This window comes from Amblyomma mixtum, chromosome 3, assembly GCF_055824585.1.
Source record: "Amblyomma mixtum isolate Tamu chromosome 3, ASM5582458v1, whole genome shotgun sequence".
Classification (NCBI taxonomy): Eukaryota; Metazoa; Arthropoda; class Arachnida; order Ixodida; family Ixodidae; genus Amblyomma; species Amblyomma mixtum.
Window position 1 is genome coordinate 351,863,403 of NC_143014.1, and position 52,680 is coordinate 351,916,082.

The 52,680-nt window shown below is 45.4% G+C and overlaps 1 long non-coding RNA gene across 4 annotated transcripts; it reads left to right on the forward strand.

The window, feature by feature from the left end:
- The first annotated feature begins 15,007 nt into the window (after positions 1–15,007).
- On the forward strand, positions 15,008–50,375 carry LOC149356373 (uncharacterized). 4 transcript variants are annotated; one of them, XR_016291637.1, is made up of 6 exons: positions 15,008–15,064; positions 19,226–19,397; positions 21,626–21,733; positions 26,187–27,879; positions 33,485–33,605; positions 49,997–50,375. It is a non-coding gene; the product is annotated as an uncharacterized LOC149356373 (long non-coding RNA). The 4 variants fall into 4 exon arrangements; XR_016291636.1 differs by having other exon boundaries at positions 15,014–15,112; positions 26,187–26,539; XR_016291635.1 differs by having other exon boundaries at positions 15,014–15,064; positions 26,187–26,539.
- The last annotated feature ends 2,305 nt before the right edge of the window (positions 50,376–52,680 follow it).

Genomic DNA, 52,680 nt, shown 5'->3' on the forward strand with positions numbered 1-52,680 from the left:
GGCTTCCTCATTCACTTGTGAAAGGGGTCACCAAAAGCCTTAATGAAGAAAATGAAGAGAAGAGCAGTGAGAGCTGGGGCAGATGTCCCCCGAAAAGAAGTGAGACTGGCGGTGGTGCTGTATGAGCACAAGTTGGGCCGAAATTTGAAGAACTTTGCGACCAAGCATGGGGTCCTGCTTGTCTTTTTCAGCCCGTAGGGAGCTCGGAGGCCTTTGGTCTTGGTTCGTAAAAGGAAAAAAAGAAAAAGAGGCTGCGGAACCAAGAAGGGGTGACCTTTCATGAGCACCACCATAGGGGTACTGTATGAAATTCCCTCGCATGTGGTTTTTTCTATATAGGTAAATAAGGGCACTATGTAAATGAGCCAATCTCAAGGAACGTGAACAAAACACTAAACAAAATAAGGAGGGCCGAAACTTAACAAAGCACATCAGAACTTGCCCTTCATGCACTTGCGAGCCATGCTTTGCTGGCATGCGATTTCTTGCCAGAAGTAATAATAGCCAGGGAACTGAATGAAACATTCTGCATCAGAAAAAAAGGTAGCTCGTGCATCAGTGAACATTTAATAACACTGTATAAGGCCGAGAAGAAGTTTTCCGAGAATTATTTATCACATCGCACATGATCGAAAATAGAATAACGACAACCTTAGACTTCAATTGATCAGGCAGACTTTCGTAAAGGCTGCTCGACAATAGACCATATTCAGACTATCAATCCGGTGACAGAAAAATGCGCAGAATATAACCAACCACTATACTATAGCCTTCATAGATTACGAGAAGGCATTTGACTCAATAGCAACCTCAGCAGTCATGCAAGCATTATGGAATCGGGGTGTGGATGTGCCTTTAGTAAAAATACTGCAAGATATCTATAACGGCTCCACAGCCACCATAATCCTACATAAAATCAGCAATAAAATTTCATTAAGGAAAGGTGTCAGGCAGGAAGAGATGATCTCGCTATTGCTATTCACCGCCTCTTTACAGAAGGTATTCAGATGCCTGGAATGGGAACAGTTGGTGATAAGAGTTAATGGAAAAAAAATCTCTGCCTCTCCCGTAACCGAGAGTACAGTAAGCATGAAATGTTTACGGGCATAACAGATTGGTTGTAGATGGTACTAGTCAAAATCTTGAAATGGGTCTAGTGTTCAACACACCACACCACACTCTTCTTGTTGCGTCGAAGCGATCGCCTGCAATCGAGCGGGCTTAGGTAGGCAGCCGCGAACCGTGGCGGCCTTGTCGCTTTCGGGAGCGGCCGCATAATCATGGCATCTGCAAGGGCGAGCAGTCTTCTGCTGTGGCGTATTACTCGCAAAGCGATCGCTTTCTGCAAGACGTTTCCTACCTCTGCTTTCATCAGGCTCCATTGCTCGGCTTAATCAAGCAGCAGTGACGGTGGTGGTATTGGAATTCAGGACGATGCAGAAGCGTACGCGGACACGATGAGACGCAGGCCTGCCAAGAATGTATGTGCAGCGCGTCGGAAGGCCAAGCGGCCGGTCTTTTACATGCGTGAGTGTGGGACCGCAGCGCCATCCTTGGGAGGGAGCGATAGTTTTCCGCCGAAAGCCCTTCTCGCCTTGGAGCTCCCCTCTTTCTCTAAGCGGCCTTCTCTCAAAGCCCCTAACAGATCACGTATGACAACGAAGTGTATTGTGGCATGCATGTGCTTTTTCCACGCGTTATTAGAAATCAGAAATTATAATTCCGTGCATTATCAAATGCACAGCTCGACTGATATCTTGATAAACATTGAGAAGACACTGGCAGCAGTTATTTTTTGTGACTCGTTTGGAAAGCAACCGGCGCTTGTATGCGGGTCCCGTAGGAGGCTTGTATGCGGGTCCCGTAGGAGGCTTAGAGAGTCTCGTTGAATCTCGATAACTCCCGTATGGTGCCCGGATGTTCTCGTTTCAGAACCCGGATGAGTGGAATTCAGTGCCCGGATGAGTGGATTTCAGTGCCCGGATGATGGCTCTCGGTCTCGGCGTGACGTCACCACACTGCCGACAACGGGCGCTAAAAGCATTTGATGCTTAATACAATAATCTGCGGTTCGCTGATGACATTGCCATGCTAAGTTACTCAGCAGATGAACTGCAAAGCAAGATCAATGAGTTAGACAAACATTATAGAACGGTGGGCCTAAAAATTAACATGCAGAAAATCCAAGTAATCTTCAACAGTATTGCAAGCGAGCAGCAGTTTACAACTGGCAGTGAGGTGTTGGCAGCGGTAAGGTAATACATCTGCTTAGGGCATGTAGTGACCGTAGATTTGGACCATGAGAGGAAAATAGCTGAAAGAATAAGACTGGGGTGGAGCGCATTTGGCAGGTTCTCTCAGACCATGAATGGCAGATTACCGGCATCCCTCTAGAGAAATGTATATAGCAGCTGTACCTTCCAGAACTCACCTATGGCGCAAAAAGGTGGAGGCTAATGAAAAGGGTTCAACATAAATTGGGGACAACGCAGCAAGCTATGGAAAGAAAAAATATAGGTGCAACTTTAAGCTACAGGAAGAGGGCAGAGTGCGTCAGAGAACAAACATGGGTTAATGGCATTCTAGTCAAAATCAATGAAGGCGTTGTTGGGAGCGCGCAAGAAGTACTCGGCTCCGGCGGATATCCTCGACAGAGAGCAGGCCACCACGCTCAGACGACTACAAACAGACACATACCCAAGCAGAGCCATGTATCACAAAATGTGGCCGAACAGATACGCGAAAGAGTGCGTGTGGTGTGGGGGCTACGCCACAACGTACCACGCCACCTGGGGCTGCGAAAAAAGCCATTTACTACCAAAGGTAAATAGCCCTAGTCTAGAGCAGTGGGAGGCCCTCCTGGCTGACTCCGACCCGAGCACACAGCTTATGCTGGTGACTAGGGCCAAGGCAGCGGCGGAGGCCAACGGGATCCTGGACTAGGGAAGACCGACCACTGAAGCTCCACATCTATCTATCCCCATCCCCCTACTCCCTAACTCTTCCTTCTGAAAAAAAAAATGTTTTCACTACTACTACTACTCAGCAGGGAGCGGCACAAAGTTAGGTGGGTGGATTAGTTTAAGAGGCTTGCGGGAATGGGGTGGCCGCAGCTGGCACAGGCCAGGGTTAATTGAAGAATTATGCCTGAGGCCTTTGTCCAGCACTGTACGTAGAAAGGCTGATGATGAATCGATGCATGAATTTGTTCTTCGAGCAACGGACGACTTAGGCTATACATGCACGTGTATTCTGTGAAATAAAGCAGCTGTGAGTGGTGCTCTGTCCCGTTGTCCTCCACTGTGGGATGTGTAGTTCCTTTGGCGCCTTTAAATAGTTACAATCAACAACTACCAACCCACGAAATAAGAAGCTCTCTTGAGGTGTAAGGGGAACTACGTTTCTCTGCCCTTACCTTTAGGAGCACGGAATGTAGCTCAAACTACAAAAACCTTAGAAATCGGCTTTACTTGCCTTCTAATATTCAGGGTATCGAAACCCTGTCGGAGTGTCTGTCGGGAACAATGCCCTTATGCTCGCTACAACACAGGCTGGTAAGATGAGGCGATGTTTTTTTCTTTCCCAGGCAACGCCAGAGCCACCTAACAAACTGTCAGTATGCTGTGTACCGGTATCGTCTGGGAATAAACAACAAATGCACTTAGTGAATCATGCATTGTAGTGAAAATAAACGCGTGCATGCATGTTAGATAACAGCAAAGGATGAATAAAGTCACATAGTTGCTAAAACTCAGTATGCTAGCTGCAAAACGTATTCATACGCAGTGCAGTGCACCGGAAATTAACTTTTTTGCAGTGCATCTGTTGCATCCGAATAGTCTTCGGCGGCTGGTGCTGCTCCTGCTGCGTAAGGCCGCTGCTGCTGCAGTACCCCCCCCCCCCCCCCCACTAGTGAAGGAGTCCGGTGAAGCTGGGAGCCGGAAAGATGCTTTCCGCTGCTGAGGGTATAGCGGGGAAAGATGGCGGAGGAGGGCAGCCGGCCCGTTGGGGAGAGAAACCACACATGTAGGGTCAGTGGGCGGGCGTCTTCTGTGAAGGCTGGCTTCAAGCAGTCGATTGAAATGGTGTCAGTGCGCCCATGAATGTCCACGATGAAGAACTTCGGTGTTCTTTCGAGTACGCGGAATGGGCCGTCGTAGGGGCGCTGAAGCGGCTTGCGGACAGAGCCTCGGCGAACAAAGACGTGTGTGCAAGTCACTAGTTCGGATGAAACGTGTGAAGATGGCAGAGACTGGCGTCGGAGATGTGGCGCTCGGAGATGACGGCAAAAATGGCGGAGCTGCGTCACGTAATTGGTAAGGTCGGAACTTGTGGACGACTCGGTGGATTCGAAAAATACACCAGGAAGACGCAGGGGCGAACCGAAGACAAGTTCTGCTGGAGTGCAACAAAGATCTTGTTTTAGTGTAGCACGGAGGCTGAGCAGAACGAGTGGCAGGGATGCAGTCCAGTGGGTAGTGTCGATTTGGGCTTTGAGGGATGTTTTTAGCGAACGATGGAAACGTTCGATCATGCCGTTGGTGATGGGATGGTAAACAGTAGTTCTGATTCGTGAAGTGCCAAGTAAATTCATAAGGTTATTAAAAAGTGAAGATTCAAACTGGGCGCCACGGTCGGTGGTGATGGTCGAGGGAACCCCGTACCGGGAGATCCAACCGGCGACGAATGTTCTGGCGATGGTGTCACTAGTGGCGTCAGGCAGAGGGAACACTTCGGGCCAGCGAGTAAACCGATCGATGCAATTAAGAAGATATGAATGTCCCGCGGAAGGTGGCGAGGGAACCAAGATATCGATGTGGACATTGTCAAAACGGGCTCACGGCGGGGGGAGTGATGAGGAGGTCGCGGACTTCGGCGGCAATCTCAGGTGGTAGCGACGCGGCGACGTGATGAAACTTTTGCGCCTGGCTAGTGATGCGGAAAATAGTGGGCTGGCTGTTGACCTGAGCGAGCCAGAGCTGAGGATCGGTGGCTGAGAACTGGGGAAGGCGAAGGGACAGCGCAGGCACTGCGCTGGAGGGTCCGCCACCAGGCATGGCGGAGGCGTTGTCGTCGGCGTTGGCCATGGTGGGAGCGGGTGTTCCAGCGGACATCCGGAGTCACTAGTTTGTTGCACCCGAAAAGTATGAGGCCGGCACGATAAAGGAAATGATGGATTTACTGGCTGGAGTGCTAAGTTGTAAGATGGCATGCAGCTGGGCGGTGTATCTCGCCGGCACGAGAGCCGAGCTACAGTGCTCTAAAAGTTGGTTGGTTGGTTGGCCTCAAGTAGAATGGCACATACCCACTACGGGGGAGTGGCCAAGACACAGGCGTGCTCTAAAAGCCGAGCTCCATTCGGAGGAACTTCGGCGTCATCGTCTTCGGCGGCTGGTGCTGCTCCTACTGCCTAAGGCCGCCGCTGCTGCTACACATCTAGCATGAAACGCTTACGCATAAATATATAACTTCGCTACAATCTAGTGTAAAACAAGAACATTCGGGGATGAATGCCTTGGAATGCTAAGTTGTGTGCGCAGCCTAACGCAGCATCAAATGGAAACAGAACCTTCCACCACGAAACAGAACCTCACTTGTAGATATCGTCGCTCATAGTTTCCCGCTGTGCGCATAGTTCGAAGTAAGCAATGCGGAGCACTGCGATGTTGAAGCATAGAAGACTGAATTCCGGGTAGTCCGCGATGCAGCCCTCCGGCTGAGCCGCGATGACGCGGTCTATCTCACGGCAGCACACACACTCGAGCTCCGCACAGTTCGAGAGAACTAGGCACTGTCCACAACTGCACCTGACACAACCGCAAAAGAATAAGATGACTGGGTACGCTCATCTGCAGTAGCAACGCTAATTTCACTCGTGAGCATATATAATTCAGCCGGTAAATGAATCAGAAGATTTATTGTCACAGCTCCTCGTGACGGTAGGCGACATAGCTTCTGCCAGCTTTTAAACGTTGCTTTCGTGCACCGTGCAGTCACATGCTTTGGAGAAGGAAGAGGAAAACGCCTATGGCTAGCTAGTGTTTCCTGGTATAATATATGACCCGCATTTAGACTGGCGGCCACACATTAGAAGCATTGCGCTTAAAGGTGAGCGTGCCCTCGGCCGGTTGGTGAGGATCAGCAACAAAAAATTCGGTATGCGACGAGACACTCTACTACTTCTTTATAAGACCTATGTACGGCCAATCCTTGAATTCGGCTCCGTTCTCTTTTCTGGGTGCCCAAAGTACAAGCGTGAACCCCTGTTTGTTATGGAGCGACGCGCTCTGCGCCTTTGCTTAGGTCTGCCTAAATCAGTAGCTAATGCTGTTTGTACTTGGAGGCGCGAATACCTGATCTCAATTCCCGGTTTGAGCTTATCACTGTGCGGACATTTTTAAGGTCTTTGGAGCCTGTTCCTGGATTGGCTAACCCTATATATACAACGAACCCAGCTCTCTTCTTTGGTACTGCCTGGCCTCGGTATAAGCTCCCTCAGGTGGTGTTCACTAACTACCTGCTGTCAAATATTTCTGTATCAGTGAGATCTTTAGTACTAGTCAACCACAGGCGGGCTGACACGGCAGTCTTCTTTGACAACACCCTCCCAAGAAATGCTAAGAACCTGCACGACAATATGTTAAATGGGCTCATAGAGGAGTACCTAGACAATTCTCCTAACCATATTGCCGTCTATGCAGATGCCTCCCAGCAAAATGAAAAGGCCGCTATTGGTATTTACTCAAAGGCTCTTGATTGGAGCTACTCATTTCGGGCCCCTGACTGTACCCCTATTTTTGTAGCTGAATTTCTGGCCATTGAGTTGGCCTTAATAAGGATTCCCTGCAGTAGGGTTACTATACTCTCAGACAACCTTTCTGTTTTGGCAGCGCTCGAAACCTCGAGTGATACTCCTATGAGCCGTTCCCTTCAATTTTTTATTCCTCCACATGTTACAGAAGTACGCTTTCACTGGGTCCCTGGGCACTGTGGCATTGTTTCTAATGAGTGGGCTGATTTTTTAGCAAAGTCTGCCCTTGATGGTCCTATTGTCCCTTTCGTCTCAAATACTGTTCACATGACTCTAGCACGCTTTCAGCGATTCCAGCGTTTCCACACCTTGAGCCATGAGCCTCTCCTCGCTGCAGCGGATTTTCAACACCTGGCATTTCCTTGGAGTGGGCGGATGTGCAGTTCGAGGCAATGTGAGGTGTCCATGACCCTTTTGCGCTGCAGGATACCGCGGCTTAATCTTTATTTATGCCGATCGGGGCTTTCAATATCCAACCTTTGTGAGTCTTGTGGCGAAATTGAGTCTATAGAACATTTTTTCCTCTCCTGCCGGCGGCTCGCTGCTCTCCGTAGAATTTACTTGCGCTAAGGGATATGCCCTGAAACCAGTGTTCGATTCTATTCACGATTATATAATTTCATCTGGTAGATTCCAGTGCTAGAATGTGAATTCACAACTTTTCTTTCTCCGTATTTTTTGTTTTGTACAAATTCTAGCTCTGCGTCCCAAAATTTTAAATTTAAATATACTCCATTCCCTGTACATGAGTGCGTTTGTATCCGCTATGCACCCTGGCCAATCCCCCGCCGTGGGCATGTGCCATTCAGCCTGAGGACATCATCATCATCATCATCATTATTGTTTCACGTGAGCCTCGATGTTAGCAAACTCACCGCTTGGCGTGTTCGCTTAGTGAACGTACGAAGACGATGGCCAGCACTACGATCTACGAGGGCTGTTATTACAGAAATCACATATGTCCGCACATACCGGTCTCTACTCATCAGTCGTGGCGGTGGCTCGTCGATGACTGCTCCCGCACTTGCTGCCGACCACGCCGGCTCCTCGGCACTCGGACATCAAATCCTAGATAACCGGCCACGCCAGCCGCTTTAGCCCTCAAAAGCATCGCACGCTCTGTGGGGCTCAGGTCGCTGAAGTGCAGGCCGGAGCTCTTTGGGAGAACTTCGTTGACGGGTTCGGGAACGGGATTCATCGTAAAGCTGGCAAAACGCCGGCGTAAAGGTAAACGAAGTGACGGTAGCGACGGCTGCAACGGCCGATAGATGCCTTCGACGTGCGGCCGGCGGTAGCTTTCATTTTGGCTGCTGCTAGACCGCACCGCTAACCGCCAGAAATCACGGACTCTGCGTTGCGTCATGTGAACGTTACGTTTCACGTCACTTTGTCCTATGTCGTCATCAGAGAGTCCCGAGTTTGAACCAAAGCGGCGGGAAAAACTTTTTCAACGTCGAATCCAAATTTCATAGAAATAAATGCCTCTTTCGCTGTCGGCCAAGCGGCAACAAAGCCATGAAATGCCGAAGTATCAGATTTTTCTATCAAAAAAATACTAATAGAGATCTCCTTCGCCTTTAGGAGAGGAGCGCGACAACGTGTTGCAGCGCTGCCAGGGAGTCCACGGAACGCCATCGTCCGTCAGCCGCGCCGCCTTGCCCGTTAGAAACACCTCTGAACGCAACGCATTTTTGAGGAAAGGAAATGGCGCAGTAAATGTCTCACACCTCGCAGGACACCCGAACCGCACCTTAGAGGAAGGGAGGAAGGTGGGAGTGAAAGAAGGTGGGAGTGGCAATTCTTTTGAAGCTAATGCGTCCAGGATTTTAAGTGTTTTTAACTTCAAAGGGCGTGGCCTAGTTTTTACGCATGAGCTCCCAAGGGAGAGGAAACTACAATTTTTAGACCTAAGCTTGGCGTTCCGGGAGGACCATTTATGTTGCGGTTATTTTCCTCGTACTAGCAAGGAACTGCTTCCCTTCAATACGGCGCATTCAAAAATTGTGAAGCGCGCCATCGCCTCGTTATGCTTTGAGTCCTCGCTTTCGAAGTCCTGTCCGCACCAAACGCACGATAGCTTAAGAAATCAGATTGGACGCCTCTTGGCTGCTGGCTTCCCCTCGGTAGCGTTGACTGCTGTCGCTGAAACCCTCCTCCAAAAAACAAAACGCTGCACCAGTCCAAAGAATCTTGAAGAAAGGGGCCCTGTGGTAAAACCTGAAGTCATGCCTTATGCGCACAAAGTGTCACACAATTTGAAGAAGGTGGCTAACAGGCACAAGGTACCGCTCTTTTTTTCAGCCCCAAACAAGTTGAGCAAACTTATACCCCGGATTTGTGGCACTGAGCGCCCTGGGTGCAGCATAAAACATCAGCGCACCTTCATACACTGCATGGAAGGAGTGGTGTACGAGATACCCCTGACCTGTGGTATGTCCCATATAGGGCAAACGGGGAGGTGCATCAACAAACGCCTTGGGGAACATGACAAAAAGGTAGTGAACAATAAAGACAACTACGCCACTTTGGTGAGCCACGTTAACACGTGCAAGTGTGCACCTCGACTGGAAAAGGCGAGGATTCTGGGCAAAAGTAAATTCAAGCAGGTGAGGCTTTTATTGGAAGCCTTTCACATAAAGAAAAAGGCAGCCTTGTGCGTGAGTGACACTTCAGTTAGGTTGTATGCGGCGGAGTACAATTTTCTGAGCAATAATGTTCGTGCTAGGCGATAAGTCAGGGCTGCGATAAGGCGCGTGGTGTGTAAATGTGGGCGTTGCCTGAGACTATAAATGTATGTGTTTTTTTTTTCGAGCAATAAATAGTTGGAAGTTGGCGCCTGTCCGTTGTCTCCTCGTCTCTTTTTGTGTCGTGAAATCATTTGCGCCTAGGTGGGTTTTTTTCCCAATTTTCAAGATGAAAAACCAACTAGCCCGTCAACATGCCTTACTTTACAACTACTACTATACTGCGACGCCGACAGTTGGCGCAAAAGTTTTACGGGACAGCTATATATCTCGTTTGGTCAAAAAGCAGTCAGCGTCATAGTATAGTAGTAGTTCTCGGCGCCGCGCGTCGGAAAAATCATATCATGCCAACCGCTTGCCGCAGAAGGTTACAGATAATTTCACACGATTCAGCGTTTCGTGCAGCATAAACTTACAAGTTAGAGCATAGCTTGCGGCAGGGATTCTAACGGGCGACCTATAATCGGGGGCTGCGGGTGTCCACCGAGGTATGTGAGACATCTACTACGTCATTTCCTTTCCTCAAATCCAGTTTTTATTTCCTTCATTACGGCATTTCTTTCTTCTTTCACTCCCACTTTCCTCCCTTTCCTCTCCTCAAAAATGCGTTCCGTTCAGAGCTGTTTCCAACGGGCAAGGCGTCGTGCCGGACGGGCGATGGCGTTCCGTGGACTCCCTGACCGCGCAGCAACACGCTGTCGTGTTCCACTCCTAAAGGTGAAGATTAAACGTCCTCCAATTATCTCTCTCTGCAACATGTTCATGAAAAAGGAAATACGGTTGCAAACTGAGGAAAATAAACATTGTTTTTGAGGAAAGGAAATGGCGCAGTAAATATCTCGCATGTCTGGGTTTACACCCGAACCGCACCGTAGGAAGGGATAAAGGAGGGTGCGAAAGAAGAAAGTGCTGACGTAGTGGATGACTCCGGATAATTTCGACCACCTGGGGATCTTTGGTTTATTGGGGTTTAACGTCCCGAAGCAACTCAGGCTATGAGAGACGCTGTAATGAAGGGCTCCGGAAATTTCGACCACCTGGGGTTCCTTAACGTGCACTGAGATCGAACAGCACACGGGCCTCTAGAATTTCGCCTTCATCGAAATTCAGCCGCCGCGGCCGGGATCGAACCCTCGTCTTTCGGGCCAGTAGCCGAGCGCCATAGCCACTGAGCCACCGCGGCGGGTCCTGGGGATCTTTATCGTGCACTGACATCGCACAGCCCACGGGTACTCTGCCTGGCTGGGTAGCTGAGTGCCCTAACCTCTGAGCTACCGCGAAGGACCATTTGGTTGCAGACGTGGGTTCAGTTGTGCAGGTCACCTTCCGCCAATAGCCGCACTGAAACCATTAAGGTCCTCGACCTACGTTAAAACCCGAACAACGGCCTCTACCTACCCGCAAACACGTCTCACGACCGCTCCATAGAGGACGAAATTCACAAAGAGCGGACACTCGGCGAAATCCGGCCCCACGAACTGCGTCAGAGATTTTTTTACAACTCGTCTTTTCAGTGGTGCCACCAGCGTTAGCGCGCGTGCGCATGCGCGCGGGCGGGCGGCGACGGAGCAGACGAGGCAGAACAAAGCCAGGAGACGGTCGCCTGCCCGCGCTGTGCCAGTGAGCTTGCGGCGTCTGTCTTAGCGCGCAGACTCCGTGCTTTTGCCTCTGTCCTCGTCTTCGACGCAAAACTTTTGCGGTCTGTGGCGACCGCAAGGCGAAAAATGTTTTCTTGCACATCTGCTGTGCATTTCAAGCAGTTTCCACTGACCACGCCGGCCGCTACCTTGAATTATGTGGTTAGTGAAAAGGCACGCGCGCTTCGTGGCCTGCCTGCTGCTCTGGCGCGGTTCGTGTCGCTCTTGGTCTTTATGACAGCGTCAAGGTAAGAAACATTTAGTTTTTGCCGAACTACTCCGTATTTCAGGCAGTTTCGCTGAGCCCGCCGGCCAGCGCAGTATGGCGGAGTTGTGACAAGTACGCCCACCTCATCCTGCTCGTGCCGTGGCCATGGCGGCGGTCGGTGCGCATTTAGCGAAGGGCGCGCCCATTGCTATGGCCTTGAGCGCTTTGCCTATAGCGATGAGTTTCGCATGGTTGCGCGTTGAGTTTTGCGGTACACGAAGTTTTTTATTACCGCCAACAATGCACAACTTATTTCTAGTGATATTTGTCGACGGTCGGGTAAAATGTGCGGTCAACTTGGAAAAAAAAGGGCAAACGTGTCGAAAACGGGCGTTCTTGCATTGTTAATTCGCTCGTGTAATATTCAAGACTGCTGCGGAAAAAAGTCACGCATAAAAAGCTCAAACACTAGAAACTTGAGCGACGACGCCATCGTCTACTCGGGTAAAAATGCGCATTGCACCAGGGGAAACAAGTAAACACGTGTGAAAAGTTCTGGTGCGCCGAAAATTCTCTTCTACGTCTCTGAAGATGGTGGGAATTGTACCCGCATTTGTTCTCAGTACTTCCACACACTAATTGTTCTGCATGCGAGCTTCGTAAAAGCCTGTTTTCCTTGTTGGTAATTTTGGCGCGTTTCGCCTTTTCGCGCAGTTTTTATGCAATGTCTATCAAAATGGCACCTGCTTGTAATATACAGTCGAGCGCGATTTGAAGGTTATCGCGCGAGCGTCGGCCGAGAACATGAACAGCGCCATGGCCCAGAATTCTCTGCCGAGGCGAGGGAGGTATCAGGCCAGCTTCCCTCACTCTTTTTGCTGTTCCTTCAGCAGCTGTCACTCCCTCCTCTGGGCTATCAGTTTTTTTTTATTTTCTTTCCCACCAATTTTGTTATCGCCCGCAAGATACGAGAGGTAACCAAGTCCACACTTTATCGCAACCAATGGAAAGCTTAGAATCGAGAGAAAGGGTGGTGATCTCGTCGCGGGGGTGAAGCTTGTTGCACGGAACAGCGAACTAGGAAGAGGAGAGTGCGAAATCATGATTTTTCCTGTTCCAAAGTCGGCCGCTAGGTGCCTGGAGGGCTAGGCTGGTCGACGCTCGCGCGATAACCTTCAAATCGCGCTAGACTGTACATTTTTCAGCTTACGGTGGTAGACAACCACTGCTGTGAGCGGTGTCGCAGTAACGCGATGTGCCAGATGGTGACTGCTACTGCATCGGTTTACTTTTGTGTTTATATGGAGCAAATAAATGTCCAAAGAACCTGGTGTCTTTTCTTGATTGGCAGTGTTTAACGAAGGCAGCTGCGTTGACGGGCAGTCGAGAGCGCCCGAAATATAGTTCTTCGCTTTTATGGACGAAAAGTAGATAGACAGCAAGAGACACCACACTGAACAGAAATGCTAGCATTCAAATTACGCGCGCCTGAAACCGGAACTCCCTCCTCCGAGCATCTGCTCTTTTTCTGACCTACCTAGATAAAACTGCCTACGTGCTGCTTATAGTGACGTAAATAAAGCATGCCGTTTAGACGCTGTTGTGCTTTACAAACGTGACATATTCTTAGGCCCCCATTGTCGCACTACTCTGTCCATAAATTTTTTGCAAGACTGTAGTTTACTTCCGCAACTAGATTCGTACGGAAGCTCAAGTTTTATTGAGTGGAATTGTGCATGCAAAGCTTTAAATTGGTTTGTAAACACGCCTGCGCAAACTTTGTTTAAAGCTTTTGCGCAAATGTTTTCGTTTGGCTGCAGCAGCCAAGCCCAACGTTGCCCAGCTGTTGTCATGACAACTATGGAAACAGACGCCTGGGGCGCGATTACGAGTTGCTCAAAATCGTCTCAATCGGAAAGTGTCTCAAAAAGTGTCTCATTTGCCCCGTTCCTATTGGTCGGTCGTGACCAGCGGCCATATTGTTTTTTTGCGTCACCGGCCGACGTCAGAAGTGCGCCAGAAGTGGTGACGTTGCTTGCCTAATTATGCGAGCCGATTGAGACGATTTTTTGAGACTGGAACGAGTGATCTCAAACCGCTCGAGACAGAAAATGGCGGTTGTTTACATGGCCGGTGGCCGCGCGAGCAGCGGTGTAAGAGGGTGCATGAAGACGGTTTTGACGTGCCGGACGAGTTGTTTCGACGTTTTGACATAGGAAGGAGCATAATGGCTGTGCGACGAACTCGGCGTTGAACTTGGAGGTGTGCGGGTGAGTGCGCGGTCAGTGGAGCGGCAAGTGCCTGTGCGCGCCTTCGCCGCCGGTGGGTTTCAAGACACCGTAGGAAATGAAGTAAATGTCGGCGTAGCCCAACCGACTGTGCAAGTGTTTGCGGTGAGTTGCGGAGACCACTGTCAAAGTTAAGTCGCAGAAGGTGCGCGCTTTCCGGCGAGACCCCTCAAGACAAGGCGGCGGCGAAGGTGGACTTCCTTCGCATAAACTTTCGCCACCGCAGTATCCCCGGCGGCGTCATCCGAGCATCATCCGAACGGAACGGCACCACCAACACGAATATCAAGTGCTTAACCCGAAGCGGGCGGCATGAGTTGGTTACGAGGCGGAAGAGTGATTGTTGCCGCAGTGACCGGGCGTGCCGGCTCTTAATTCCCGCAGTGAGATTGCAAGCTCCCATCAGCTGCACCGGTCTGCTTCCGTATGTCGGCAGTTGCTGCAGTGTGATTATTCATGGTCGCCGGGTATTTTCTGAACAAAAATAAATATAATCACGCATCGCCCTTGGAGCACATTTGCCATCGATAGCAGCAAGGTGAGTTCACACTGGCGAGTCGCGGAGGTCGCGCGACAGGCTTAAATCGATTTATTACGCTCCCTCCCCGCTTTACATGTGCTTCGCAAACCGTAACTAATTGACCGAAATCGGTCGCCTAGAATACTAGCGCGACGATTGCAACTCGCCAGTGTGAACTTGCCTTGAAGCTGCCTTCGCCGGTTTTCGAGCCAAGCGCTCCTTCCAAATTGTTCTCGGCAGACTCGTAGCAATCACTGCCTTTAAACAGATTTTTCCGCGCACTTAAGACGTCTGCGCAGTACTTTGATTCTGCGTAATGTGTAAAAAAAGAGGACAGCCGTCGAATCAGCTGATTTTTTTTCTGGCTGCCATGTTTACGATGGCTGAATATGTGCGTGGAGGGATAAGGCTGAATCGGTTGAATCAGGCGGCAGCTCACGCCGCCTAGCCGCCGCTACCGACGCTTTTCCAGCGTCAGCGCACCCTCGCGGCAGCAAAAGTGACTGAAGAGCAAATTTAATTGCAAAATTGAGGACGCTTCTTCTTTTGCTTCATGTCGTTGAGTTTGAAACATAGTTTGTTAGCGAAATAAAACATTCTTCAAATTATTAACGGCGTGTTTACAGCAAAACTTTAGTATACGGTCCCTTATTGCGCAACTAAATGCTTCCTGGGTGGAACCCTACTATTAGACACCACAACCTCGCTGCTAATTGGTTGATTCCGCGGTCAACAACTCGCGGTGTCGTCATTTTGACGTCAGAGTCTCAAAATTGAGACGATTTCTCGTAATCGCGCCCCTGGTGAATGCAAATGGCTGCGCCGTGCCTGTCTGGCCATGCAATCGTGCGAAATCGTGAGTGAGGCACCTGCAGTGTGTGAGATTCCTGGCCTTTCACGATAAGTAGGCCAATATTCCTGCCGGCACTTTTGTTTGATTGTCGATGCTTTGCTTGCGTAACTGTCGCTGTTGAACCTTTTCTCTAGCGCAGCGGTTTGCTGGAAAGGCCAAGCGCAGTGTTTTTTCTGGCATGTAGGTTTTCAGCGTATGTTTTTTTTTCGTGATTTACTGCAGAAATTGTCGTAACAGCCCATACTCATTGTGCCCATATATATTCTTCGTCTTGGGTTGTGCCATATTTCTTTCCAAATTGCTGAATCGTCAAACACCCCGCCGCAGTGGCTCAGTGGTTACGGCACTGGGCTGCTAACCCGGAATACGCGAGTTCGGTCCCGGCCGCGGCGGTTGAATTTCAGTCGAGGCGAAATTCTAGAGGCCCGTGTACTGTACGATGTCAGTGCGCGTTAAAGAACCCCATGTGGTCGAAATTTCCGGAGCCCTTCACTGCGGCCTCTCTCATAGCCTGAGTCACTTTGGGACGTTAAACCCCAATAAACCAACAAAGAATCGTCAAACGTTCATGAAAGTTGCAGTTGCGGATGACTGTGTCGCATGATTGATTTGGCAAAAATGAAATAAAGGAGCTGAAGTGACAGTCAGGTAGACTAGAACAATGCATTGGTTTGTACGATCATTTCCTTTAGACATTGTTGTAAACAGTTTAATCATGGCATACGTGTTGTCTAGCTTATTATAGTACAGGGCACAGGAATCTTAAAACGCCTACACAAAGTAGTTGTGCTATGTTTATGCAAAACCCACTTTTGTTTAAAACTGGCATTTAAGGATTACTGAAAATCTCATGATATAAGCACGACCTACCCTAACCGTTAAAAGCTGGTGCAAACAGTAGTCATTATTAATATTTTATCCAGTGCTCTCTCTTCTTGTGCCTATACTTTGAGATGGATGTGCCATCTATAACAGTAGCCCACTATTTGCTCCAATCTCTAATATTGTTGTTAAGCCCTTCCACAAGCTACAGGTGCCTAGCTTACAAAACATGAGTTACAGTGCTTCTGAAAGTGCAGGCTTCTCTCATTTGGGGACCAGCTTTTTATGCTTGGTATATGTGCTTGCTGCTTTTCTCCACTGCATAATGACTTTCGGTGCTGAGCACAGTGAGGCCTCCTTTGATGGCAGGGGAGCTTAGTGTCTTCAGAAATTTAAAAAAGGTGCCTACCTTTCTGTGAATATCAATCTTTATTTTTTATTTAGGAGTTACTTGCACCACCCATAGGGCTTTACAGCAAGGAGTTAAAAATGGCTAAAAAGAGGCAGCCTACGCATTGAAATCATAGTAGAAAGCGTCTTTGGATAAGCTGTGAACAGTACTTGACACCAAGCTGTTCCACTCAAGGGCAGGTAAAAAACAGAATAATAAAAAACATCACCCTTAAAGGAAAGCTGCTTGACCGTGAAATGCTTCAGTGTGCAAGTTTTTGGTTTAATATATTTTTCGCAGTTAACAGCAGTTATATAGTTCTAAATATTGTGGCCAAAATTTTTAATCCAAGATTTTTTCCGGGCTCGTTGTGTCGTTCTATACTTTCTGTTTCAGTTTGCATTTGCTCTCTGTCATTCTGAGTTCCTGTGTGTAATTTCCCTTTGGAAATTGAGCTGCACTGTTGGGAATTTGTTTCAGTTTACTTATAAGTACTTATAAGTGCCCATCTCTGCAGGCCTCGACAAACACATCTATATTCCAATATTTATCACGCATGACTAGCAGTTCTATTCTGAAATCACTTGGCAAATCACCGAATTTCTGCTGTAATAAACCAGAACTGATGGCTGTCTTGTTCCCAATGCAATTCACATGCTTTTTTCATTGTAGGCCTAAGATGAAAAGCATTCCTATAAATTTGTTGCTTGTTCTTAAAATATCATGAACTCTGCACCTATCCAAGTCATTAGGACACATTCATGTAAAGGTAATGGGACAGTTTGCAAAGATTTTAGCAAAGTTGGTGAATCATTCACAATTTGTGAATTACGCTAGAGGAATATCATCACGACCATGTTCCCCGGCCTGGTTGACATTCTGGAATAATATACGAATCAAATTAACACAAAATGAGACCTCCAGTGTCCAGTCTACCTTAATGGGCAGTGTGAATATAACAGTACGTAAGCAGGATGGAGTAAATGCAGATGACGAATAACCATTGAAAATTTTGTTGACACACATTATTATATTTTAATATTATAATTTTTTATGGAAATATCAGTACACATATGAGGTACATAAATTAGTCAAAAGGAGCTCCCAGAGTATATACAGTCGAACCTCGTTATAACGAACACGGATACAGCGAATTATCGGATATAACGAAGTGAAAGAAAAGTTTGGTTGGACATGCTTTATTTCTATGGGAGTTCTACCTGTATAACGAAACGAAAAATTAAAAATTCGACACTATATCGGTTATAACGAAGCAGTTTTTGTATTCACAGCGCTCAAAATGCGCAAACAAGGAGGAAAAAATTTCAAAACACGCTAAATTTTGATCTTTTGAATCGCCCGCACCTAAGATGTGTTTGAATCACCCGCGCTTCCGCACGCCACGCCATCTAGGGAGAGCGAATGAATCTAGCATCAACGGCTGCGTAGCATGTGACTGACACGTGATCGAACCAAAGCCCATGCTCCCCGGCCACCCCGCCGGCACGATTGCCGACTCGCGCGCTATCTCCGCGCTATCTCTATGATCTCTGTAGTCCATTCCGTGGACGCCGTCGCGGAACGCGTCGTAACTTGCAGCAGTTTCGCTTGAAACGAAGATAAAGATCTTCAGGGCGGTCGACAGCGGGCGTAAAGAAAAGTCATTGCCGCGGACTTTGGTGTCGCGCCTAGCACTTTATCAACCATCTTGAGCGCAAGGCAGAAGGTTGCAAACGTCCTCTCTGCAGGCGTTGTGAAGAATGACAGCAAGGGTGTAAGGCTTTGTCATCACCAGGATGTTGAAGATGCTTTGTTTGCATGGTTCAAGGACGCTATAGCGCGTAACCTTTGTCTGGTGCCGTCCTTCAAATGAAGGCGAGAAGTCTGACTTGCGCCTGAGGCCACAATGACTTTCATGCAAGCAGTGGCTGGCTGCAGCGATTTAATGACCGCCGTCGGATTGTTTGCCACGTCTTGTCTGGTGAAGAAGCAGCCGTTGGCGCCGAGAACTGCGAGAAGTAGGCAGAAAGCTTCCGCATGCAACTGGAAGGCAAGCGGACAATTTCGGCGAGACGACATGGCGTCAACTGGCGGTTCCGAACGTTACGTTCGAGGAATTCATCTGTGCAGATGACAACTTGGCTGTGGCGCCCGAACTGACCGACCAAGAAATTGTTGATCAGGTGGTTTCTACAGATGATGCTACAAACAGCAATGCATGTGAAGATGGCGAAGTTGAGGGGGTACCTCGGGAACCTACCTGTGGCCAAATCAGCTGACATCGGGAAAGCACTGCTCTGTGTTGATTTCGTCGAAAAATTTAACCTGTCAAATAGTGTGAAGTGCCGCCAAACGAAGATTACATCGTTTTTTAAATAAATTAGTTTTTGCACCTGGCCAGCATCCCGACTTGTGAGTTCGCTCTTGCTTTCCAGTATGAAATGCAAGGTGAGGTTTGACATGCTTATACCACGCGTTAAATTAAAAAATAGTGCATTTTTTCAACCCTGTGCTGTCCATCCTAAAGTGCCTTTACTTGGGTTTATAAACAGACCTTTTCTGCCGTAATTTGAGTGCATGCTTTTATAACGAATATCGGATATAACGAACGAATTTCCGCGCAAAATGCGACTTCGTTATAACGAGGTTGGACTGTATAGACTGTCGGAGGTGCCTCCTGTTAATAATTGTACATATGACGCATAGTGAAAATATGGCAGATAGCAACTACATAGTGGATTGCAGGTGCAGTGAGAATTAATAATCACAACAAAAAAATTTGATTAAGCATGCTCAATTTTACAAACACATTTAGAAATACAATACTATACAAAAGCACTCAAGCAATGAAAACCCTACACAGTAAATACAGGGTTCATTGGCCTGGCAATTGAGGGTAATTAAAAAGTGCATACATTTCCAAGTTTTTATGCAATGATGCTTCTGTGCAGGATGATTTGGTGATGGTGCCTGCAGCGAGGTTTGAAGTGCCCTTCCTCCCTGGGGCAGGAATGAAACACCTCCTCAGCCGGACAACAAAGGAGACCACGCACGCTCAAGATGGGAGCGGCTGGACCCCTCTGCCGCATGCACTGGGTGAGAGGCCACCATCTCGTCTGACTGGTACGTACGTGAACAGCGGTGTGTCGCTTCCGAGAGTCATACGGTGCGGCATTGCGTATTCATGTAAACGCGGTTTATCTCAGCCTGTATTCTTTACCCGTCCTTGCGAAACGCAATGATGCTGCGAGAAAAGGGGTTGAGACAGCACAATACCTTCGCCATATCTTCCACCCACTTCCATCCATGCCAGCACCTCTGTTCAGCTGCCGTTCTGGTTACAGCTTCTGACCCGAAAAACTGGTTTTATTCCGGCGGCGGCAGTCGCATTTCAATCGAGGCGAAATGCTAGAGGCCCGTGTACTGTCCAATATCAGTGCATACTAAGGAACTGAAGTAAACCCTGTTTCGGTTAGGAGAGAGCATTTTATTCCAGAAAGAGTATCTTGACCTCCAATATACATATGTACCTTCTAAATTTTTGCTTGAAATGACATTTCTCGTGCCTAGCAGATCTGCCGCAGCTGTGGCACAGACGCAGGCGATGTCGTGACTCAGACAGAAAAAAATTGTTCCACTTTTAGGTATAACATTTTGACGCCACAAAATTGAGGCTCAAGTTGGCGCAGTTGTCTTCACCATGCACAGCGAAAAGAAAACTTTCCCATCGAGCCATGCTAACCTTGGTCTGTGGTCAGTGCGACACTAAGCGCATAGATGACAAAAAAATTTCGAAGTCTCCTGTCGACTGCACTCTGCTGAGTTTCAGTTTTGAGTTTACGATAGCTGTTTTGTCTAAAATCTGTACTTTTGTAATTTTTGCTGTCAGCTCTCATTATATTTATAGTGCAGTTATGGTGTCCTTTCTAATTCTGATCCATGCTTTCAGCATATTTAGTGTCAGTTGCAGAAAAAACTCATTCCATGGGTAGCACCATCTGCCTGGGACAGCCTACCAATCGCCATCAGCATCATTCTTCTGCGTGCTGCTGGCCGTTCGTGTCTGTGGCCGGAATGGGGCTGTTCGAGTTGTTATTATGGTTGTGTACCTGCCAGCCTCAGTTTATTGTCCAGTTATGACACTAAGTGCATTTTAAGCACAAGCAGAAAGCCATGCTGCAGTGTTCATGTATGACACGTTGTAACCAAGTTCCAGTGCAATCACAAGGTGAGCTCTTCGTGCTGCGCAGCTACCTTCGAGACCTTCATTGGTGCTTTACTTATTTATGGGGAAAACTGCAGTTGAGGTGCCTTGTGGCCACTTTTCTTTTCGGAGGCTTTCACTGCTACGCTATCCAGTTGGACAAGCACGATTTCGTAGCTCGTAAATGTATGTACCACTCACAGCAAGAGTAACTGGGGTGTGCATTCTCAGGTCAAAAAAAAAAGTTATTGTGGGGCAGCCTCGCGAACCAGTGTTTGGAATTGCTACCAGCGTGTGGCGAATGCAAGTCTCCTCGCTCAGACACTTCGAGTGATTGGCTTGCCTGACCGTGCCAAAACACACACACTGTCGTGTCACATAAATACGACCCCTGTTAGTATGGAGCACTCAAATTACACAGTTTTTGCGGGGACCAAACCCATTCAATGTATTTACGCCTCGTTAATATAGAAACCTGCTGTACAGACAGTCCAGAAAATCCAGTGTCCATCCATCCTGTTGCTGCCCCTAATTGCAGAGAAATATGACAACTGTTTCTTCACAACTGCAAAGCCCGACAGAGTGCTTCTGTCAAACAAGCTTGTCTAAACTAATGGGCAGTTTGTCAATTCAAGGGGGACTTTGTGGAAATTGCAAACTTCACATAAGGCCTGTTCTTCTGGGGAAAATCGACGAAAGCAGCATGTATGGGGAGTTTAATGCTCCAAAGCAGTAGCAGTGAATTCTTTTGTGCCATATCCTGAATTAATGATTGCACGAGGAGCTTGTCAGGTAACACCTGGTGTCTAATAATGGCAACAGTTGTGTGGCAATGAGTTAGCCCTACACGTGCCCGACTGAGCTTCAGGTGTGAAAAAAGGTGTCATTAGACTGGCAAATAGTTTCCTTGTGTGGTAACCAAGTTCTAGGGACACTTACGAGGTGCATTTTATAACCAGCACTGTGTTTCTGAAGCTGGAAGTAGTTTTAATAGGGCAGCTATCGAGAGCTCTGAGGTAAGCATGCTGTGTAGCTCCCATGTCTGATACACGCACGAAGCAAGTAGCGCACCTTCTCTCTGCTGCGATCCCTTGCATCATCGAATAGGGTGGTGAGTGCAAAGGGCGTGCTGTGTGTCTCCTCACAGGTGGGTGAATACCTGAAGATCAAGGCAATCCATGTTCCGGTTGACCCCGAGACGATGAAGGCTGATGTGCAGATAATTAAGGCTGCCATCACTAGCAACACCAGCATGGTGAGTGGCGTCAGCAAATGGCGCTAGTGTGGCTCACATCAGTGGTGTTCGCATGGGTTCATGTTACAGCGTGCAGTTTTGAGCGTTGTAAGCCAGAGCAGTTCCTGATAAGCAAATCACATACATCTGCAGCCTTTTGCTATGCTGCCTGCACTTCAAAATGGCAGCCACTGTGACGTTGATGTATGCTTCCTATATCGTACCAATTCAATTCCATTCATATATTTCTCAGCCTTCTTCGCTGGCTGAATCTGCCTCATGCCCCCACCACCCTCCTCATCACTGTGCTTGTGACAATATGGAAGTGCAAACTTTGGGGATGGCATCTCTTCAACCATTGACAAATGATAGAAAATGCAGAAATGGAACAGAATCTGTTTCAGCATCGTCAAATTGTGCCAGCCGTGGTGTGGCCCCACTTTGACAAAGCATTGAAAATCGTGTACACAAAGACAGTTATGGTGCAGCATCGCATTGTCTTGTCCCCTCTCCTTTATTGTTTTTGCTGTCTTCTGAATGTAAGATTTAAGACAACGCGAAGGACAGGACCCAAGGAAGGAGACACCACGAGTGCTGTGGTGCCGCTAGTAGTGTCACCTTTCTTGTGTCCCATCCTTTGCGCTGATTTAAATATCAATGCTAGCAAACAAGACCAATTCACTACACTTGTGTTCTGAGTGTAAGGTCTTCTGCCGGTTCTTGACAGGCTTGTGAAGTTCTGTCAGCTACAAAAGTGCTCAGGAAAAACGAGCAATAAAAGGACGTGGCTGCATTGTTGGCCAATCTGTGAAGACAGTACTTGTGGAGGAGGAAGTTGGACTTCCCTGCTCTCGTGTCCAGTAGTCAAAGACAGTCAGTGATCAGAGTGTGGTACCAGTTGGTACATTTGTAGAAGCTCAGTGACCTCACTACTGCTTCAAAGAGCGTGTCATGACCTTTATCAGGTGTGCTTGTTCCTTGTAATTTTTCTCACTGCTCAACTAAGGGGTGGCAGTGAATGAGAGAAGAAACTAATCGCTGAGCAGCTTTTAAGAGCATAAGCAGAGGCTTAACATGTGCTGTTGAAAATGCTCACAGAGAGTGAGGTCCAACACGAAAACAAGTACAAGGGGAGGAAAAAGTGAAATCACTGAACTACTTTTAGAATCATATGAAGCAGATGAAGTCACTGGGAAGAAGAGAATACATTAGAGAAATCTTACCTAGGAATGTAGCAAGACACAAGCATGAGGCTAAGCCAAGTGAACCATAACATCTACGTCTTCTAAGCTGTCTGCTTTGTTGTGAATGCTTCCTTGTTTTTTTTTTACTTTGTGTGATTCCCCAAAGGGGTTTCCAGTGGGTTTGCTCTGACGTGTTGGGTGTAGGGCCTCATTTCACTAAACTTGGAGCTATCGTAGAGATTGTGGGTGGTACAGTGCGAACTAGACGATGGACAAAAACAAGAAGACGACTTTTGTTTGTCATGTAGTTTGCACTGTACCACCCACAGTGAATTATTACCAACTCGCCCAGTTGTCCATCCTTTTTCAATCATCTTAAAGAGCCATTTGCAAGCATTGGCTTGGCTTTCGTTCAGGTTACAGTTGTGCCCCGTTAATAATGCCCTGTTATTATGAATGACTCTAATCATGCATATTTTTTCTCGGGACCATACTTTTTAAAAGTACTTACGCCTTTTCATACGAGTGTGGTCCAGACAGTGGACAGGTTGAAAATGTAAGGGGCCCATTGGGACCCATCTATGTTTGTCCCATTAGTATGGACATCGACGAGAAGAAAATCCCAAATGCTCTGTCAGATGTGTTGCCCCTTGCATTCTAGGTGGAGAACACTAAGTAAAGGCAGTGCAAATGGCCTCTGTGTGTTTGTGTGCTGTTCCGAGCTTTGCAGTGGCAGGGTGCCTGGTGGATGCACTTCATCATTTGCTGCATTCCATGAATGGCTGCGAATGAAATTCTTTCTGTGTGCTGCGTTGCAAACCACATTTAGCAGCTGTCATCCGAGTGAGTCCGGAGATCTTGAGATGTGAACAGTCGTAGTAGGAGATGCTCCATTGCACAAAGAGGCACCATTACGCGTCTCATTGCCCACTGGATGCTCCAAATAGGCTTAAAGGGGCTGCGAAACACTGCCTGGGGGAATACCGGCTATACTTCAGGTGGGTTCTTTATGTCACACAGATGCTGACTCAAAAAGAATTACAGGAATCGGTGCACACGAACGGGAGTTATTCAATGAAGAAATTTGAAAATACAAGCAAAAAAAACGCTGCCCTCAACTCGATTTTGGCGGGGCTTCCCACTCCTATTTCGCTCTCCCAATGACGGCGCGTGGCGCAACCAATCAAAACAGCCAGCCAGAGCACGTCGCGGAAGTTTGTACTCCATGGTTGCCTGCTCTCTGTGAGACTGGCAGCGTTGTTTCCATGCCAGAGCGCCCCTGGTGGTGTATTTTTATTTTACATGCCTTGCAGGGCTTTTAGCTAAGACAAACAAATTGTCTTTGTTGATATAATATAAAACGCAGACAGGTGACAAAATGTTTCCCTATTTATTCACACAATTTGCAGTATATTTACTGTTTGTCCGGTCATCAAGCTCGCGCCAGGTGATGTCATATCCGCTGCTAAAAACCCTCCACACCATCAGAGCCATGAAGTTGTTTTTGGGGGGACATTAAAATATTAAAAAACGGAATATACGCGGTGTTACCGACGCTAATAGCACCATTATAACTCACTGTATGCAATCAACAGGCAAAACAGTTAACTAAGATTGTGTTTCTGGGCCCCTTTAAACCAGCACCGCATGATTTTAAAGATAAGGGCGGCATGGATAATGCACCTGGAGTACCACAATTACCCCATTTGCACCTCGTTGCCTGCCACTATGTGCAGAAGCAGTCCGCAATCATAAAGCTGGTTTTTTCTTTCCGATTATTTTTTTTGTTCTTTTTCCTGATTCATTATTGCGCACGACTCTCTTTATGGTCAGTTTTACTCGGGAACCAAAGTGTCCATATTAATGAGGCACGACTATACATGTTTTTATGACATTCCGCTGTGGTGTGTCAGCCGTTCTCCGCTCTTAAGAACTGTGAGCAGAGGCTTTGACTTATTTCATTTCCTGTCTTTTCGTGCATTTTTATTGGTACATATTGAGAAATTACTAGTGCCAATCTGTTTTTTCAGTGCACATGGCAAGTTGCATGGTACTAGATTAGGAGCTGCTGTGGCAATGAAAAAGCAGATGGAGCCCGTAAAATTCACCAACATTGGAGATACATCCGGATTTTCTTCACGAAGTCTGGTGTATTCGAAATGGCTAAAATACTTGCTTCAGAAGAAACACATCAGCTCTGGTGCTTGCCGGCACATCACTACCAATTTCTTCCTCAGTCGACCCACATACCAGGTCAAGACTCCAACCCAGAATTCCTCGTCATCTGGAAACAATTTATCACTAACTTCACCTGGACACTGCATTTACAAACAACTTGCGATACCGTTTTGGTCAAATAAACAGTCCATTTCGTGTAAACTGCGGCTCGATCAACGATGTGGAACATATCCTGCTTGAGTGCCCTGCATGTGCTGACGAGCGAGCGTACTATGAATATTGCATGGAGAAGCTCTCCCCTGTGCCTCTGACAATGGACAGTGTTTTAGGTCTCTTGGCCCGCCCTAAGCAACAGAGACATGCAATAACTTTTTGTTTGCATACTTAAAGGGTATTGGACATCTTGACAAGCTCTGATTTCACCTTGCATGTTACTCTCATGCATTCTTCACGCTGTTAAACCCATTTGTCAGACTTTGCACTTCATCATTTCATATGTAGCATCGTTACTCGCCGGTGCTCTTTAGTACGCATTTAATGAGTGCATTTTTTCTTCTCCTCTTTTTATTTCTTTTACCTTTTCCATGCCCGTCTCCTTCCATCTTTTCTCCTAAATTCGCTTCCTCGCGCAGATATAGCATGCCAGTGATTTTTAAATGCCGGCTAAATTCTCTGCTTTTTTCATTAAAGGATTTCTCTCTCTTTGGGTTCAAGAGCTGTGCCTTGTGCTTGATAACTTGGTTTATCCACCACAGTTTCTGCTCCTGTTTTTTCTTCAGATATTTTTTGCTGCATATCTGGAAAGGCACTCATTTCTTCTTTGTTTATATTAATCATGCATTCTGTATTCTAAACTTGCATTTTCTTTTACCTTTGATGTTCTCTCACCCCCTGCTTGAGTGTTAGAAAAGTTCTAGGGGAATATAAGACAACAACTGATAAGTAGGTGTGCAAGTCAGCCTGTGTATGTAGTGATTGCTTTATTTTCACTATTTGGAGCTGTGAAACTGAGGTGTTCAGCCTGTATTGTTTGCATAATTCTGTGCTTGTATGACAGATGCTTGAACGAGGCGAAATTTTTTCTCCCCATGCATTTCCGCATGCTTGGTAAGGAGCCGGTGCTACACTGTGGCTGGAGAAGCCTTACAAGCTGAGCTATGAGGGAGAGGAGAAGTGTCGACAGCCTGAGCCACCAGACCCCTAGGCCGCTGTTCCCTTCCTGCCTTTCCCGTGACCGGCAGCCTCGGAACAGGGCCGCCCCCATGTGCACCTTCCCCGGGCTGCCTCTCCCGGGCCCCACAGGTATGAGGGGTTCCTGCGGCAGCATTGATTGATGCCTGCCGTGGACACGGCCGTCCACCCAGAGCAGTGACCGACCGGAGCCTACGGACAACACCGATGACCCGCCACACCTCCTCGCCCGATGCACCACCTACCTGGCTCATCACTGGACACCAAGACTTGAGTGGGCCTTCCTTTTTATTTAAGCTCTCTCCTTTACCTGTTGCAAGTTTGTTTTTTTTCCTGTGCTTGTGCACTCTTAGTCCATTTCCTCTCAAGACTAAATTAATTTTTTTTTCTACGTGCTGCCTCGTTTATTTCATTTTCCATATAACTTGAGGTGATCTATCCCTGCAGTCTTTCCCATCACAACGCTGTTTCAGTGTCACTAAGCATGAATTTGTAGTATTTTGCAACAGTGGCATTTTATTCATTTTCACATTTTATTTTACTTGAGAGAGCTTTTTTCTGAAATTTAATGTAGCCATGCCAGCTCAGCTTAGTCGCCCGAGAGACCCATCTGCAGGGCCAATGGCTTTGTTAGCCAGATCAACACACAATGACTTTAATGATGTACCCCGGTGGAGATAGATGATTGGCACAGCTAGATTTCTAGCCAATTCCTGACTGGTAGCAATAGGATTCCGCTTGTTTTAGCTGCTCGTAAATCATAATGAATGATTTAGTTAAGCCAGGTTGGACTTAACCTGCTTACAGTACAAGTTTTTTGTTTTCACAGAAAAGTGCAGAAAAGTTGTAAAGAGTGAGGCAAGTTTATTGAAATGTATAGTGTGCCACTGCAGCAGTTGGGAGCTTTGCGCATTGAAATGCTCAGGCACCGACCTGCACACATGTGCTGTCCACTGGCTCCTCGTGCAAGCGGCCATGTCTCATGCGTAAGCAGCCACATGCAAGCAGCCATGTCCCTCTGGCCCCACTTGGGTAGCTGGAATCTGGACGCGTGACCAAGTGGCTGACAGGCATCGCTTAGGGATGCTAACATTTCTTTTCTCCTTGCTGCAACTTGGGGTAAAGTGCAACATCCCTGTCCGCACTGACGCCTGCCTTGACAGCTTTCTCATTCCCTTCACTGGTGAGGCCAGGGGCATTATAGCTTTGTTTTTCATGGCAAATTACTTCTGAGGATCTGTCTGCATATCCCGAGGAGATGAATTCAGCGCAAGAACCAGACGAGGGGCGTAAGAAGACGCGTAAGACATTCACATGCACCTTCTTGCGTCCCTCGTCTGGTTTTTGCGCCCAGTTCTTCCCCTCATACAGCACCAACTGGCCCGGCAGCATGCGTTCTTGGCTTTCTTATTGCACTAAGCTTTCAGAAAAGTGGTGTGTTGTGCAGAGATGAAAAAAGCAGCAAGTTGTGTGCAGCTGTATAAGCCAAGTGAAATTTTTGTAATGTTCTTTGTTAGTTAGTGGAGCAAAGTGTAGTGTGCAAATTTTGCCTCTATTTAAGCACAGGTGTGATCACAAAAGCTGTGGAGCATGCTTGTCAACATGCAGTTCAGGGTGTGTACCGAGCTGCTTGTGTGTAGTTTTTATTTTTTTTCAGGCTGCAAAGAAAGATTAAAAATTCCAAAATTGGCTATGTAAGTTTAGCTTTTGCTAACGTTTGTGTTGTGGTGATGTCCAATGGGTGATGAAGAGCAGCTTTTTTATTCTGCTACGGAGAAGGCATTTTGATGGTCAGTCTGAATAGGACTGACATTTTTCAGTGGTTGTCTTGAATCAACTCACTCTGTAGTGAAGCACTCTTTCTTGTTCCGCTGAGCATGCTAGGTGCTTAAGGTATTTGAGAACAAAGTCCTCCATTGCCATAGACAACAGCGCTGTAAACACACATCTGTCTAGGCATGCAGCTTCTTGTATATTCACACTTTATTATTCATACTGTGCAGTTTTTTCCAAAATGGAAGCATACTGGTTGACGCAGTAAATGAAATGACATGCAGTCCTTGTCACAGTGGCTGTACCCAGAAAGCAACACAACAGACAATGAAAATTCTATGAGTATCACTGTAGGCACCTCATAAGCACTTGCACAAAGCCACCTGTTGTTACGGCAGTTAGGTTTTTGGTCTTGGCCAAAGTTCTTTCCGTCTGAAAAAAAAATGAACATTCCATGCACCTCAGGCTTCTCCAGCTTGCTTAGCAAGCTCCTGTACCGGAGCATACGATTTTCCCAACTTTTATGGCACGCGGATTATCCCCTCTTCATGGCGCAGGAATGGGACCTTAAGTCCTGTTGCACACTGAGTCCTACAGTCGACTCTGCAACCTAGAGCTCTTATGCAATGGTCCTCGTCCACTTTCCTGGGTCATCACTCAAAATGACTTGCAGCCGCTGGAGAAAATTGCGCCTTCTGGCGACGTATCACCGCTCACTGTGCTTCTCCTTTTTGCCACAGATGCCACGTCACCATCAAAGCACATCAGTTCTTTCCAGAATTTGTGAACACAACGCTTCTCTGCGCTCAGAAAGGTGGCAATTTCTAATTCGCTGAAGTGGCAGCCATAGCGATGAGGACTGTGTGGCGTTTCATTTCCTGCGTCAGATTGTAAACTTTCATTTTGGAAAAAACTGTGCAATATCAATGATAAGGTGTCAGTATACAAGAAGCTGCACACCTAGATAGATTCGGTGAGACTGCTGGCGTCTATGGCGATATTGAATAGTGTCCTCAAATATTCTTGTATCATAACTGCAGTGAAGAAATACGTTCACATCACATCACATCACTTTATTTTCCTTAAAGACCCCTTGCGGGGTGTTACATAAGGGGTGGTTTTTTAAGAAGTACAGGTGTTCAATGCAGTCATGAATGTTCCAGGGCAGGTGATGGCAGCGATATCGTGGGGAAGGCCGTTCCAGTCAGCTGCTACTCGGCAAAAAAATGAATTAGAGAAAACAGTAGTACGGGCACGTGGGCGCAAAACTTGAAGAGGATGACTGATGCGATGGGATCTGCGCGGCGGGGGGGCGCAGATGTAGGGTTCTTGTCTGAGTGGCGAATAAAAAAACTTGTGGAATAAGACGAGACTGGCAGAGCGACGGCGAGCAGAAAGATTAGATAGACCTGATTGCAATTTTAGAGATGATATGCTAACGTCGTATGAATACGAGGAATGAATGAATCTTGTGGCCCTGTTCTGCACAGCTTCGAGGGCGTTTGTTAGATATGCTTGGTGAGGGTTCCAGATGGCCGATGCGAATTCCAGTTTAGTTCTGATGAGTGAAATGTATGCTTGTAGTCTTACATGTTGAGGGGCATCCCGCAGGTGACGTTTCAAGAAGCCAAGTGTTTTATTAGCTGATGATATCAGGTTAGTCACATGCAGACGCCAGGATAAATCATTAGAAATGGTGATACCTAAGTATTTGTATGACTGGACGAGGTCGACAGAGGAGTTAGAAATTGTGTACTGGAAAACAAAAGGATTTCGGCGGCGGTGAAAAGACATATATACTTACATTTGTTAGGGTTGAGTGTCATCAGCCACTGCAAACACCAATTTTGCACATGGTTTAGGTCAGCCTGTAGGGATTCTTGGTCAGAAGGGTTAGTTACTGAACGATAAATAACGCAGTCATCAGCAAACAGACGGATATGACAAGATACATGCTGGGGTAGGTCGTTAATGTAAATAAGGAATAACAAAGGACCGAGGACGGAGCCCTGCGGGACGCCGGAGGTTACTGGAAGCGGGTGGGAGGGCTGATTATTAATGAAGACAGACTGAGAACGATGCGGAATTCTTTAATCCACGCGATGATGTTTGGATCTAGGTTCAGCTGAGAGAGTTTGAGAAGCAAGCGTTGATGAGGTACTTTGTCGAAAGCCTTAGCAAAGTCTAGGAATATGGCATCAGTTTGTAGGTTAGTGTCAAGGTTGGCGTGAATGTCATGAAGAAAAATAGCTAGTTGAGTTTCGCAGGAAAATCCTTTTCGAAATCCATGCTGGGACAGATGGAAGAAGTGATTGGAATCTAGGAATTGTATGATTTGGCTGTAAATGACATGTTCCATTAATTTGCAGGGTACACTTGTTAATGAAATAGGGCGATAATTAAGAGGTGAATCAGTAGTACCTGTTTTGTGGACGGGAACGACCTTCCCCACTTTCCAGTCGTCAGATATGGTTCCTTCTGACAATGATTGCGTAAACAGTGCACAAAGAATACTGGAGCAAGCTAGTTTAGCGTTCTTTAAAATTTTTGTGTTTATATCATCTATGCCGGTAGCGGATGAGTTCTTTATTTTATCAATTATGCATGAAATTCCGCTACTGTTGAAAGTTATGGGCTCATGGCTGTGGTGATAACAAGTGGTAATGTAGAACAGGGCAATTCGGATTCGTCAGTAAAAACGGACGAAAAAGCAGTGTTAAATGCGTTTGCACATTCGGTATCAGTCATTGTAACACCGGCATTGTTAGTGAGGGTGATAGTGCGTGTTTCTTTTGGGTTGTGAAGGAACACAAAACACATGGACAAACGTTGCACTCACAGCCGCAGCATTCGTCCATGTGTTCTATGTTTCTTCTCTGTGTGTGAACGTGTTTCTTTGCTGCAGTTATGATGTAAGAATGTGACCAACTAGCCCAAAAGCTCATTTTACTCATGTTTTCAAATACCTTGCACACCCCGTCATTAGATTTCTCCAGAGCTCTGAGGATCTGCTGCCACCACTTCCAGAAAGGCCAGACCAAGGTTGTCTGTTTCAAGCATTTCTGTTTTCAGACATTGCCAGATAACTTTTTGGAGTAGTATCATCTGATTACGCTATTGTGATTGTTTCATCAGCTCAGGTAGCTACCTTTCAAATAGTACAGGGAGCTGCAGCTGTGGCAATGATGACACTGACATGCTCCATGAGATGTTTATTGAAAGAATCTTTCCAGAACTGCCTTACAAGTTGCTGAAATTCACTGGCTACCTTGACATTGTAGTGCTCACCTATTTGGACAGAGCAGTTTGTGTAATATCTGCTTGTACATTCACAAAGTTTCACAGCATTCGAAGGCACTACTGCAAGGGGATACAAGTACATGTACTGTATATCTAGCTAGGAACGTAATGGGCAATACTAGATAGGGCTCACAGTAGGTGATGCAGGAGCTTTTCCCACCCTGCTATTTCATCTGAAAAAAGAAAAAAAAGCTATCAATACATTAGGCAGGCCACAGACTTTCCAAACCTTTAGTGCACTTAGAACAGGGCATAGAAAAAGAAGGGTGACAGAAAGGAAGACAGAACAGCTGCTAACTTTCTGCTGAAGCTTTCCTCAAACAAGAAAGGAATGCATACAGGTTACAAAAATGATGTCATATCTGGACATGCTCACAAAATGTTCTCCAGTGGGGCTCTCTCATGCTCCTGGAGTGCTACATATGGCTCACTGACACGTGGCACGAGCCCTGTGAATACGAAAGGCTTCCACTCACTCCCTAACAGTTTGATTATTTTGTAGGAAGGTAACTTGGCTGTCGACTAGCATCTCTTTATATCTGTGTACCCGGCGCAGTAGTCAATGTTAGGGAACCAATGGAAGCCTTTCATATTTATAAGGCTGACACAATGTGCATTATCGAGCCATCTGTCGCACTGCAGGAGCTTGAGATTGGGCCATTGAGGAGCATTTGAAAGCGAGGCCAGATATGACATCCATGTTGTAAAAATAGTGCAAAAGGAACTCCAGGGACAGAAAGGGAACGACGCTATGGTGATGTCAGATATGATACCATCATTATAACCTGTTTATATTGCTTTTTTGTCTGAGTAAACCTTCAGTTGAAACATTACACCCTTTCTGACTTCATTTGTGTCACCCTCGTTCCCCACTGCTATGTTCGGCAAGCAGAACCAACTCGTCCAGCTTTCCATTATCCTTCAATGCACAACCACTCTTCTCTGAGGTGAAGTGAAGTAAGTAGAATGGGCCTTCTTTGCCAAAAATAAGCAGGCTGTCTGTATGTACTCTCATGCTTTCAGGAGCTTATTTTATCAGCACAGATTCATATCACGCTGGTTGTCCTCGCAGCCGTCGAGGCTGACGACCACAGCGGTGACAATCTGCTGCCAGTCTTTTTTCCATGGTCACAGCAGCCTGGTTACGTTTGACAGAGACTGAACAGTTTATGAGCACTGGCCAAATTAAGGTAGATTTTACAGAAAGTTCTAATCTAGTGGACATTCTTTGTTTTTAATGTTTGCCAACCTAAGCAATGCTTCGTATGTAGCTTTATACTAGTTATTAAAGACAAAATGTGCGGTACAATGCTAACTTGACCTTGGAAGTTTTGAATTAAGGCAAGTTGCGCAAAAGGAAATGAGTGTAGCAATACCTTTTGGGAACTTCGGTAACAATTCTTTGCTGGCCACAATTGGCTCGTCCCTTTCACATGCAGCAACACTATTTTGATAGGGGTGGGAGGCACTTCGAAAACTGGAAGGCAGTAAGGCGGCTGCTGTTCAGATACAGCAGTAGTTAAGCAGTGCTCACATCACATGCCAACCAGTCAGCCTTTGCAAAGCTGTCATATGCAGAAACTTGAGAAGCACATGCCACGCACAAGTACACCGTTATTCTTGTTCATTTCCAAACGATGAGGCCATTTACAGAAAAGGCAGTGAGGCAGGTTGCAGTCATTACTGAAATGATTACGTGCTGGCTTCGTTGTTCGTCGGGAATGAAGCCACTGATGGTGAAATGTCAGCTGTAGATTTGTTGTGTCAAGTGCTGTGGTGTACTTGCTTCTGCTGAGCAAAAGCATGGAGAGATGAACATAGTTGGCACCAGAATATTTTACCCTTACCCGCAACAACCAGCAGCATGAAGGAGTCATGATGTCTGTGCAACTGTGGATTTATTTTTGAGGAGCCTCAGCTGTGCTCCGCACTGAATGTGGCTCCTGGAGCCATGAAAAATTCCCGTTGGCGGTTTCCTCTCAGGTGCTTGTTTGGAACTCGAAAATGCCTGTGTAGTATTGATATTGTAGTCTGTAGTCACTGTCAGCAGTAAAGTTGCTTCAAGAGCCAGAAAATGATGGCTGTTGCAAACAAGTGCGTTATCTAATGCCATCAGCTCCTACATGTGCTCGTGTTTGTGATGCAGTATGGCTACACCCCCAAGGGCTCGTCGATGGTCATGTACCGGATCCGCAAGCACCACCACTATTAGTTCTCGGTGGCCACTGACTGGCCGGGCAGTGTCTGTGCCACACCAACCATGTCTGGTAAGTGTAGCTTCATTTATTGTGAAAGGATGAGAAGGAGATGCCACAATTAGGCAAGCTTTAATTGAATTTGAATTGATTTTTATTTCTGAACTTTTATACAGAGGATGTTTGAAACAACATCTGGATCTCTGGCTAAATGCTAGTTAGGATCCATGCAAATCATATGAAAACCAAACTGCACAGAAAGTACTCTCATCACTGATTTACAGTGGCCGAACGATCTTTCAGAAGCCAATAATTTGGACTTGCATGATATTTCGGATCTCGCAGAGGAACCTTCCCGCACCTCCTAAGAATGTGTACACTTTCAGGACCGATATTGAAGACTTTGTGGAGTCTAAAGGTTCGAATTTTCAGACTAAAATAGCCGCCAACAATATTGTGGAGATTGTTTTTCAACTGAAAGTTTGTTATTTCGGCCTCATATAGATGCGAGCGGGCATCACTGTCGCAACAAACCGTTCCCCACCACCGTGAAAGGCACCATCTTGGACTTTAACGGAACTGGCGGCACAATCCATCTGGCTTGGATAGGCTTGGCTAATTGTTCTTCATCGTTGCCACAAAGATGGCCTACAAAGAGCGCGCGATCGCATCGAAAACTGCACAGTAGGGCAGCTGCAGCATCCGCCGTAGCTTGGGCGACGTCCCCCGTGGTGTGGGGAAGCAAACGCGTTATTGGCGGGAAAGGGGGACTACATTTGGAGGCGCTCACTTCTGCTCGCGTCTTCCTGTGGGTTGCCCATGGGTTGCCTCTCGGTCTTCGTGAGCGTCGTGAGCCCTTTGTCTTCGTGAGCGAGTGCATTCATTTGCGGCATGACTGCAGCTGTGTCACAATATCTGGTATCTTGATGTGATAGGGTGCGGACATGACGAAAGCATGGCTGTGACTCAGATAGAGGCTAATATTTATTATCACTTGTAGGCGGAACATGAGGAGTGGAAAATTTTCACGATTTTGAAAGTGGTCTTTTGCAGAAAAGTTATTTTCTTTTAAGTTCACAGATTTTTTGGACCGTTTTTCAGGTCCCAACAATTCCGAGAAATCGGTCAGCATCTGTATAACTTCATACTTAACAGGACTCGGAAATTACTGCTTTGCTTCATGTCATCTGTATGGGCATCCCACAGCCTTGTCCACACTTGAGCTATGGCCCTTTCTCCGTAGACATTTTTCTTCGGAAGAAGGAAATTTCCATGTGTAGCATTGCGAGTGCAGTGGGATGGGAGAGTTAAAATGGATGAGTGTAATGGGTAATTGTTCACAATACGTGCATGTACCATCAGTAGAGTCCTGCATTCAGTAAGTGATTTTAGTGGTAGAATATTCATGTGTTTAAAAAGAGGAGCAGTGTGCTTGTTGTAGTTTGACTGTGTCATGAACTGAATTGCCCTTTTTTTACAAAACCCTTAGTGGCTCCAAACAAGACTGGTAGGTTTCGCCCTGGGATTCAATGCAATATGATTATTGGCTTTGGAAAATGGTGAAATAAATAATTCTAAGTGTGTCTTTCTCAAAGTACTGACGGCATTTATACAGTGCAAAGCATGCAGCACCCAACTTTTTAGAAAGTGCCTGAATGTGATCCTTCGATTGCAAGTTCTCGTCCAGTATTACTCTGAGATATATGTCCTTATTGACAGGTTCAATGGGATTACCCACCAATTGCACTGCAGGCCAGTTTTCCGAAATTTTTTTTCTTGGACTATTAAGTATAATGTATTTTGTTTTATTAATATTTACAACGACTGCGTTGAAGGTAAACCAATTACGAGTTTCTAAATCCCTGTTAGCCGTACTAATTAGTTCACTTGCAGACTCATGTACACGTAAAAGAGCTCTGCCATCGGCATAGGTGAAAATGGAAAACTGTTTGGTGAAGTGTAGTACGTCATTGATGTACAGTGAGAAAAAAAATGAGACCAAGGCCCGAACTCTGAAGCACGCCCACAGTAATTGCTTTAAAATTAGACCGTGTACCACCCAGTTGGATCATTCGGCGCCTGTTATTGAGGTAGCTTCTAAAGAATTATATGCTAATCCCTCTAAATCCATAATGCATTTGCTTCCTGAGTAAAATTTCATAATTGACAGTGTCAAATGCTTTTTTGACATCCAAAAAATTCCTAGGACTACTTTATTGCCATTTAGAACAGTTGATAGTTTTTGATAGTGGTATCACTGCTATTTTCTGGTAGATCTTTTAGGTCTAAATCTGTGTTAATGAGGACACAGTGGGGTTTCTTTCTCGAGAAAAGCCATAACTCTGTTAGCAATGAGTTTTTCAAACAGTGTGTTGATAATGCGTCATATAGAGATGGGGCAATAATTCTCAATACAATTTCGGTCTCCATTCGTGTATGTCGGCACTATTCCAGCAAAATTAAGCAAGTTCGAATAGGAAGCGAAATAGAAGGCGAGGCTGCAGATTTTTCTCGACTGGAACACGTAAGATATTATGTATGCATCGCTTTAGCACAAAGGAGGCGATTTCATCACATCCCACTGATAATTTCGGCGGAAAATTATAAATTGTGGAGGCTATCTCATCCACTGTAATACTGTGATAGGCAAAGGTAGCTAAAACTCCTTGAGGAGGTAATTAAGCAATTTAAAGGTAATTAAGGTAATTAACCCTTGTTTGCTTAATTGCTTAGCGAGGGCCTCAGTTCTGGCAGCCTTGACGCCATAGGAAGCATAAGAGGGTTCTCATGCAGCTTCCACCCTCTTCGTTCGATGACGTTCTATGTCACACCTACGGTAACTCAGGACATTCCACGTCCGCCGCTTATGAACGTGGGTGGCGCTGATGAACACTCCCAAGGTTAGGTTACTTGTAAACATAAATACCCCCGAAAGCAGAAGATTTGACAGCCGTCGCCGTAGCTCAGAGGTAGAGCATCGGACACGTAATTCGGAGGTCGTGGGTTCAGATCCCACCGGCGGCATGTGGTTGTTTTTTCTTCTGCTTTTCTAATCAGTTAGCATTAAGCGATGACATATTCAGTAATATTCAAAATTGATCAACACCACAAATTAAATAAATAAATAAAAAAATCCCCTGTTCCCCTTGGTTTCTGTGGCTGTTGGCTTCTGTCATCCTTGAGGAGGTGCGAGATATTCTATGGAAGAACAGTTTTTTCCTGTTTTTGCACCAACAGTGCAGAAAAACACATTAAATGTTCAAACCAGACTTTTACTATATATCTCCAAGACTGATGTCAGGCATAATAAAATGGTTGGCTGCTGGTTTGAAAACTGAGTTGATGATTTTCCACGTAACTCTCATATCATGGGCATATTTCAGTAGCAATAGTAAATTGTACTCCTTTTTGCACTATCTTATTGCAGATGTAACTGCATTTCTAGCTCTGCGGTATTTTTCGAAGTATAATATGAATTGTGAATTGCCTCGATTTAGTTCATATTTGGTATGCCATTGGTCTTTTTCCTTTACAAGCTTAAAAATTGCCTTTGTCATCCACGGACAAATAGGCATATTATAGTAATATTTGCTTCGTTCTTTAGAAGGTTGCACAATCGTCCTGATCAGTCAATCATTAAGTGATGATAATGGTCATTAACACCAAGTAAGCTGCTCAAATTAAAATTTGTCTATTGTAGAGATTGTTTCAACTCATTGACATCAATGTTGCTTTGGATATCAGATGTTTTGTTTGTGGGATCTCGTTACAGAGGGAATAAAATCACTACTGAATAATGATCAGTGATGGCTGTTTTATATACTGTGCAGTCTGCAGAAATTGGGTTCCCGCAATACGTAACTCAAACTGCATGATGGGTAAAAATTGCAGTGTGTATGATCCAGTAGTGCTGATGAAAAAGCAGTCACTCGTGTAGGGCCGCTAGTCACGTTGCGAAAACCATATAATTCTAACAGATTAGAATATATCGCACTATTTTTATTTATAGAGCTAATAATAAAGTTGCTACAGATTAATACCTTCTTATTTAGGGTAGACAAGTTCATAAGTAACGATTCAAAGTGGTTCAGAAAGGACATCATTGTACTGTTTGGTGCCTGATATACAACAGCAATTGTAGCGTTCAGACACTGAGCAGCCAAGAAATCAAAATCAGCACAAAATGATTTGCCAACTTGGTAATCAAAGAGCATGACAATGAAGATTTTACACATAAGCCAACTCCTCCACCTCTTGTAGCAGTTTTTCTACTACAGGAAAAAAATTTGTAGCCTTGAATGTTGTGAAATTCACCTTGTTACAGCCAAGTTTCTGAAACTGCTGTATAATCAAAAGTATATGAATATTCGGCTATTAGACAGCAGACATTGTCAGTGTTCTTATTCAGGTTGCAAACATTGCAGTGAAGTAGAGATGCACACGCATTTTCCTTTGCGAATTGATTTGCTAACTGTACACTGTTCATGGCATGTTTCCAGATTAGACTTAACAAATGAGAGTTAGGCCAGTGTGGAGGGTCAGTGTGAATGGGCTTTTGGTTCTAAGTTGTGTCTTGGACTAGTGTGTTACGTCCAGTAGTTGACCTGACTTGCTTGTCATCAGGTGGCAATCTGTGGAAGCAGCACAATATTGGGGATCAGTTACTTGGGGATATGACTCGATAGTAGGCTATAAAAGTATATAAAAACTTGGTGCACTGTTTGCATTAACACATCAAGCAGTTCAGAGGTAAGGCAAAGGTGATACTGTCAGGTGATTTGGTCGTACAGCATAGATGGCTTTCAGGCAAGGGTGCAAGCAGATGCACTGAAAAACAACCAGTTTACCTTGTCAGATTGGTGCCCTTAAGAAACTGGGCTTGGCAGCAGCACTAGCAAGATCCACACTTGGTGGCCTTCGGCTCAAGAATGGCCAAGCCTGTTTGCCGTGACGTGTTCAATGTGACTCGGAACATTCTCCGTAACTCAGTGATGACGTCATAAAGATTAAGGGAAAATCTTGCGCGAACATTGAATGGCTTAACTAGCTTGTACAAGTAATGACCCACTTATGAATTGTCTTGAGTGACCCAAAGCAAGCCTTACAATTCTTTTTTTTTTTTTTTCACATAATGCAGAGAGGGTGTGTCATGGAGTAGGTGATGTTTGTGGTGTTGCAAATTCAGCGTTGTCCATGGAAATCTCCTAGACCAAGATTACTGCAGGGGAACTTCAAATTCATATGTGCAGAAACATATCATCACACCGGCTGCCACTGTGGCTCAGTGGTTATGGTGTATGGCTGCTGACCATAAAAACATGGGTTCGATCTTGGCCACGGTGGTCGAATTTCGATGGAGGAGAAATTCTAGAGGCCCTTGTACTGTGTGTGTTGTCAATGCACGTTGAAGAACCCCACGTGGTCAAAATTTCTGGAGCCCTCCACTACGGTGTCTCTCATAGCCTTAGTCGCTTTGGGATGTTAAACCCCATAAAACTGTTCATCGCACCACTGCATAATTCACTGCACCACACCACTGCACTGCAGTGCACACCACTGCACTGCATCACACCACTGCATCACACCACTGCATCACACCACTGCATCACACCACTGCAAGCAGGCTAGGCACTGCATCATGTCAGCAGCATGTCTCAACATGTCAGTGTGGTGTACCCATTAAGATCACTCATGAACTTTCCTTGCCAATTTGCTTAAAGTGAATGCACCTTCGTGAGGTTTTACTGTAGTTGCTCCAAGTTATTTTTGATTGAGTGCATTGCTGACCGAGGTCCAATTCTTCTTGAGTCAATGGATGTCTTCAGTGGGGGGTATTTGAAGTGCCGCATCCGTTGTGAACAATTGAAAATGCTGGCCTAAAATAAGGGAGGCTGCATTGTGAAAATCTGGACAGCCATTGAGCAGCCAGCTCATCGGTGACGGGACTCTGCTCGGGCTAGGCCACTGCAGGGCCTCATCTTAATGCATACAACAGTAGTGGTGCTGCTAGTGCACTGACTGTCAAGTAGCATTCTCGGGTTGGAATGTATTTTGTACCCTTGGAGAAGTATGGTGCTCAGGGCTGGCTTTCTTAACGATGAGGTGTCTCATCAAAGGCTTCGAGTTACAGCACTTCAGCTACTCTGTGACATTTGTCACCTGTTCACCGCAGCCATCCTCGAAGTAAAGCTCTGTGAGAAGCTCTTGCTACTCATGATGAAGCCACTCTTTGGCAGAAATTCATTTGTGGGTGGCACCAAGTTTGGATTCTTGAACATGAATACTGTACGGACGTTTTTGCTTGGAAACAGTGTTTTAAGTGCTGAAGTGTGGGTTGGTTGTGGGCTGAGCTCTTTATGCATGCATCGGTGCTTGGCTGTGCTGGTGGCTGTGCTTGTGGTGGTCGTGGCATTCAGACGGTTGCTTTGCAAGCTTGCTGGGGCCAGTTGAGAAACAGCTGTGACAATGAAAATTCGCCACATGATGGGTTCTCCTTGATTCCAAAATCGAAGCTTGGAAGCACCATCAGTAGTGGGAATCGAATTCCACACGTGGGGTCAAGACATCTTACAGAGCAGGTGTTAATAAGATATCTGCACAGTACACTGTAGTTTCCATCACTGTTACCTGTAGTGCTGAGTGAGCAGTCACCTCCTCATAAGCACTGGGAGCAATTGGGAGGCTTCTGGGCTTTTAAGGCGAAAGCCTTTAATGTCTCATCGTTTTAAGCAGCAGTTGTCGACAGAAATGTCACGCTTTTCAATTGGTCGAAACGGCCCTGACGTCACACTGCACGAATTTCAAACGGGGCCAATTGTACTTTGGCTAGTAACCATGCAACCAATTGAAGGGATCGTATAGTGATGCTCCAAGTAAGTGATACTGAGCTTAGTTAATTGCTTAATTGCCTAATTAGCCTAATTAACATTGCTAGTCAGGCCATATAAATAAATAAAACCGAGTAGGAAATTGGTCGAGCTGGGGAATCGAACCCCGGTCTTCGGCGTGCGAGACGAGCATGCTATCCACTCCGCCATGCCAGCTCGATGGTTTGGAATGAACAAAGGCGCGTCTAGTGAATACGGTGGCTTCGCTCACTCCCATCTTCCTCCCTTCCCTTCCGGCGAGGTTTAGGCGTCCACCGAGGTAGGAGAGACAGATACATTTCCTTTCCTCAAAAACCAATTTACCGACGAGCGAGGCGTAGAACTGAATGGGCAATGGCGTTCTATGGACTCCCTGGCAGCGTTGCAAGATGCTGTAGCGTTCCACTCTTAGAGGCGAAGCTTAACATCTTAACCACACATCAGTGACCACACTTTAGGTCAAAAAAGTGCCCCCCCCCCCCCTGAATTTTGACGGGTGTTCACCGAGATATGTGAGACAGTTACTGTGTAATTTCCTTTCCTCAAATACAATTTTCATTTTCTGCATTACGGGCCCTCTTTGTCTTCTTTCACTCCCACTTCCTCCCTTCCTCTACGGTGCCGTTCAGGTGTCCACCGAGATGACAGAGAATTACTGCGTCATTTCCTTTCCTCAAAAAGCATTGCGTTCAAACGGCAAGGCATCGCGCCGAACGGGTGGTGGCGTTACTTGGACTCTGTGGCAGCGCTACAGCACGCTGTCGCGTTCCACTCCTAAAGGCGAAGCTTAAGCGTCATTAATTAGCAGTTAATTAGTATTCCGGCATTAATCAGTAATTAACCATTAATTAGGAATTTGTCACCACTTAGTAATTAGTACTCAATTATATGTGACGTCACCAGTGCCACAGAGGCAGTCAAAGTGGTGCGGAAAACGCTTTCGCCTCTACGCACTTTAGACAGTCAAAGTGCCCCCTGAATTTTTAAGCATAGTCTCTGCAAGGGAGACATCAGCAGCACTGATGTTGCAACAGAGTAAGGTTGGCAGCAGGCTGTGAGTAGATTTGTAACATGTATTTCTGGTCCTAAAGGCTTGCTTCTGCGTTACCTGTTTACCATTTCAGGTGTCAATTATCATTTTGAATTAAAATAAATATTTTTTTGCTTAAGTAGTACATCTCGAGTTCAGGAAAGATTTATTTTTTCAACAGTACACATCAGTGGTTAATTTTTTACCCACATGTACTAAATCTTTTTCAAACTCACCGAATAGTTGGAAGTGTAATATTGAAATACCAGGATTTGTGAAAGTAACACTGTAAGGATCATGGATTCATTTTTTGTTTCAAAGATGCACGTGATGCTCGAAATTCAGAAGGGCAAAAATGGCATTAGTATTTCTGGCAAACTCTGTGTGGTCGAAAATGGTGGATGATTCGCTACCGTGCTCACTGTGCTGAGAAATGTTTGCCGCATTCACTAGCTGGCTTGGAAAAGCAACGTATTTTGAAGATGATAGGATGCTAAATTTACTGGGAACGAAAGGAAGATTCAAGGGAGTAAATTCAATAGTCTTCAGCTATCTTCTCTGTGTATCTTTTGCTTATGAAAGGATGCATATATGTTGACGGTACTGTCTTATGAGCAGCCTGCAATAACATCCTGCTCTGTCCCATTTGACCAGAATTAGTCAGCCCTTTATGTCTTGCTATCTGCGCTTGGTCAGGCTGCAAAAGTACATGGCTTTTTCACCCTGTTAGCTGCAGGACGATAGATTCGGCAGCTTTGGCAAGCAGTCTCCTGGAATTACATGCATCCTCTAGACGTTCTGCCCGGTGTACTTTAAAGAGGTTAGTGCCTGATGTGCACAGGCATGACTGCTTACTTCTCCCTGTGTGTGATGCGTGAGGTGACCAATGGAATCCAACCCTGGCCCGTTATGCTTTGTAGCCTTTACCACCTGCTGTTAGCATACAGTTTGTGTGCAACTCGCATATTTTCCTCGTCTCTACTGCCAGCATTGTCCGAAACCAGCTCAACGGGTGCACATGTCAAGGAAGAAGTTGCTTCTGCATAAAGAGACATGAATAGTGCTAAACTTCGGCCCTTGTAAATAATAGCAAGCTTTTGCTCAGAACTCTCACATGTACCATATAGGGTTATTGCGTAACAGCAAGTAATATTTCTGACACGTTACTCCTGATAGGTCAATTCAAGGGACGTCACTCCGATCCAAGCTTTCAGTTTACTTGTACAGCAGAGCCACATTAGTTCGAACTTTTGGGATAGAAAGTTGGTTTCGTCAAATCAGAGCGTTAAATAAATTACGCCACTTCCATGATGGAGTGGCATTTTGGGCGGATTAGTGTGCAGTGACCGCACTGTGCACGCATGGTCATGAGCTTATGTCTTTGGCGGATGTATTCCACCATGCAAGCTTGAATTATATTGCAGTGAGAGGAAATCAGAACTCAGTCCCTTCATGGGACTGTGTTCTGATTTCTGCATGGAAATGTCTGGACCATGAACGGAGGAAAATGGCAGTGCTCTTTGAGGCAAGGACAGCACACGTGTGGCAGAATGCTTCATTGCGTGAAGCTTGGCTGTGCTGGACTGCAAAAAATTATCTCTGCTGTATCGCGAAATGCTGACAGCATGGTTGCACTCCTGCAGCAGCAGCGTAATTGGGATAAGCAAAGTTCCCGCACTCTTCCCGGAACAGCGGCTGTATCGGAGGCCAGTGCTGACCTTTTTCTTTTTTTTCCCCCTGTGACCGAGTTCATCCAGTGACAGCATGTTTGGAGGTGTTAACATCGCAACATGGAAGTATGTAGTCACATAAAGATTTCTCACTCTCATGGGCTTCAGTTGTAGCGCAAGGAAAGGAGCAACTCTGAGTTAAAAAAATAAAACCAAAATGAGCGTTTTTAAACATGCTGTACGTTCGAATGGGAACTTTTGCTCTAAAGTTCAGGTTATGAAAATTAGGTAATTTATTTTTTTAAACAAGTACCAAATTAAGTGCATTTCAAAAATGTGATCTGCTCAAGACAGCTTCTTAAAATGCTGCAATGTTCAAGTCTTTGTGCAGCCAGTAGTTTTTAAACCTTGGCTCAGTTAGCTTAACACACTGCACACTCATATTTTTATACCTTATCTCACTATTGGTCACCTGCTACAAAACTGGAAAACCGCTCCTTATGTAATTTAGGCTTGCTACAAAGACTGCTCCAAAAATGCTCTTGGCCATTCCCTCCACTGCACATGCTGTGTGCTGTATAGTGTTCCTTTTTCTCAGGGGCATTGTCACATGTGGCAAACTTGGTGGTGTATCATCATTCGCGTATGAAGTTAAGGACACTGAGGAGTTCCCTAGGCAACCGCCTGGCCACCCACTGATTTCAAGGCGATTGCTTTTCAGTGAATGCAAAATCCTGACACGATGGTGTCTGCAAATGGTACAAGACAAGGCCTTTTGCATTTTTAAGGCGAGGTTTTGTGCCACCTTCCTTTCTCTCCCTTTTTTATTTTTTTTTCTTTGATGTTGTGAGTGCAGTGTTTTATGCAAGAAGCTGGAATCAGGAGCTTCGAAAAATTCTATTGGTGATCTACACGCGATTGTCTCCACGTCCATGTTTTGCGGCATTTCCTAGTCATTGGCATTTATTGGCACTTTCACTTCATTAAAACTTTTGTGTGTGTGCTGGCACAAATTTGGGAAGTTTCTTTTTTAACGCTTGCAAGTTCTTTCCATATTTTCATTTTCCATGGGGCTGGAGCTTCATGACACATCCAGTCCATCAACTATTCCTTGGCATTTTCAGATACTTTGTCCCGTTGCACTTTTTAAGATGCTTTGTCTCCTTGTTTTTGTGCAGAACAGCTGTGGGGTCTTCTCCGCAGTGATCAGGTGCATTTGGGCAAAGCATCGAAAAGTGATGACTAGCTCAGCTAGCATTTCCTCTTGGTCTCTGAATGCATCATACCGTCAGAATTTGGTGAAATTATGGACGTGTACACCAGGGAACTGTTTCAAAAGTTATCCAGAATTTGTATTGTGAAGAAAAATAGCGTAACACGCATAATTTTTGGGTTTGTTAAACTGCAGATTGCACAAACTAAGAACAGAACAGCAATGCTCTCCTGCATTTCTCTGAAGGGCTGTGATGGTTTTGCAGGGTGTCTAGAAATGTGGAATTGTCAGGAGAATTTTCTTTACCTGAAAAAAATCAGGCAGTTGTGAGGGATACCACCAAGAAAGTGGCCAAGTTGGGGAAAAGGACTGACTGAAATTAACGTAGTGGTCTACTGCAAGTTTCAACGGTACTGTAAGGGCCCAACACATGTTCTATTCACATTGCCGTGGCATATTTTTGTTACTAACGTGTATAAGGCGTGGGAGCCTGCTGTCTGTTTTAGCTGTCTTTTTCTTGTTGTCCATGATGTGCGCATTGCATATACTGGTTCGTTCTGTACAGGCTGCCACGCTCCTCAGTAAATTTGGGCTGGTGCATTTTAATAGACGTAGCTGCGTTCAAAAACATTTTCTGTGGAATAAGCCGTACTCATAGTAGTGTGCAGAATTCATGCACTTTAAGTGTACTCATGCGAGGCGCCACGCCACCCTAGCGTGGCATCAAAATCAATCTGGAAATCTTGCTCTCGGGGCTCATCAATCTTGTAGGCCATTGCGGAAAGAAACAGAGGCTAGTTTCTCTGCAATTGGAGCTGTGATGACGATGTCATAACAAGCTGTTACTTTCTGTGGGGAAATCGCTTGGCGCTTGTCCCATGGCATTGCTGCTGTCGAAAGGAATGCCAGAGTGAGGAAATGGTGCCTTCATTGGAAATGCAGGAAAAGGCAGTGCTTTTCAGTGATGAACGAGCAAACCTTTCAAAGCCTGAAATAATCTCTGGCAGTAAAATGAGCTGTTTATGAATCCCTAGAAAGCATGCCGAGTGTGTCATTTAGGTAATTTTTCAGTATTTTCTTAAGGTGGAGCTCTTTGTTTCTTCTGTGAACGCGCATTTAATCTCAGCACCTATGGCCACCACTCTTATGAACCATTAAAAGAGAGCAAAAACTTGTGAGCATAATTTTAACAAACTTCCAACTTTTTGCGCTGTAATAGCCATTTGCGGTGTAATAGAATTTTGCGGTGTAATAGCCAATCACCGTGGTTTAATAACGTTTTAAAAAGGCTATCCAATAAGAAAAAGCGTTTTTTTCGCTCGGCAAAATCGTCGAATTCACAACAACGATGGGACGGTTACCTTTCTGCAGCCGCTGAGTACAAATTAGCTCTGAAAAATGCTAAGGACTCCTTCTTTAACAGTACTTTGTCTTCTTTGCTGATTAATAACCCTAGACAGTTTTGGAACACTGTGAACAAGAAAGATAGTTCGTCAGTACTACTTACATCTTCTGACGGCGTTGCATTTTCACCTAATGAATGCGCTAGTGTTCTTAAGTGTTTTTGTTGCTGCTTTTTCTGGGAATGTTTCCCTTACCAATCAGGAGTGTCCGGTCTTGGATGCTTTTCCCATGGATCCAATTCTTTTTGACACAACTGGCATCCTGAGAATAATTGAAAACCTTAAGATTTCTTCCTCCTGTGGCGTTGATAACATTAATTCGAAATTTCTGGTTAACACAAAGATGTACAGTTCAATTATCCTCACCCAACTGTTTGACCAGTCTCTGGAAACAGGCTGTATTCCCAATGACTGGAAGGTTGGGAGGGTGATTCCGCTGCATAAGTCTGGCGATAAACATTGCCCTGATAACTTTCGCCCTGTGTCGCTCACCAGCATTCCATGTAAAATCATGGAACATGTCGTCTACTCTCATCTTGCTAACTTTTTAGAATCCAATTGCTTTTTCACTAATGCCCAACACGGCTTCCGTAAATCGTTTTCATGCGAAACGCAACTCATATGTTTCACAAGTGACTTGCATTGCATTCTAGATCGCGGGTCCCATGCTGATTCTATATTTATGGATTTTTCTAAAGCATTTGACAAGGTTTCACATGAGCTTCTTTTTCTTAAACTAAACAGCCTTAACATTGATTCCACAGTGCTTGCATGGTTGCACTGTTTTCTTTCAAACCGAAGTCAGTTCGTAACAACAAATAACGTCAATTCAGATTCCTCTCCTGTTTGCTCTGGCGTGCCTCAGGGGTTCGTTCTTGGGCCCCTCCTCTTTCTCACTATATAAACGACTTACCAACTAATATATAGTCATCCATTTGTCTTTCTGCCGATGACTGTGTTATTTACCGCGAAATTAATGATGATAATGATGTATGTGTTCTTCAGTCAGATATTAACAAGGTACTGGATTGGTGTAACCTGTGGAATATGAAGCTAAACATTACTTAATGCAAGCATTTGCCCATTTCTCGTCTATCTAATACACCCTCTACCTACTGCATTAATGGCATCACTCTTGAAACTGTGTCGTCTCATAAATATCTGGGTGTTCACGTCTCTTCTAACCTGTCTTGGAAAACTCATGTTGAGTACATTACAAATAACGCCAACCGCATGCTTGGATACCTTCGCAGAAATTTTTCATGCGCACCGAGTTCATTAAAACTATTACTTTACAAAACATTGGTCCGCTCTAAATTGGAATATGCTTCATCGGTATGGAACCCTGGGGTCGAATCTCTCATTTCTGACTTAGAATCAATTCAAAACCGCGGTTGTCACTTCATTCTTTCCAACTATCATCGTACTAGTAGTGTAACTGCCATGAAAGCTCACCTTTCCCTACAGCTTCTTTCCCATCGCAGGTCAATAGCTTCATTAGGTACTTGTCACAAAATTTATCATAATCCTCATCTTACAGAGAAGTTATTAAAAAGACCACCCTATATTTCAGCACGCATTGATCACCGCCACAAAGTTTGGATCCCTCCGTGTCGCACAAGATGTTTTCATGATTCATTCATACCCAGAACTTGTGTCAGCTGCAATCACCTTCCCCACAATATTGCTGTAATTACTGATACTGCTGCATTTCGTAACACTGTTATTAATTTTATATAAGTATGTCTCCATAACTTTGTTAATTTATTAGCTGCTGTTTTCATTTCTGTTTTGTTTTGTGAAATGCTGCCTTTTGTTAATTCTGTTATTGATTTTATACCAGTGTTTGCTGTAACTATATTCAATTTTTCTAGCTGCTGCTCTGTTTTTGGTACTTGCATGTATTCCCACTCCCCTCTGTAACGCCTAACAGCCCTGAGGGTAAATAAATAAATATATAAATAAGAGCCCAGGTCACTGAGGCACTTTCTGTCCGATGAGAAGGAAAACAGCTGCCGAATTGCTGCACAGATTCCTGATAGAATTGTGCCAGCATCTGTGGGCCCGTTATGGCCAGGGATTCCAGTGTGATTAAACCCTTACACAAGAGTTAAGCGGGCCATGTCCCATTAGGAATGCTGCATCTGGGACAACATTCCATGGTTGGAGCTGTCTCTAGGTGTCACAAGTGGTACTGGTATTGGTAAAGCTCTCATTCGCGTTTTAGATTAGGCTGCTGTTCGTTGATTTTTTGTGTCGTCTTTTGTTTCTCAGCAATGTGCCACATCATGTCGTATGCCTTTGACAAGAAGAGCATCTCCACTTACCGTAATTGTTCGGCTGCTTACAAATTCAAGCTGTCACATTTTTCACTGAACACAGTTATGCTTCAAACAGATTGTACCATTCTACATGAATTCCCCTCATTTATTGAGATGCTCGATAGCCATTAGCATGTGATAAATTATGAGGAGTAAAATATTTGTATGGAATATTTCTTTTCATTGCTGCATTTTGTGGAAACATGTTTGTATTGTAATTTTAAATATCTGTTTTAATATTTGAACTAGAGAATATTCAGTTGTATTTGTTACGAATGGTTATTGCTGTTATCTGCTTCAAAGTGAAAAATTTGTTGTTGACACGCACCAAGCAGAGAACATCAAGTGCTTGGAAGACTAAAGAAAAGGGTAGCCACCTATCATAAAGAGCTGGACTTCGTGAAAGCAGCTTCTCGAACAGGGAAAGCAAACCTGTTTTCAGTGCAGCTTTTGCAGCTGCATTAATTTTTTTTCTGTGAATAGACCATGTATACTGCCCATTACTATCGCCACTATGTTTCTCACTTTGGCCATCGGGAATTTGAAATGGGTAGTTTGCAGGACAGCCTGTTTTAATTTTCTTTGTTGAATGCTTCAGCTCTCCTAGATAGCAATATTTATCACAGGATTGCATTTAACGACTACAATTTTGGCTCTTTTTTGTCCGCAGATTTTTGTTGTTATTCCGTCCACACCGCAAGAACACTCGACTCTGTAAAGCACGAGGAAATGTTATTGCTTTGAGTGGGATTGTATTCCCATTTTATGTGCAATACGGGTAGCTGCAATGCACTGCACTGGAAGCATTCCATCTAATGCATGTAGATGCTGCTCCTTTGAGTTGGCATCCAGATCGCAAGGCACTATGCAGAGTGCAACGTAAACAACAGCATCGCTAAGAACTAGCTCTAATTTTGTCCACAGCAAAGCACAAGGAAAGCAAAGATTTATTTTAGAATTGCATTGTACAAAAGAAACTATCTGCTTATGAATGCACAGTATACTCGCGAGATCACCAAAAAGAGACTCCTGGAAAATGTTGCACCTTTTTGTCATTTTGGATTGGGGCAGAGTGTTCCAAACCTGAAAATAAAAGCTAAGTACAATGCAGAAATCGTGTATTGCGACTGAGAACGTCGCGAGTTAGCTGCTTGGTTTCAGAACTTGTTGTTGCCCCTTGCCCGCTTGGCTTTGCTGAGCGTATTGCAGTACCGGCCAGCATTTTTTTTTACTACTTTTGGAGCACACGTGACCAGAGTTGCTGCTCTTTCTTGGCAGTGACATCATAACACCCCTGTGCTCAGGAACCAAAACCGAAATTGTTCACTATAAATAACGCGGTAATAAATTATTTATTGCACTTATATAAATCGCACAGCTTGTATCACGTGCCCTGTGGCAATACGCAATGTTTGAAACAGACGCCAACCAAACCTTGGTGTCTCCCCCCCTGTAAGGTTTTGGGTTTAGCATACAGAGCTTGTGGCCTCCGGTGTGCCAGCGTCAGAAGCCGCAAAAGGAAATGCGGCAGTGTTGTGGGTTGGCCAGGCTTAACTGCCAAGACTTTAAACCTGGTAATTTGTTTCTCCTAATTAGTACTGGTCTGACCCAGTGAAACCCTGTCATTGTTTGTCTTTACTATTTTCATTCATTCTTGAGCTCTGCCTTGTGCACACTTGTTTTTGTGTGTGGTTTTTCTGGCACATCTTGTACAATGTTCCTTTATCCTTTTTTTGGGATCTTTCTAATGTCCATGCGCAAGGCCACTACAGGAGTGCATAGGCTGCTGTGATAGTCTGTTGAAAGATGTCTTTTTTTTTTCTCTCTTGCATGAATTCCATTTTTTTGTGCATTTGTTTGTGGGTTTCTCTTAGTGGTTTATTAGTTGCATTTTACTTTTCTGAGCTTGCACATTTTTTTTTCTCATTTCATGGCATCCAACCCTGCATATGACTGACAGTAGTGGAGGGACTGCAGCAAATGACCTTGCATGGCACAGCATTCTCTGGTCCAAGGCACCTATTCATCGTTCCAGGCTACTGGCTCAAGATTGTGTCACAAGTCTCCACCTTGTCCTGCAAGCAGAGTGACGATCGACCCATGTCGGCCAGAACTTCTGTGCCAAATAAAGTATTCCTACCGACATATCTTGGCAGTAATTAATGAAGCATATGAATAGGTTATTAACAACTTCTTTGGCCCTGTAGAAAAACCAAGTCACAAAACATTGGGTTTTTTTTGAAACCATACCCAGCCACCACATTGTTTCCTGTGCAGAGCCTCATTTTAACTTCTTGTTTATGCCCTTGCAGCAGAAAATTCCGCACAAAATTAATGAGGAAAAGAAATTTCACCAACAAGCTGCTCTGAGACTGCTGCTAAAAGGGTACTGAAGCCCAATGAAGATGTAAATCGGGTAATGAACAGGATGTTTGTCGGCACTGCACGTGTCTGCATTTAATGCATGGGAGGGGCAATTTCCACTTTTTTACAGGTAGGTAGCGCTTTTTCGAATTGCACCCTCCCTTGGTAAGCGAATGCTTCAACCTATAGCCCCACCTCATTCAGCACTTGAGCACTGACAGTGCTTGGGAAGCTCTTGCTGAATATTGTAATCTGAGCGCTTTGAATTGAATGGTCTTTGTAAGTATTTCAAAAAGGCAAGGCATCTCCTAGCACTACTGGGATTCCAACCCACTTCAAACGAGGTGGATTGTGTAGTACTTGACTTGCAGGGAGTTTGTGAAATTGGCATCACCCTGAACTGCACTCTAAAAGATGCTATGCATTATGACATGGAAATTATCATGTGGCTAGTTTATCCATTGACTTCAGGTTGAAGACATCTGCCAATTTCTATATGGTAACTTCAGCCTGTTGCGCTGGCAAACTGCATTTCTCCTGAAAGCACTTTTGAGCGAAAACTTCACTACGGGACCTCGCGCTTTCTTCGCAGTGCCTGCAGTTTTCACCTCCAAGCAATTCAGAGGACAAACCACCGTAGAGCCATGGTGTTTTGCTCAAGGTGTCGAGCCGGAACCAAACCGCAAAGAGGAACTGAACCCGAATTTTTGCCCGGAACCTAAACCAAACTGAACCCCAATTTTTTCCACCATCTTGGAACAGGACCTGAACCGGAGCGAATGGGAAGGAACCGTTCCTAACCGGTTCGAGGCACGGTTCCCACCCACTTTTGCTGCTGACTTCATTTTTTTTGTTTTTACCAGTGCGTGTAACGCCCTCTTCTTGCTTATTTCAAAAGCGGAACTGCACACCGCAAACATCATAACCATTTTGCAAAATTGTCGCTTGCAAAAAGAGGAAAACAACAAGGTAAAATATATTGCCACATTCATCGCACTAATCTTCGTTGCAGAGCTATCGTTTTACCCCGCACACGGGTGGCTGCTGCACTGCACAAAGGTGCCGCCCAAGGAGAAAGTTCCACCGTTCGAGAGCTCTCGCAGGTACTGAAATAATTATATCTAATTTGGAAGTTGAATAATTAAGTAAATAAACATTATATTCATGTACAACTAAAAATCGAATTATAAATGTGCTCCTAAAAACGCGACGCAAATTTAATTCCTACTGTTCGATGACATTGGAGTGAGTCGCATAGCACTTGCATGGCAGCCGTATTGGGATGTGACGCCAGCAGGTTCAATTTAGTCGACCAAGACATCAGAATGATCAGTCGATGCTGATGGTGGGAAGGCTACCTTGGGAAGAAATTGGCTTGTCCATTCATGAGTTGTATCTGAACCTAGCGCGAAGATAATGCCTTTAGTTAATTTTATCCTTCGTCTTCTGTTTCGATGTGTGCTTCTTTTATTTTCCTTGACAAGTCGTGCCAGCAGATAAGCTCCGATGTTGAAGTGTGAAGGAAGAGGTGAAGCAAGGAACTAAGTGGAATTGCTGATGGAAGTATTAAAAAACAAACTCAATTTGGCGATCAATCGTGGGTACTTATTACTGCACTGTCGAAAAAAAGAAAGATTGATAGGCGTTCCCATCAGTGATGGTGGGTAAACCAAAGACCGCCTACAAAGGTCGCACTGAAAGCTAGAAGTGCCGTATTGAGGAAAAACCGAACTAAAGAGTAGCATGCTCTGCGGGTTGCGCAGTGACGACGAAGGACGGGACAAAAACCTTGAGAAGCAGAAAGAGGGACGGGGTCAAGAGGACCGAACGAATAAGCGGCTGGGCCCTAAGAGAGAAAGAGGGAATGGCAGTAATAGTGGAATCAGAGAACTGCAGCGTGAGAAAATGAAAGAAAAGCCGGCGAGGTGGAGGGAAGAGGCTAGCTTGGACTTGGAGGAGTAACAGAGAAACTAAAAAAGAAGCAGAAAAAAGTTAAATGAAATGATCATTTCAATGCCACTCGTGCGGAGGGTACCACTAATGAAACAGAGGCTCCCTGAAATTGCACCTCTTATCCCTTTATTCAGAGAAAAAAAAAAAGTATTTCTACCACCGCAACCACAGCTCGACAGGAAAGTGCCCGCGCAGGCGCCAGGGGGGGTCCAAGGCCTAACTCCCTACCCGGTTGCGACCGCGCGATAGTGGAGATGTGCCTAATTGGCGGAACCCGATTAGTTAAGGAAGCACTCATGTGCGTGAGTATTCATTCTAACTCCTCGG